This window comes from Cyanistes caeruleus, chromosome 37 (genome assembly GCF_971803275.1).
Source record: "Cyanistes caeruleus chromosome 37, bCyaCae1.hap1.1, whole genome shotgun sequence".
Taxonomy (NCBI): Eukaryota; Metazoa; Chordata; class Aves; order Passeriformes; family Paridae; genus Cyanistes; species Cyanistes caeruleus.
Genome location: NC_141738.1, coordinates 10,247 through 72,035, shown reverse-complemented (window position 1 = coordinate 72,035; position 61,789 = coordinate 10,247). Strand labels below are relative to the sequence as shown.

The 61,789-nt window shown below is 49.7% G+C and overlaps 1 protein-coding gene and 3 long non-coding RNA genes across 6 annotated transcripts; 2 read left to right on the top strand and 2 right to left on the bottom strand.

Moving 5' to 3' along the window:
- Window positions 1-1,046: 1,046 nt before the first annotated feature.
- Window positions 1,047-9,269, bottom strand: LOC147647443 (uncharacterized). 3 transcript variants are annotated; one of them, XR_015281545.1, is made up of 5 exons: window positions 9,101-9,269; window positions 8,537-8,596; window positions 6,380-6,461; window positions 2,089-6,193; window positions 1,047-2,008 (listed from the first exon to the last, which is right to left on the bottom strand). It is a non-coding gene; the product is annotated as an uncharacterized LOC147647443 (long non-coding RNA). The 3 variants fall into 3 exon arrangements; XR_015281546.1 differs by having other exon boundaries at window positions 8,301-8,596; window positions 9,101-9,266; XR_015281544.1 differs by lacking the exons at window positions 8,537-8,596; window positions 9,101-9,269 and having other exon boundaries at window positions 6,380-7,090.
- Window positions 9,270-13,517: 4,248 nt separating this feature from the next.
- LOC147647442 (serine/threonine-protein kinase pim-1-like) lies at window positions 13,518-17,937 on the top strand. Its single transcript, XM_086871906.1, has 8 exons — window positions 13,518-14,484; window positions 14,595-14,645; window positions 14,850-15,216; window positions 15,772-15,948; window positions 16,197-16,344; window positions 16,528-16,750; window positions 17,298-17,432; window positions 17,719-17,937. Exons 1-5 carry the CDS (start codon window positions 13,927-13,929, stop codon window positions 16,301-16,303), a joined length of 1,260 nt encoding a protein of 419 aa, XP_086728032.1. The 5' UTR covers window positions 13,518-13,926; the 3' UTR covers window positions 16,304-16,344; window positions 16,528-16,750; window positions 17,298-17,432; window positions 17,719-17,937.
- An 8,136-nt stretch (window positions 17,938-26,073) lies between these two features.
- LOC147647441 (uncharacterized) lies at window positions 26,074-27,873 on the top strand. Its single transcript, XR_015281556.1, has 2 exons — window positions 26,074-26,568; window positions 26,682-27,873. It is a non-coding gene; the product is annotated as an uncharacterized LOC147647441 (long non-coding RNA).
- A 20,598-nt stretch (window positions 27,874-48,471) lies between these two features.
- On the bottom strand, window positions 48,472-50,394 carry LOC147647440 (uncharacterized). The gene is made up of 2 exons (XR_015281513.1): window positions 50,007-50,394; window positions 48,472-49,192 (listed from the first exon to the last, which is right to left on the bottom strand). It is a non-coding gene; the product is annotated as an uncharacterized LOC147647440 (long non-coding RNA).
- Between the last annotated feature and the right edge of the window lie 11,395 nt (window positions 50,395-61,789).

Here is a 61,789-nt window from a genome sequence, read left to right as displayed (position 1 = left end):
GCCAACACTGTCAGTGCTGTGCACCCAGCCCTGGCAATGAGGCAGGAGGATGGTTACCATGGAAACCAACTGTAGCAGTGGAATTTTATTATGGTTGCCATGGCACTGACCTTTCGATTGTATTGTGGGATAGTTTCCATGGCAAATGATTCGTGCAAGTGTCTTACAAAGTCCCTTGCAATTGGTTTATTGATGGTTGCCATGGAAATTGCAGCAATGAGAGGGGTCTCTGTGTAGGTGGTTGTGGCAACTGCCATGGCAACTGCCCCAATGCTTGTCATGGTGTCATGGGGTGGCTTTACCTTTAAGGTGGTTTTGGGAGCTAAGGAAGTTGAAGTTGCTGGTGGCTGATGGGAGTCTTTCTTCCTGACTAATTATCAGTCATTTCTAAGAACTGACAGCAGTTTTGACCATTAAAAAGTGAAATCAAGTTGTAAACACCTCCTTAAGACGTAAAGTCAGGGCACTTTTGTTCTCTTTGTTTCCTGGCTGTGAAAGGTAACAGAGCTCCAGCTGGCCTCTTGTTCTCTGCCTGGCCATGCGGCCCGGGCAGGGGCTGGGCTGGGCCTGCCGCGGCTCCCGGCTGGGAGATGGGGCCTGTGGGGCTTGCCCCGGGCTCTGGCCGGGCCAGGCCAGTCCCTGGCTCGGCTGCAGTTTTTGCCATGACGGAATTCACCAGAGACTGCCGAGGAAAGAAAGGAAAAAAAGCTCTTGACCTGCGGCAGGCTGAGACAGGGACCACACTCTCCAGAGCAGCCATGAAGAATCTTCCATCGCAGACATCTCCAGCCGCTGCTCCGGCAGAGATCACAGAACCATCTATGAAGCCTGGGCAAGATTTTAACCTTTTCATTACCCAGATGAGACTTGCAGATTAATCCTTTTATCCAGAGAGAGAAAAAGAGAGTAATCAACATGTAAAGAGACTTTATAAACTATCAGAGACAGTAAAGAAAAGAATTAAGCTTCAGAAAAGGTAGAGAATAAGGAGATGCTTTATAAGCTGAAATATTTTTCTGTTAAAGCTATGGAGATGGACAATAAGGTCTTGAAAAAACACCTTTAATTCATGACAGAGTATATAGGGAGGAACAGAGTGTTCAAAGTGTGGATTTTGAGTAAAAAGTAGAGTAATTGTGATACAGTGAGGTGCTGGAACAGAGTGAAGCGAAAATTTGAAACCTTGGGGGGCAATGGGAAAACTGTTTTCCAGTAGAGCTCACAAAGACAGATGAAGAAGACTTTTGCCTTTGAATAACTCATCCTTAAAATGGCATCCCTAGACTCATGGCCCATACACACCTCAGAGTGATGTGAAATGGGAGGAGTGAATTCTCATAACAAGATTTCCGGGCAGCTAGCATCAGAAAAATAGAAAGCTATAATAGAAATAGTTTTTCTTGTGAGAAACTCCATAAATTAACAGAAAGAGACTTCTGTTTCTCTACAAAGATTGATGAAAAGACTCTAGCAAGAATTGGGACTGTTTTAAACACCAAAGTTCCAAAGTTTTTGTCTCTGTTGTCATGTGAACACGGGAATGGTTGGGTAGTAGGGGATAAAAAGGGTTTTCTGGAAGTTCATTCTGGTTTTCTTATTCTTGTAGTTTTTTAATAAACTTTCTTTATTCCTTTTTAAGTTTTAAGCCTGTTTTGCTCTTGCTCTAATCCATATCTCACAGCAAGAAATAAGTAATTTTTTTAGTTACTGTTTTAAAACCACGACACATGGCAACCAGCCCTGGCAGCAGCACTTAAAATGGTTGTGGTGACAGCCAACCACAGCAAAAGGTCTCACTGAAATGTCTGTGGCAACAGTTCCTGGCAATATATCCATGATGGTTGCCATGACAGCCATCCCAAGTGCTGGTTACCATGGAAATAGTCCCTGGCATAGCATTTCCATGGCTGGTTGCCATGGCATTGGGCATCAGCAGTGTGTTTGGCTGACTGTAACATCACAGCTCCAGAATTCCATGGCACAAGCCCATAGCAATGGGGTCCTAGTGCTGGTTTCCATGGCAACTGAGCATCACAACTGGTTCATGTGATGCTCAGTTGCCATGGAAACCAGCACTAGGTTGTTTGCTGTGTACCACACTTAGGAAGGGGTCCTAAGTTGATAGTTGCTGTGGTAACAAGTGTGATTGATAATTGCTGTGTTAACAAGTTCTCGGGGTGGTGGTGGATGCCCCATTCCCATGAACAAGGAAGGTAAGATGGGACAGGGCTCTGAACAACCTGATCCGGTGAAAGACGTGCCTGCTCACTGCAGGGGTAGGTCAGATGAGAGCAGAGCTCTTCCAATCCAAATCCAACTGTGTGGTGAAAAGGGGCTTCTCAGTGGACCTTGCTGGCTGATCCTGGTACCTGACCACCAGAGTCTGCCCTGTCCTATTCAGTCTTCTTCAATGTTTGCTCTCTGTGTATTCCCAGTTTCACTCTGTGTGTGTGTTTGTGTGTGTGTGTTTGTGTGCTGTAAGGACCAAGTGCCTGCTGCTGGTGAGACCTTCTGGTGGGAGTGAGAATTGGACCCAGGTGCTGGGGTCAGACTGGGGCCATGGGAGTCCTGCTCAGTGCTGTCAGCTATCAGATTAATTGGCATCCCTCCAAGGATGGAGGTGCCCTGGAGAGCAGAGGGAACACACGGCACCGCTGTCAGCAGGGACATGCTCATATGAAGATGGGTGCATTTGGGACCAACAGGCTTAGGCACCCCTGGTTTTCCTCCCTGTAGATGCACACAACTATCACCAGAGATTGCTAATGATGAGGGCCCACAGTGTCACCGTGTCCACTTGGTTCCATGAGGCCCTGCAGTGTCACAGGGGCTCCTCAGCCCCATGTTTGCAATGGCCCTCTGGTTCAACATGGCCCTGCAGTGTCACAATGGCTCCTGGGCACCAAGAGACTGCACAGATCCCCTTTGTTCCATGACATCCTGCAGTGTCACAATTGGTTCCATATGCCCCCACAGAGTCACAATGGCCCTTGTGCATGAGGCCTCTTTTACAAGGATTACTTGTTTCCATAAGGGCCTGCTGAGGGTCCCCTTGGTTCCATGAGCACTCAGTGTCACAATTGCCCTTTGTTTCCATAAGGCCCCACAGTGTTCCACTGGCCCCTTGGTTCTACAACTTCCTACAGTGTCACATTGGCCCCTTGGTTCCATAAGGATCTGGAATGTCACACAGGTTTATGGCATTTGTCCTTGCTGCCCCTCACATCCCCCTGCCCCACAAAGAGCCCCCCGTGAGGGACAGGCCCTGCTGTGCCAGGCCTGGGCTCAGGGCTTGGCCTTTCTGCTTCCTCCAACCCAGCCAGGGCTTGCTCAGCATTGCAGTTCCCTGCTCAGAGCCTTTGGCTCCTGGCAATCCTCACCTTCAGGATCTGTTCTCACCAGTCCCTGGGGAGCCTTTGGCAGTTCCTGCCCTCAGTGGGGCCCATTGATGCTCCAATGGACTTGGAGTTTTGCTTCTGACTCTTTGAGCAGCTTCTTCAACCTTCTCTCAGTGCCTGAGGGTCCTGGACTCAGCCCCAAATCCATTGTGGGACTCATTAAAATACAGGAAACCCTCAGGAGCTCCTTGTATTCCTCCAATTGTCTTCAAGGAGACTTCTGCAGCCCATTGGAGTCAGTTTGGAATTCTATTAAGGAGGAAGATTTCAAAGTGAACCTCATGACTCTTTATTCAAGAGAATTTTTCTTTTTCATTTCAGAGAAGAGCTGATAGAAGCATTCCCCAGGTGATCCTGATGCTGAGTGTCTCCTTAGGAGGTCTGGGCACATAGAACAATGAGCCCCTTGTGGGCTAATTCTGTTTGGCCAACATGCTCCTCACCCCCAACCTCACCATGTCTGACATGGCTCACCTGGGACTGACATCCCTGTGCCCTGAAGCAGAACCTTTTCCCCTGAGCTCTGCAGCTCCATGTCCCATGCCACCACGTCCCACCTGCTCTCCTCAGGGCTCTGCCTGCACTTTTTGTGCACCGGGGTCCCATGGAACCAAGAGGCTGTGGTGACACATCAGGGCCATGTGGATGCAGTGGTCCATTGTGACACTGTGGATCCAAGGAGACCATGGTGACAACACCAGAACCTCATGGAACCAAGGAGTCCCTGGTGACACAGCAGGGCTGCGTGAAGCCAGTGGTCCACTGTGACACTGCACATTCAAGGAGTTCATTGTGACACTATGGAACAATGGAACATGGAATGAGGCAGGCCATTGTGACACCGCAGAACTTCATGGAACCAAATATCCATTGTGACCCAGCAGGGCATCACTGAAACCAAGAAACTGCTGTTGTCAGTATGGAAACTCATGGAACCAGGGGCCACTGTGGCACTGCAGAACCAACACAGCTGCTGGACCTTGTCCCCTGGCCCTACACAGCTCTTTGGGAGGCACGGCAGGAGCAGCACCCTTGGAGCCTCGGGAATGCCCCTCTGGGATCCATGGCACACACTCCCAGGGTCTGGAATTCCAGTTCCCAGTGAGGAAAAGATGTTCCTGCCCTTGAAGGCAAAGGTCTTAAGAAGGAGCCAAAAGCCAAGTGGAGTAAGATCTTACAGTGACATTTCACTGCCAGCCTTCATAACTTCACCCATGGTTGTTTTAGTTCATGGACGGAGACTTAAAGCAGGGGAGGGTCTTTGGTGGGAGCTGCCCTGGGTCAAGAGGGACACAGTGAGAGAAACAGAACAGGCAAAGACAGGCAGGAGAGAAAGGAGGACACAAACACAATCAGCTGAGAAGGTGGCACTCTGAAAACAGAACTGGAACTGATTGATAAGGAAAGGGACAGAAATCATTAATTCTAAAAGTTTTCTGTCAAAGTATATCCCACACACCCTGCCCCACACAATCCCAATCCCACACCCTCAAATTTGGATCCCACTTCTTCCAATCTCCTTCCAACCCCATCTCACCCTGAAGGCTGTGGAATCCAGTAATTTTGGCATGGGACTGCATATTTTGACGTTGGAACATGCCATTTTGATGTGGGATTGATCCCTTTTGGGGTAAGATTGAGTTGTTTTCAGTGGCATTGAGTCATTTTGAGGTGATAGATCAATCTGTCTTGACTTTTGTAGTGCAAAGAGATGGAGAAAACATGCCTGAAATCCCACAGATCTTCCAGAATCTGTCCCCAGACACTAAATTCCTCCTCAAATACCTGTGAAATGGTGAGACTTCAGGCATCATTGATCAATTTCTTTCTTCTTAGACCTAGTTTGGGTGGTTTTAAGGGATAAAGGTAAGTCAAAATAAAATTTCAGCTAAACCAAAAGGATAACTAGCCAGGTGTCTTCCCAAGATAGATCACAGGGAATGTGGGGCACCAGAGCTCTGCACAATGTGGGTCCTTTGATGTGGGAAGGAGATGGCGCAGTGCACAAAGATCTTCCTGCAGTCAGGGAACGCACAGGGCTCCCCTTACTGGTGGCGCTGTTGGTGTTGGATCAAGGTAGAGTTCCTGGAGAAGCTCTTCCCACACTGAGGACACTCATGAGGCCTCTTAGCAGTGTGGATGCGCCGGTGCCTGACGAGTGTGGAGTTTCACTTGAAGCCCTTCCCTCAGTCGGGGCAGCAGAATGGCCTCTCCTCTTTGAATCCACTGGTGCTTGAGAAGATCTGAGCTGGTGTGAAACCTCTTCCCACACTTGGGACACTTGTAGGGCTTCTCCCCAAAGTGGATCATCTGGTTCTGAATCAGGTTGAAGCTCAATCTGAAGTTCTTCCTACATTCAGGACACTCATAGGGCCTCTCCCCAATGTGGGTGCATTGGGTGATGAGCGTGGAGCTACAGCTGAAGCCCTTCCCACACTCCCCACATTTGTAGGGCCATTCCCCAGTGTGGATCATCCTGTGGCAGATCAGGCTGTTGCTCTGGCTGAAGCTCTTTCCACACTCCAAGCACTTGTAGGGCTTCTCCCCATCCTGGAGCTTCTCATGGACCACCAGATCTCAGCACTGGCTGAAGCTCTGTCCACCTTCCTGGCACAGGGTGGGTCTTTCCTCCTCAGAGCACCCTGGGCTGGGTTTGGAGCCCCTCCTCCTGTGGGATCTCTGGGGATTTTCCTCCCCATGGGATTCCTGTGCTGTGGAGCTGCTCAAAACGGCCTCTTCCACCAGGTTCTGCCCCGGGGTTCTGTCCTCCCTGGTCTCCATCCTCAGCTCCTTGTCTGGGGGAGGAAGGACAAGGAGAGGATGGGATTTGCCTCCGTGCCAGAGGGAAGGGGAAGGAGATCCCCCCAGTGCGTCCCCGGCAGGACGGCGTCGGCAGCGGGGTTGTCCTGCAGCCGGGGGACAGGCTGGGCTGGGAGATGGAGCAGGAGAGAGAGGGAAAGGGGCACTGACTTCCTCCTCACCTGCCTGGCTGTCCTGGGGCATCTTCCTCTTCCTCGCAGCCTTCTCCTCCTCCATCTGGCCAAGGTTTGGGAATGAGAAATCCTGGTTTGGGGAAAAACAAGATATGAGCACACAGAGATTGAAGGCCCCGCTGAACAAGTCCATCTCTAGAGGTCACCAGGCATCTGGTGCCCATAAAAATCTCCCAAATCCCAAGATTCAGCTTTGAAAATGCCTCTCAGGAGTTCCCTGTCTCTGGTCCCTCCCCTGTGGTGTTTGGGGGTTCCCCCTGTCCCATCTACTGGGGGTCACGCTTGCACTGACGGTCCCTGATCTACTCAGTGCCTACCTTCCCTGAGCTCCTGGGAGTTGCAGGAATCTGAAAAGTTCCCTGTTTCCATCTCCCTACTTCAGGATGGTGGGGGTTTTTAGGGCCCTGGGGTCCCTTCTCCCCTTATTCTCTGCTTCGGGGTGCAGAAGGTCCAAGAAGTCCCCCCTGCCCCTCTCCAGGCTGTTGAGGGTCCCATGAATCGTGGCACTCCCCCTCTCTGGGCTCCCCACTTTGGGGTCCTGGGGGACACAGGGCTCTGCTCCTCCAGGCTGCCTCTGCCAGAAGCTGCCACCAGGACCCCCCAGTGTCTCCCCAAGGGGCATTTTCCAGTCAGCTTTGGAGTTCTTCATTCTCCAAACATCCTCCCCAGAAAACCCAACCCAGGGACACCACAGGATATCTGGGCCGAGCTCCCCCTCTCCAGGAATGAGGCAGGGATTCATTGTGGGATGAATCCCACAATGTGGGATTGGGGATGATGACCCCAAGGGTGAGGGACTCTGATTTCATGGAGTGCTCAAACTTACAGTTCCTTCTTCTTTCCCTGATCCTCCTTTGACCCTCTTCTCCTGCTCGTCCCTCCTCCTCCTCCTCCTCCCCCCTAACTCCACCTTCTCCTCCTACTTCCATCCCTTCTTGGTCTCCTTCTTCATCCCTCCTCTTCCATCCCTCCTCCTCCTCCCCCAGAAGCAGTGACACCCTCGGTGCCCCGTTCCCAAACCCCTCACAGCCCACGGCAGGAGCGGGGATGGAGCCGGGACAGGTCGGGATGGGCAGCGCAGGGCTCTCCGCTGCTCCCACCCGCTGGGGGCGGGGGGAACCCGGCCCGGGGAAAAGGGGAGGAAAACTGGGAAAATTGGGGGATCCAGAGCCAACCTGGGGCTGGCTGGGGACCCTGGCTGGGGACTGCCAGCCCTTGGGGCTGCTCTGGGGAGATGTGGGAGGGGGGAACACAGAGAGGGCTGGGGGATCCCAGGAGTGGCAGCACTGGCAGGGACTGGTTTGTACTGGGATCATACTGGGATCACACTGGCAGTGACTGGAATTGTATGTGTACTTACAGCATACAGATCATACTGGAGCAGATGGGCCCATGCTGGGGGAGACTACAATCACACTGAGGGAGACTGGGATCATACTGGGAATGACTAGGAGCCTGGGGGGGCACTTGAGAACATTTTGGTGGCAAATGGGATATACTGGGAGAGACCGGGATCATGCTGAGGCTGACTGGGAGCAGCTGTGAGTAACTGGGATCATGCTAGAAGCAACTGGGAGGAACTGGGAGGAACTGGGGGTGAATCGAAGCAACTGGGCTTTTACTGTGACAGATGGGTTGTACTGGAGGTGACTGGAATCATACTGGCAGGGAGTCCAACTACACTGAGGGGGGATGGGAGCACTTGTGAGCAAATGGGATCATGCTGGAAGGAACTGGGAGTGACTGGGAATGTGCTGGAAGGAACTGGGCTACACTGGGAGAGAATGGGAATGACTGGAACAAAAGTGAGGGTGAAAGGGAGCAACTGGAACCATGTGGGGCTCAACTGGTTCATACTGGCAGTGACTGGGATCATACTGGGGTCATCTTTGGATCATACTGGAAGTACCTGAGAGTAACTGGGAACATATCATGCACATCATCCCCCATACTGGGGGATATTGAGAGCACGCTGAAAGCCAGTGACATCATAATCGGACTGACTGGGTTGATCTAGCCAGAGGCAACTGGGACCATCCTGGGAGTGCTGGCATGTGACAAGGATCATCCTGGAGCTTACTGGGCTCATATTGGTGTTGAAAGGGAGCAACTGGGATCTCTGAACACCACAGGTTCCTTTCCCACTCTCTGAAAAAGGAGCTTTGCAGTATCCATGTGTGAGGTGACCTTCACCTGAACCAGACGCTGTTAGGAGAAAAAGCTGCCTGTGCTGGGAACTCCCACACAACAAGTCAATACCAAGAGAGAGCATTTTCCTTTCACAACTTCCCTCCTGGAGCCACAGTCCTTTTGGATCACACAGAAGTCAAGAGAACAGCACAAAATATTAGGCTGTGTCCCGTTTTTGACTGAACCAGCAAACGGAGGGAGTGCCAGGGTCTGCTGCCACACACTCTCCTCTTGGGGAACAGAACCCCCTCAGGCTCCATTCCAAATGCTGTGCACACCCTGCTGGCTTAGAAACAAACCCTTTATAAGAAGCTTTTGGCAGGAGCTCTCCCAAATGAATGGAATCCAAATGGCAATTTTCTTTCAAAATCACCTCCATTCCAAAGGAAGAACAGAAAGCCCACAGCAATCCCAAAGGCACATATGGTACACCTGGGGAAATCCTCAACTTAGGGGCTGAGTGGGTTAAAAATACCCATAAGAAGCCCCAGTGTCCAGAGTGCAAACTGCAGCAACCACTTGCTCGATCATTTTGGCTGTGCTGCACACATCTGCTGACTGTCTGTCCTCCTTCAAGGACAGAAGGACACCCGTCAGGGGCTGGGCTGGCTGCTGAGAATGCCTCAGGCAGGAGGATCCTCAGGCAATGAGCAGGCACCCAGAGCCGCTCTGACACTGAGGCCTCTGTGCCCCACAGCAACGGGAACACCACAAGGACACGGCAACATTCCTGTGACATCACAACAGCAGCTCACCCAAAAACCTCCTGGAAGGTTCTCCTGGGTCACCAAGGAGCACAAAGGATCCTCAGAGGGCACAACCTATTGCCCTCCAAAGGATCCAAGAGGAACTCAGAAAATGCAGCAAACGAGGACACCACACAAGGAAATACAACTTTTGGTCACTGATGCTTCTGATTAAAACCAGCAAGGCTTGTTCCCTCTGGGATCTTTATTCTAGTTCTAAAAACAAACAAGGTTCTCTGCTGTAAATGTACAGAAAGCAGTAACTTGGGGGAAAAGAAGGCTGCGAGTGCCAAAGCCTTGTGTGACTTCTTGGACATCCTGTGGCTGAGGGTGTCCAAGGCAATGGACTCACAAGCGGGGTCCCTGCCCTCCCGACTGACAGCTGCCATCTCTCCTTCAGCCCCACACGTATCTCAAACAACCTCCTGTCAAGGGCCTCCATCCACACATTCCATCACCAGCCAGAGATGCTCATCAACCAGGTCACCCAGCATCCCTGAGGCCACAGCAGGGAGTGCTCCTGGCATCTGGTAGAGCACTGTGGCTTTCCTGGGATCCTTCTGGTGTCTGTGGTTGAGAGGAGTGGGGTGGATGGAACCAGGATGGGTCACAGATCAGCAGCCCCACTGCAAGCAGTGCTTTCTCCTGCTGTGTGGGGACCATGTGGTGACTGATACTGGGACTCCTCTGGCTTTGGCTCCTGCAGAGCACACAGTGGGTCAGACACTGGACTGAGGGAATGGGTCCCATGGAAACCCAGCACAGGCATTTCTCTTTGGAGACAGGGTTCTACAGTGAGAAAGGAGAAGAAGAGACTTTCCTGTCTGCTGAGATTCCCTCTCCTCCTTCAGCAGCCATACCACAATCCATCAGTACCAGAGTTGATAGGATCACTTCCCTACCAGGGAGCACAAGGCACTCAAAACTGAACCGTGCCAGAGCCCAGGCCTGCCTGCCCATTTGGAGGGTGTGGGGGAATGGAATTTCAGCTGGAGTTGACCCACAATGATAATTTGCCACTTGTGGGTTTCTCACAGCCTTAGAAGGAGTTTGAGATCTCTGTCCCCAACACTTGTTCACCCTTCAAGTGCACACACGTGCCTGGGGACAATTCAGGTTTCCTGGAGTGGTGGTTGCTTCCCTTTGAAACAGGAGCTGTTGCCTTTTCTGGTGTGCTTAACTCCTTTCTAACTATTAGAAAGTGGGAGAGTAAAGGAAATGACCATGGTGGAAGGGGACCAGAACCTTGGAAAAAGATGAATCGTCTTTTGTCTGAATTACAAATTAAACCTCTTTCATTTATTCCTTTAGTACTAATCTATTACTACAAACAAAATGATGTTTCTGAGCTGATTGTTGGGATTCAGGGCTTCATTTCTTGTTCTTCTTGTTATTATTATTTATTAGTATTACTTTTCATTGGTAAGACTTTTAAATCTTAGACATTAATAACAATGGCTGGATGTCACACTGAAATGTATGTGAAACACACATTGAAAAACAATGACTGAAAGTCTCTTGCTTTTCCCACTGGGATTTAACTGTACACTCAACTCCAAGTTGCCAGTGGATTCTAAAGACAGAAAATCCTGTTAATGGTGGGTCTGGTGTGGTTTGGAGCTGGGGAAGGGTCTCATCCCCTCCCAGAGCTGCCCCAAGCCCGCTCTGCTGCCACGTCTGCACTCACAGCCCCTCACGGCTGCCCTGCCCTGGGGACATGGTGGCACCCCCTCCTGCCAGGGCTGAGGCTCCTCATGGCCCCTCACAGCCCCTCACGGCTCCATGGAACTTCTCATGGCCCTGTAGAACCTCTCATAGCCCCTCACAGCCCTTCATTTCCCCTCACAGCCCCTCACGGCCCCTCACAGCCCCAGGCGCAGGGCTCCTCCCAAAGGAGAAGGGGTCGGGCCCTGCTTGTTCTCCTTTTATTTCGGTCCCTTCACAGCGCCGAGTAAAGAAAGGCTGAATGGAGCCTTTCGCCAGCGTTTCCCTCGGGCTTCATTGCGGGCTGAAGCTCTGTGCTGGCGCTGGCCCGAGCACCAACATCCCTGCAGCCCCCAAGGCCTTTGCTGTCCCCCCGTGTCCATTCCCTGTCCCCGAGTCCCGCCCGGCTCTGGCAGCAGCAGCAGCCGCAGCGCAGCGGGCGCAGGCCCGGCCCGGCCGGGGCTCCCGGCCACGAGCAGCAGCAGCAGCGCCGGCCCTTCCCACCTGCTCCTGCCTCGGCTTCCCAGGGCTTTTGCCAGGGCAATTCTGGACTACAGCAACAATCCCCCACAAACAGCCCTCAGGCTTCCTCAGGGCCCGCCTCTGCTGCCCTGAGCCAGCCCTCAGAGGAAGAAAGGATCGGGTTCCAGCGCTGTTTTCAGCTCTGTTTTACTCACCCTGAGGTGACAGCAGGAGGCTGTTGGTGCCTTGGCCTTGCACATTGTAGATCTCGTCTGCTTTTGTCCCTCTTCTGCCTGCCACCTGAATTTTATCTGCAAAACTACAATTGCCTCTTTCAATCAGTGCTACCCACTGTGCTTTTGTGATCAGTAACTCAGGATTTTTTGTCTCAGACATCATGAGTAGCAGATTTTGAAATGCCCTCAAGTCCCTGAGCACTAAGTCGAGGGGAATGAAAGCCACACAGCTGACATTTGCAGTGCTCAAACACAGCCCTGTTGCTGCTGCAGCTGAAATAGAATCAAGTGACAGAGGCCATCACAGAAATTGCTTCTGCAGTGGCAAATAAAATGAAAAAATCCACCAGGAGAAAGGAAAAACAGAACTTGTCACTTAATTATTTTTTCCAAGCAGCAGCAGCAAGTGGAGATGCCCAGAAGTATTTCCAGCTGCTGCTGATCCCAGCTGGAGCCCAGCCTGCTGCCCAGTCCCAGTGGGAACCTGAGCCCAGCCCGGGCAGCTCCCGCAGTGTCGGGAGCTCAGCGCACGCGGGGCAGGCCCAGAGCCCCGGGCACGGCCGCCCATTGCGGGGCAGCGGCACAGACGGAATGTCCTGCGGCCCAAACCTCCTGCTCCTCACACACAGCTCCCATCCTCCTCCCCCTCCTCCTCTCCTGGCATGGCACAAATTCCAGCTCCGAGGAGGCTTCCCAAGAGAGGCCTCAGGCTCCTGTTTCAGCCTGAGTGTCCCTGCAGAGGAACAGGGCACCTTTCAGGCACTTCCACAAGCTCCAGGTTCTCATTTCCTGGGCAATCTGCCATGCAAACAGCCTTGCCAAAAAGGACAAAAGCAAAGGGAATGAACTGGGAATTAGTAGGAAAAAATATGCCTTCTTACAAAGTTCACCAAGTCATTCCCTGCATTTGTCCTTTTCACATTCTTTCTTTCATCTACTGAGAGGTCCAGCTTATCATGTTCTGCTGCTTGTCATCCACTGATTGTGCTCTTGATTTCTCCCAGTGCAAGAGATGTAGAATCATCTACACTGAACACACAAACAAACTCCCTCTGTCAGCCCATTTTCATGTTCCAGATCACTTTCAAGGTGTCCATGGGGCTATTGGAATGATGAGCTCTCCACTGCTGGCTGCAGGCTCTGGAGATTCTTTCTCCACATTCAGCCAGGCTTGTATTCCCCAACAATTCCTGGCAGCTCGTCATGTTTTCTTCGGGTAGAAGAGTAACAATGAAAACCTTAGCAATGGCACAACTCCCCTGTCCACAAGGAAAAGCAAGAACAAGTTGTCAAGTTCTTCAGATAATTTGTCCTGCTTTGCTGCAAGAGTTGTGCTGCACACACAGTGTGGGAAGCCAAGAGAAGCTGCAGCTGGGGGCACATCTTGAGACAGGAGCTGCACCTTGTTCTCCAGGACAGGTTTTTGGAAAGAACAGACAGGACTGTGGAGAAGATTCTGGGAAAATTGAAACAGCTTTTTTAAGAAATGAAAATAAAACCAAAAGAAACGACCAGTATTTTTTTCTCTATTTTTCTCTATTTATTTTTATGTTTCCCTTTTCCATCTTGCACTGTTTCTCCATCCCATTCATTGCAAATGGATCTCACCTCTAAGATCTGAGATTTGGCAAGTTTTAGACATTGTAAAATACCATGAGCGACACCCAGTTTTCCTTCCCCTGTTTTTCTTGGAAAGCAATGCTGGAGACACAAGTGCAGTGCTTGGGTCAGGTACAAATTCTGCATTCAGGGAATGTGCTCAGACAGTGTCTGACGCTCAGCAGGGACAAGGCACAGCAGCAGCCAAGGGCATTGCTGTGCCCCTGTGCAGGAATCAAGACTCTGGCTCTTGGCTCAACACGGCAAAGTTCCCGTGTTTGGCCAGGCTCAGGGGCTGCCCGGGGAGCGCGGGGCTCGGCGCGGGGCCGAGCGGGCAACGGACAAACGGCCCCGGGGACAAACGGCCCCGGTGCTTCAGTTGCAGCGGCAGCAGCGGCAGCAGCAGCAGCAGCGGCGGCGGCAGCAGCGCAAAGAGAAAAAAGAGCGAAAGAAGCGACATTTTCGCCCTTCTGTATCTTCTCCTCTCCCTCTCCCACTGTTCCACCCTCTCTCCCGCAGTCCCTCACCCATTCCCGATCTCCCTTTCTCTGTGTTCCCCTCCTCTCCCAGTTCCCCTCTCCCCTTGCCTGCCCGGGACATGCCCCCGGCCCGCACCTGGCCCCGGCCCCGGCCCCGGCCCCGGCGCCGGCCCCGGGCGTCCCGCCTCGCTCTCGCCTCCGCCCGGCTCTGGCCGAGCTGGCGCTGGCGCTTCTGGGCGGGCCTCAGTGCCTGGGGCTGGGGCGGTATCGCCGCCCTTTGGCTCCGCCTGCTCCGAGCCCTGCCCCGGCCCTGGCCCTGGTCCCGGCCCTTGCCCCGGCTCCTCCCGGGGCCCGCGGAGGACACAGGCGGTGCAGCCGTTGCCGCCGCCTCCGCTGCGGCTTCCCCGGCCCGAGCTCCGCCGCTCGGCAGCGCGGCCGCTGGCCCCGAGCCGCCGCTGTCGCGTTCCAAGGAGCGGACGCCTGCGGATGCTCGGCCCGGGGAGGTCGGGGAGCGCTCGGGGGCCGTTCCTGGCCCCGGGCCGAGCGCTGACGGCCGCGTCTCTTCCCCAGGGAAGGCGCAGGAGGCCCTGCAGCAGCGCTACAGGATCGGCTCGCTGCTGGGGCGCGGCGGCTTCGGCAGGGTTTTCTCGGCCACTCGGCTCTCGGATGGCGCCCCGGTGAGCAGAGGGGCCAGCGGCGGGCGGAGGAGGAGAAGGGGTCGGCGGAGGAGGATGGGGCTGGACACGGTAGGCGGCGAGCTGAATCCGCTGCTCCCTTTGGCTTGCAGGTGGCCATCAAAAAGGTGCCACGGAACCGCGTCCGGCACTGGGGCGACCTGGTGAGTGAGCGGGGCCAGCGGCAGAAGCCGGGGCGTGCCGGGCGGGGATGAGCCGGGGCCCGGCAGGGTGGGAGCCACCAGGACACCTGGAGGGAGAGCGGGCGTGGGGCCAGCGGAGGGCACAGAGCATCCCGGGCTGGCTGAGGGCTCCCCGAGCCCTGGCACGGGCTCAGCCCCACTGACGGCACCGTGCTCCTCCCGCAGCCCGACGGCACCAGCGCACCACTGGAGATAGTGCTGCTGGACAAGGTGTCCACAGGCTTCCCCGGTGTGGTGCAGCTGCTGGATTGGTTTGAGCTCCCCAACACCATCGTGATGGTACTGGAGCGCCCAGAGCGGTGTCAGGACCTGCGGCATTTCATTCGGGCACGGAGGTTCCTGACCGAGGAAGAGGCGCGGGAGCTTTTCCGGCAGGTGCTGGAGGCCGTGCAGCACTGCACCAGCTGCGGGGTCCTCCACAGAGACATAAAACCGGAGAACATCCTGGTTGACCTGGACACCGGGCAGGCAAAATTGATTGACTTCGGCTGTGGCACCTACCTGCAGGACACAGCCTACACTCAGTTTGCAGGTGAGCCCACCCAGGAGTAGGCTCCCGGTCCCGGCATCTCCTGGCCCAACATCTCCTGGCCCAACATCTCATGGCCCAACCAGGGTGTGGCAGCAGGGATTCTCCCAGGACTGGGGCTGGGGCTGGGGCAGCCAGCCTGACAAAATCCCCTGTGGGTGGGGGTAGCAGAGAGGGAGAGCCAGGACCTGTGCACCAGCTGGTTTGGTGTGCAGGTGAGAATGGGCTTGGACTGCTGTGCTTCCCTGCTTTGCCTTGGTTCATAATATTTTTTGGGCAATGCCAGCAGGGAGGATGTGGGTATGGTTTTTCCCCAGCACTGTGAGAGGGTTTTTCCTTTGTGTGTCATGGTCGGGCCTTGCCAGGGTTTCTGCTGCCATCTTCCAGCACCAGTGCCTTCTTTTCCAACCCTGGGTTTGTACACAAGTGCCAGGTGCTGGCGAGAGGGCAGCAGGTCACCCCGTGTGCCACTGGGGCAGCCCCACATGCCCAGGGATGCTGGGGTCAGGCTCTGGGAGCAGCAGCATCCCCCTGATGAGCTCCATCCGTATTCCATAGGAACACGATCATACAGACCCCCGGAATGGACCAACTTCAGGTGGTATTATGGCGAGGCAGCAACCGTCTGGACCCTGGGCATCCTGCTGCATGAGATGGTCTGCGGGAAGCACCCTTTCAGGAGGGGCTGGAACATCAGCTGGGCCCAGCTCCCGCTGCCACAACGGCTCTCCCAAGGTGGATCATCATCTCTGGGCACAGGGGGAACACCAGTGTTGGGAGACAGCAGCGGGCTCGTGAGCATCCCGCTCTGGCAGCTGCTGAGGAGGTGGCACATGTCCTGCTCTCCTCCAAAACAGAGAATTGATGGGAAAGTTCAGGCCCAGCTCTGGGCACATCCAGCATGGCCTGAGCACGGGTATAGTGGGGCAAAGCAGACAGGAGCCTTCTCCAACTGACCAGTGGTTTGTGGTTTCTCTCCCCAGATTGCCAAGTTCTGATCAGGCGGTGTTTATCCCTGCACTACTTGGACAGGCCCTCATTAGAAGACCTGTTCTGTGATCCCTGGATGCAGGATATTCATCAGCCATAGAAGAAGGGAGAGAGCCACGGGCACAGTGATGCAGGGACCTGGTAAGTTACAGCTCCACACATACCCTGGCAATCAGAAGCAAAGAAACCCAGACTTCTTTGTCCTGCCTGTGTCACTGCACAGGGCTCATCGAGTGGGAACACGCAGCCCTTGTGCTGGAGCTGAGCTGCTCTGCCCAGCACTGGTGGCCGCCATCTGAGCTGTTTTTGCTTGTCCTGGTTCAGTGACAGCTGGGCCCTGGGCAGAACCCTGACAGCCTGGTGTCACCCCAGGGAAGAAGGAGCCCGTGGAGAAGCTGCAACAGGTGGGGCTGCTCCTGCTGCTGGGGACATGGAGGACAACAGCAAGGATGACAACCTCTTCCTCCACCTGGCCAGCGGCAGCTGGCGATGATGGACTTTGATTCTGGCACCTTCTTGAAAGCCAGGCTCCACAGAGAATTTTCAGGTAAGTCCAGACCCAGGGGAATGCTCCCAGATTTGTGCATTGGCCGGGAACCAAAGGTTTCCCCTTTGCTGGGGTGGATGCAACTGATTCTTCAGTGGCTGCCCAGCTGGTTTTTGGCAGGGCTGGGGGTGTGGGCTGGGGTGGTTACGAAATGGGAGTGGGCTCCTGGTCCTGCCAACAGCCCCCAGCACCCACCGTGCCCCAGGCTGGGGCTGGGGCAGCCAGCCCAACACAAACAAACCCCCATGGCAGGAGCACAGGTGGGACTCCAGAACCTGAGCACGGCTGCTTTGCTGTGCAGGCAAGGAAGCGCTTGGGCTGCTCCACTCCCCTGCTTTGCTTTGGGATCACCGTGATTTTGGGGGACAGTGCAGGGGGGAAGGGAGAAAGCATGGGCTTCCCTCACCCGTGGGTGGGTTTTTCCCTAGAATGTAGGGGTTGGGCCTTCCTTAAACTCCTGACAGACATAAGATTTTTTACCTTTTTTCTTCTTTCCCCTATTTGTCTGTAACCTATTTTCATTAATTTATTGTTTGTTTTTCTAAAGGAAGAATTCTAGGTGGGGTCCAGTCTGGATCGGGAAGTGCTTGGGACCAGCCGTGGTGTGGATGGGCCGTGCCCTTGGAGAAGGCTGAGGACATCGTTTGGGACCAGCTTTTCTTCTGGCAGCAGATGGTGTGAGGTGGGTCCTCATCTCCTTGGCATGGGTGGGACAAGAGCTTTTGGGAGATGGCAGCGGGCACAGGAGCATCCCGCTCTGGGCAGCTGCTGAGGGGCTGGATCTGCCGTGGCTGGCTGCAGGCTGGGCACATGTCCTGTCCTCCTGCTCTGCTCCCAAAGGCAGCAGTGATGGGCAGCTTTGGGCTCAGCGCTGAGCACGGCCAGCATGGCCTGGGCACTGTGGGTGGCTGGGACAAGGGGACAGGAGCCTTGAGCTGACGGGCGGTTTCTGGTTTCTCTCCTTGCAGCCGGGCTCTGCGGATGCTGAGGCTGCTCTGGGCTCTGCCAGGGCTCTGCTGGGCTCAGCACCGGGCCGGGATCAGCCAAAGAAGAAACGGTGTGACCTCCAGCAGAGACTTGAGCATTTTGGCAATGCAGCTCAAGTCTGCAGAGTGTCCACCTCCAAAGGAAAACATGACACCCCCCCCAAAATTAAACTTGTTCCATAACTTCTGATAAGAAATCAATCTGGGATGACCCCAAATGTCATTCTTCAGCTTTCTCAAGCTGTAGCTCATCCCTTCTCTGAACAGTTCTCTCCCCCACCTGCCTTTTACTTCACAACTGCTCCCTCCTTTCCCCCAGTGATTTCCCAGCCCATCACAATCTCCATCACACTGCAGCCTTCCTTGATGCCCCTCACCACGAGGAAGGCCAAGCCCCAGGCTCAGGGACTCATCCTGTCAGTGGCTGAAGAGCAGCAATGTCTGTCGATGCCAGGGGCTCTTGGATGTCTCTGAATTCATGGACAGAAGGGTCTGTCTGTGCCAGGGGCTCTTGGATGTCTCTGTATCCATGGACAGAAGGTCTGTCCTTGCAAAGGTTTCCATAATATCTTTGTACCCATGAGTATGGAATGAACACAGAGGGTGAAAGCGTCAGTCACGTTGTTTGCACACTCCTTCCTTTCCATACATGACACATCCATGCACACCCCGATGTATAGATATATTAAAAGGATAGGGATGGATAGAGATTTCCCACAGAGCTCTAACTTTGGCATAACTCACCTTGTAAACCATGGCCAGGGGATTTTTTCCCCAGCTCTGTGTGAGTAGGTGTCCAAGAACTGAAGGGAACAGCATTTAGAAGCAGTTTCAGGATTTCTAGGCAGGAAAGGGAGCTGACAACCATCCACATAACTCACCATATTCGTCGGGATGGGCTGCTGGTTCTTTAGGAATATGGCACAATGGAGACACGAGACTTGGGATAATCCCAGCTCTCTGTGGATCTGTGCAAAGGGTGGAGCAGCAGAAACACCTTGTGTCTTCTTTGGGGACACAAGGTCCAAGGAGCTGGGCTGGTGGCAGAGCGTGACCTGGGCTGGTGGCAGGTGAAGTCCCATTTCATGACATCCTGGAGTGGCACAGGACAAAGCTCCAAGCACCCACAGCCCCACTGAGGAAGTCCTTGGAGTGCTGCACATCGCATAGGAAAAGCTGCATTCACTCAGTCCATTGGGATTTATCATTTCCATTTGCAACGCTTTAGGTCCAAGTTTCAAACTGCAAAATTTTGACACTCAAGACACAGTCATGAAGAACATGTATTTCCTATTCCTTTAACTGCAGTGTAAAATATCTTAACATTGGAAAACATCCATCAAATCTGTAAAGGAAGGCAGCTAATGGATCCTTTCCACTAGCACGTGTACAAACTAAGGAACTAAAATCAAAGCTGAGTTCTCTTTTTCAAAGGATCAGTTACCTCTTTCTTACTCCAGAGTTATAGAAGATTTTTCACTACACGTTTGCGAGTAATTTTTATCTTTCATGTTTTTTTCGTGTTTGTTTGTTTGTTTGTTTGTTTTTCTACAGAAAACATGTCCTGGAAAAGGCATGCCCTTTGCTCTGGCTTCCCGTGTGGAGCAGCTCCCTTCGCGCTGGCTGAGCTGCTCAGGCAGAGCCCGGCAGCTCCCCGCCCTGCAGGGCTGAGGCTTTTCCCCGTTGCTGGGCACAGACTGATGGAGCAGCAGTGCTGAACACGCACACGCAGAGGGACCAGAGCAGCTGCCTTTGTCCACCTGGAGCTCCAAGGCCAAACTCTGAGCAGGCACGGCTGGAAGAGACTCGCAGGCTCCCTGTTGGCTCTGCTGCCCCACTTGTGCCCGGCCCAGCTCTGTGTGAGGCAGAGGGAGAACAAGGGGCAGCTCCCTCCCAGCCCCAGCCCAGGGACCCCTCCAGCCCCAGGCCTTGGGCCACTGTCAGCACCTGCTGCTCCAGCCACGGCTTCTGCTGGCACTGCCAGCAACAACCAAACTGGGGCTGGTCCCGAGGGAGCAGCAGCAGTGCCTGGATCTGATCCCTCAGTCTGGGGCAGCCCCCTGGGGGAACAGAGGGCACAGCAAGAGGGACAAAACCAGGCAGGGTCAGAGACTGGGAAGAGCCAGAGCTGGGAGCAGGAGCAGCTGCTTCACTGCACTCTTGGAGAAAGCTCTTGGCTGAGTCAAAGCGCTGAAAGGTGTGAAAGGCAGAGAGGAGGCCACACCAAACAATGCTCCTGTTTTCACACCCTTCTGTAATAAATGGCAATGATTCGTGCTAACTAAATTGTAACTGTTTGGAAAGTTATTATTAGGAGCAATCAAGGGAATTAGTGTTACAAGGCAGATGTACCCCCCTACAGATGTTACATGTTAAAATTAAGGTAGATGATGTAATTTTGAGATAAGAAATGTCCTAAGACAAAATCGACCTTGAGATGGATAAACTTGGTATGACTTTAGGCATGAGGCCTGAAAATTATAAAAGATAAGACTAATTAGTGGAGCGCAATGCTCACTTACATAACACTAGGCTTAGTACGCACGTGCAACCTGTGAGGTTATCCAGAGGACAATGAGGATGAGTGTAAGCCTTCAAGCAAAAGACCACCAAAAGAAGACTGAAGACCCCCTAGCAGCAAGTGAAGCATGGACCATAGAAGAATAGTAATTTAAAAATTGGAAGTAGGGGGAAACTTGCAGGAAACATGAATGAATATGTAGAAGCGTACAGTATATAAGTTTAGTTTGAATTGCTTTTTTTGTACATGAGGTAGGGTGAGAAGCCCTCCCCATACTCCGGTCAGTTTTACTTATGCTTTAATCATACTTAATTACTGACAAACTATATATATATATATATATAAACATATATATATATATATGTATATATATATATATATATATATATATATACCTGAATATATTTACTAAATTGTACTCTTTCACTAAATTGTATTTCTTTTATACCAAAACTGTATTCAATGCACTAAATTCTATCCATTTTTTCTTTATTATTAAATTACTATTAACTCAATAGACCTAGTTGTCAAAATTCTAATTTCATTTAGAACACTAACAGAAATGAGCTACCAACAGAGCTTGTTTTGATCTACATCAAACTTTGAGAAATGTCCCTCCTCCTGACAGTGACTCCTCTGCAGCTGCTCTGGGAGATCTCCTGGGCCTAGCCCAGTAAAGGAGATTTCACTGGAGCTGAGGTGCTCGAGGGGGCCCATTTCAATGCTCTGCTGAAGCCCAAGGACATTGTGTTTCCCCAAGGAGCAGTGTTCCTTTCTGGCACTCGCTGGCCCATGAGGGACAGGATTCACTTGCTGCTCCTGGGTGAGTTACAGCCACAGCGAGAGGGAGGAGCCCACCCATGGCTGCTGCTGGGTCCAGACATTGGGTGAGATAAAACTGTTCAAATGAAATTAGAATTTGGACAACTTGGTCTCTTGAGTTAATAACAGTTTAATTAAAAATGAATACAATTTAGTAAACTGAATAATAATTGGTATAAAAGACTACAATTTAGTAAAAGAATACAATTTAATAAAAAAATGCAATTTATAGATGTAATTTGCAAGTAATTCTGTATGATTAAATCATAAGCAAAACTGACCGAGGTACGGAGGGGGCTTCCCACCCTGCCTCACATCGAAAACAAAGCACTTTAAGCTAAACTTATATACTGTATGCTTATACATATTCATTAATGTTTCCTGTAAGTCTCCTCCTATTTCTGATTTTTCTGACTTAACGCCACCTTTCTTCACAGCACATGCCTCACTTGTTGCTAGGGGGTCTTCAGTCTTCTTTTGGGGGTCTTTTGGCGAAGGCTTCTCCTCATCCTCATTGTCCTTTGGATAACCTTACAGGTTTGCGCGTGCGTACTAAGCGTTGTGTTATGTAAGTCTACTAATTAGTCTGATATTTACTGATTTTCAGGCCCTATGCCAAAAGTAATATTAATTTTGTTCATCTCAAGGACGTTTTCAGCTTGGGACATCTCTTCTAAATTACATCCTGCACCTCATTTTTAACATGTAACATCTGCAAGACTGCATTGTAGCACTGATCCTTTTGATTGCTTCTAAATAATTTTCCAAATAGTTCCAATTTAGTTAGCACGATTCAATTCCATGTATTACAAAGCTGAGCCAGAGCTTCAGCATCTCTCCCAAAATCCCAGAATCACAGAATGCCTTGGCTTGGAAGAGACCTTCATGTTCATCTCGTTCCACCCCCTGCCATGGCAGGGACATCTTCCACTATCCCAGGCTGCTCCAAGCCCCTTCCAACCTGGCCTTGGACACTTCCAGGGATCCAGGGGCAGCCCCAGCTTCTCTGGGCAAGCTCTGATCTCTGCCCAGCTGAGCAGGGACAGGAGCCGAGGGAACGGCTGGAGCTGGGCCAGGGCAGGGCTGGGCTGCAGATCAGCAAAAGCTTCTTCCCCCACAGGGGGCTGGGGCACTGGCCAGGCTCCCCAGGGAATGGGCACAGCCCCGAGGCTGCCGCAGCTCCAGGAGCCTTTGGCCAGCGCTGCCAGGGATGCACAGGCTGCGATTGTTGGGGTGTCTGTGCAGGGCCGGGGGCTGGACTCCATGATCCCAATGGGTCCCAGATCCCAGCTCAGCCCCTTGTGCAACTCTCACCCTTTGGCTCAGCCTTTGTGTGCCCTGGAGGCGCTGGCAGAGCTGATGGGGTGGGGCAGGAGCGGGGCAGCCCCAGCGTTCCCCTGGCAGTGACAGCACAGCCGGGCCAGCAGCCCCAGCGTTCCCCTGGCAGTGACACCACAGCCGGGCCAGCAGCCCCAGCGTTCCCCTGGCAGTGACACCACAGCTGGGACAGCAGCCCCAGCGTTCCCTCCCTGGAGACGCTCCAAGGGAAGCGGCCAGAGCCGCGTCCAGTCAGTGGAACTGAGCGGCCACTGAGCACCCCTGGCCTGGGCTGCTGTGGATTCCTCTGCACACAGCTCAGGGAAGGTCCCCTTGGCCACCCCGACAGTGCCACAGGCAAGTGTCACACCCAGTTACAGAGCTCTGCCCAGAGCTGACAGGGACAGTTAATTGGAAAAAACAAACAAGCACAGCGCCGGGAAGGTCCTGGTGCATCGAGCCTTTGCTGCAGCCAAGGAAAGCTCCTGCCTCAGGGTCACCTTTCCTGCTCAGGCAGAGCCCCGAGTGCCCCAGCAGCAGCAGCAGCAGCAGCAGAGAATGGCAGCATTGCCCCGGGCTGGCTCAGGAGGGGGAGATTTCCCCCTCAAGAGAGGCTCCTCTGTCAGGTTTTGCATTCAGGCACCTGCAGATCCCTCAGCTTTGGTTGCACAGCAGCTGGAAATGCAAGTGCAGGAGCTCTGTTCATGGCCAGCCCCAGCGGGTGACAGCAAGGCCAGGGCCCTGGCAGTGGGACATTTGCAGGGAGCGCCTGCTGCAAGCGCTGGGGGCTGGAAGTGTGTGCAGAAAACAGCCCGAGGGTCTCTTGGCCGAGGGAAAAGGAACAAAGCTTCAGTTCTGGCCTCCGCAGGGAGCACCAAAATGGTTCCTTTGCACGGCAAAGTTCCACTGGCGGGTGTTGTAGGGCCCCCTGAGGAGAGCTCAGGGTGTTCAAAGTGCCTCGGCCGGAGCAACTTTTTGTCCCGCTCCGGGGCCATTGCCGCGGGCTCGGGGTCCCTGGGAAGGCGAACGAGGGTGGAAGCGGTGCGTTTGTGGTTTTAGGGTTTGGATGTTTTTTTTGTGGGGGGAGATGTCCGGTTGTGATTTTGGTGTTTTTGTGGGGCTTGGGGAATGTGTTTTTGTGAGCTGTGCCCAGCGGTTTGCAGCCCCGCAGGTGCGGGGAGCGCTGGCGCAGCCCCGGCCTGGGCGGAGCGGCCCCGGGCGGGCTGTGGGAGCCGGGAGCGGCCGGGCGGGCCCAGAGCCGCCGCCTCGGGCCGGGAGCCCCCCGGGCAGAGCTCTGTGCTCGGGGCCGAGGCCCGGGCAGCGCTGGGCGGCCCGTGGGCCCCCGGCACAGGCGGGTCCGTGTGGCCGGGCCGGTGCCGTGTCCGCAGAGGGCTCCGAGGGGAGCGGTCCGGGCCAGCCGTGGCCGTGCGGGGCCTGGTGGGGCTCGGGGGGCCGGGCCGGGCAGAGGCTGAGGGAGAGCGGGACAAGCGCTGGCACAGAGGCCCTGGGCTCGCCGTGCCCCCCTGGCCACGCAGCCGGGCTCGGGGGCCGCCTGGCTCTGAGGCAGCCCCGGCTGCGGGGGTTCCCGGGGGTCTCTGGGGAGGGGGCGGCAATGGGGGCTGCTGGAGCTCTGTGCCCGGGGCTGGGCGCGGCTGCCGAGGGAGCGGAGCATGCAGGCTCCCCCCGTGCTGGGGCTTGCTCTGCCCGCCTCAGGGGCTGCATTGTCAGCCCGGAGCCGCGTGGGGATGGCCCGGGACCAGCAGGGCTGGCAGGGAAAGCGGCAATGGGGGCAGCAGAAACGGGCAGTGCCAGTGCTGGGGGTGCTCCCGAAGCCTGCAGATGTTGGGAGCATGAACAAGGGGGTCCAGGGATAGTCCAGGAGCCTGAAACAGGGAGCCCAGACAGTGCTGCCCATCCAGGACTCCTGGGGTGCCAGAGTGGTGAGGCCAGAGAAGGGGAGCTTCCTTGCTTGCCAGGAGCCCCAGCAGCCCAGAGAGGGGGTGTCGCCCTGAAAACTCAGCTTCTGAGCTTGCTAACATAGTTTTCTAAGGACTTTCCCACGACAGTAACTGTAAACATAGATATGTGTACATTCTTTCTGTTACACGTCTTGTGAAGGGCATCTCTCATGGCCAGTGCAGTGAGAAAGTGTTATCCTGACCATCCAATCCCTGGCCGTGGTCACAAGCCTATAAATCCTGGGAGGACAAATAAACTCTGCTCTTTCTTCACCACACCTCGACCTGTGTCCGCGTCATCTATTGATCCTCAGCGGTAACATCTGGTGGCCTCGCCGTGTCTTGCACGTGTGTTACAGGGTACTGTCTAGCCTGTGGCTATGGATGGTTTTGGACTTTCTCTTACGGAGGGCCTGGTTCTGGAGATACGGCGTGCAGTGCATGATCAGAGAGGGACTGATGTGTCGTATGCTGACTTTCAGCGATTGTGTGAGTATGGCAGACTTGAGGGGTTTTTCCCTGTGATTGAAGCGATTTTTTCGCAGTAGGCTTGGGAGGCTTTAGGCGATTCCCTGATCGAGGCTCTGCTGGTCGGTTATGAGCCCCGGGTGCTCCAGTTGCTGGGGATCTGGCAAAGGTGTGGTGGCATTCTGAGGTTGGGTCCCGAGGTCGGCTCCCCCGGGATCGCCGGGGCCCCCGGCGGGTTGAACGGAGCCGCCGCGGGACCGGTGGGCGTGACCCCACCTCAGCCGGCGCCCCGGCGGTGTAGGCCCGGGGCGGGGTTGGATCCCTGCCGGCAGGCTGTCAGGGGCGCCGCGGACCCGGGGGGTGTAGCCCCACCTGTTGTAGTGCATCTAAAAATCTTGGTACCTCCCAAGGGTAAAACTCACCTCTGGTTTGTGTAATGTTAGTTCCTACCTGAGAACCTTCTTTCCACCCCCTTCCCATTGGCTGTGACCTCCCTGCATCCCTTAATCACCCCTGCCCCCTGGTATAAGAGATAAGACCCAGAGCATTTCGCTCTCTCTCTTGTCCCGGATGGACGACAGACAATAAACCCGGGATAATTCCAGCAAGTTTGAGCCTCCTGTGTCTAGATACTTTGAGTCCATGTTGTATCCACTCCAGGACCCCCTCCGCCCCCTGTGCCCTGAGACGAGCAAGCTCTCACCACAGAGGGTGGGACAGAGGGGTCCCGTCGGGGAGAAGGATAGCAACACCCACCTCGGCCCACGCCCCGGCGGTGGAAGCCCGGGGCGGGCTCGCCTCCTCCGTATGCTTTCCTGGCACAGACCGATGGCGGGGTGCTTGAACGGGGGGCCTGGGGGATGCCTCAGGGTCTGTCCCGTGTCCCTGCTGCGGCTGGGCCGTGCCCTGCCCCGTGGTGGGGGACGGGCAGGGCCCGGGCTCCGCGCCGGCAGCCGCGCACGCTGTTCCAGTGCAGGAGCGGCCGGCACCGCTTCTTGGACCTTTCGCCCCTGAAGAAACGCTGTTAGGGGCGGTTCCGAGTGCTGCCCCCAGCACGCCGGGAGCAGGCTGTGCTGAGCTGCCTCTAACCCCCCCGCCTCAGGTTCCCAGGCATCACCCGAGCCTGCGGCTGGAGCCGGCCCTCCCCTGTCACCTCCTGTGGCTGTGGCAGACCAAGGTCCTGAGCTGTTTAGCACTGGCTCAGGTGGTGCTGCCGCGGGGGCGAAGCCGGTGGCCTTGACGGGCCAGGGGTCCCAGGCTGCTGGAGCCTCTTCGGCTGTCCTGTGGACTTTGTCCTCCTGTCAAATGACTGTGCAGCTGAGTGTATCAGGCATTCCATGTGCTTCCGAATGCTTTGATCTGGTGGATGAGGGAATGAGTGCTCTTCTTGTGGCGTGCTTGAATGCCACTGCTCAAGGCATCATTGATCACCTAGGAGACGTTGATTCGGATTTCCTGGGGTGCATTTCTGCCATGGGTTCCACACTCACCCCTCCTGTTCCTATCCCTGCGGGACCTGGATTTGCTCACCTTGTGCCTTTTGAGTTTTATGTTCGCAGAGCTGAGAACCAGCTGCGGGGAGATGGTGGCTTCGGGTTCCCTGGACCTCCCTGGGTCACTGGACTGCTGTTCTGACAGCCAGGGGTCATCCTGAATGGGTCTACACCCTGTCCATCCTTGGTGAGATGCTGTCAGAGACTAGCTTCTGCGGGTTCTTGACACTGGCATGGATATCACGATTGTCAGGTTTGCTGACGGGCCCCCAGAGTGACCCTTGGACCCGATGCTGACACATTCCATGCAAAGAACTTGAGACTGTCTCTTTGTTCAGCAGATTCTGTTCTCTTCTCTCATGATAGACTAGACACCCTCCGTGACTTGATGCAAGAACAGTTGGATCACAGTGATCTGGAGTTTCAACCAGTCCCTGGGACATTCCTGTTTTCTGTGTCAAGAAGTCTGGGAAATGGAGGTTGCTATAATACCTCCAGAAAGTTATTGCTATGATGGAAAGCATGGGGATGTTGCAGGCTAGCATGCCTTCACCTGCCATGCTTCCTGCTGATTGGCTAGTCCTCATCATGGATCTGAAGGATTGTTTCTGCGATTCCTTTGCATCCCGATGACAGACCAAAATTTGCCTTTCTGGTGCCAGCTATCATTGATGCTGAGCCCACACAGAGATATCAATGGAGGTTTTGCCATAAGGCTTGTGAAAATTTGCCTGCATTTGCCGATGATATGAGGCTCTAGCCCTCTCTAGAGTTTGCAAGCAGTTTCCTGCTGCTTGTCTCTATAACCTCCCTGAAATTATTTGAGGGTCAAAAACAATTTTGGGACAAACAGTCCCGCATTTGGAGGTGCAATTATTTTTTTTTGCATTCAGTGCAGACACTGCATGAATGATGTCCAAATATTAATGGACTTTCACATGGTTGTGTCCCTAGATGGGACTGACCACAACACAACTGTCTCCCTTGTTTGGTCTATTAAAAGGGGGACTCTGATTTTAAAGTCACCTCTGACACTGACCCCAGAGGCACAGTAGATGCTGGAGGAGGTTCTGTGAGCAGTTTCTGCTCCTCAAGTTTATTACATTAATCTTTCCATTGATGTCGCTGTTTTGTTTTTAGTTTGTTTTTTTTTTTTTGGAGAGTCATGAGGCTGGATCAGCCCAATTAATAGAATTACAGACTGCTGTCATAGCATTTCATAGGTTTTCCCAGGCACCTTTCAATTTGGCCATGGATTCTGCCTCTGTGACCAAATTGAGAGCCATCCACAAGCAGGTGTTGATGTTGGACATTTGTTTCATTTATTTTTGGGGGTTTCTGGTTTTTTTCTGGTTTTTTTTTTTGTTTGTTTGTTTTTTGTAATAACGAAAGCGTGAGATATCACCCTGAAATTACAGCCTTCTGATTGTATGGAGTATTCTATTTTCCTGTTATTTATCTTTTTGATTGTTTATAATGTTGCTAGTTTCTTTGTTCATTTTTCTTTTTTCATTTCTTTTTGTTAAACCAAAAAGGGTGAGATGTCGCCCTGAAAACTCAGCTTCTGAGCTTGCTAACATAGTTTTCTAAGGACTTTCCCAGGACAGTAACTGTAAACATAGATATGTGTACATTCTCTCTGTTACACATCTTGTGAAGGGCATCTCTGATGGCCAGTGCAGGGGGAAAGTGTTATCCTGACCATCCAACCCCTGGCTGTGGTCACAAGCCTATAAATCCTGGGAGGAAAAATAAACTCTGCTCTTCTTTCACCACACCTCAACCTGTTTCCGCGTGATTTATTCATCTTCAGCGGTAACAGTGTTCTGTAAAACAGGTGAGTTGTTACAGCTTCTTGCCCCATTTATCACTGGATAAAACACAAATACTGCATTGCTCCATGTCTACTTTCTTCCAAGGAAAGGCAGATTTTGTTCATTATTCAGTGGGACATATTCATCTGTTGAGAAGCAAATTCTCCTTGCCATTCACACAATGTTGATTTGCTCTAATCCGATTGTAATTAACACCTACCTCTCACTGTAATTAAGGCTGATGGATTGTGAGGCAAAGTGTTGCAGAATTTGCCCTGGAGAGAGTTTTTTTCTAATTCAATGATATTGGAAGACAGCTGTAGCCTACCATACTTCTGGCATACTAGAAACAAAACAACAACCTTTCAAACAGGATTTTATGCTTTCTTCCTCCTCTTCCTCCCAGGAATTTTGATCCCTGAAGTCTGAACTCCTCAGCTGCCTCACAAACACTGTTTTAGTTCACACAGGCATCCATGAAGTAAGCAACATATCAGGACTGTGGCTGAGAAGCTGGAAGCAATGTAGGTTTAGAGCACCAAAATTAATAATCCTTTTCCCAGGTTAAGCCAAGCAATTCCCAAATAACTCTACCTATCCTCAGGGATGTTTCAAAATGTGTAATAGTAAAAGCTGGGAGCAGGGAGAGAGAATGTCAACAAAATTAAAAATACAGCTATCTGAGATCTTTTTATTCCTATGAAAACAGAGTCAAAATTGTTTATATATGGAAAATTATCTAAGAAGTGAACAAGAGATTGTCGAAATAACTGCTTGGGAAACAAAAATACCTAACTACAAAGAAGTTCACATGTAGATTTATAAGAAAACATACTAAGACAAAAAACAGACCTACCAAATCTAAAACTAGTAACACTGTCTCATATGTCTCAAAGAAAAAAAACAAACAAACAAAAAATACCAAAAAAAATTTAAAATAGTCACATTCTCAAGAGCATTACTATATACAGGACCCTGCAGGTAGTGGGAATAAACAAAAGAACTTTTTTACAGGAAACAAAGGAACTTTTTTCTTCTTCTCAGGCTGTGGGAGCTGTCACGGAGCAGGGACGGTCAGGTGTGGCAGTGGCTGCTCAGGGATGGGTTTGGCCCATGTCCCTGGAAGGAGCCACTGCCCAAGCAGCTGCACTGACCCCGGGCTCTGCTCTCAGCCTTCTGGGCTCTGTTGGCTGGCACAGCCTGTGCCAAGGAGTGGCAAGGTGCCTGCAGGCCCCAGCTCTGGGGAAACAGAGAACATCCTGGCCGTATCCAGCGTGCTGCCAGCTCAGCAGTGGAGCACAGCACGGGCTCACACTGCCCATTGCTCCCAGAGATGCAGCCAGCACCACCAGACAAGCTCACAATATCTGGAGAAGCATGAGAAGAGTTTTCTGCTGAGGAACACAGTGTTTGATTAAGTTAATGGCCATTGTGGCTGGTGGAGCACTTTTCCTGATGATGTGCTATGCTGGAATCTGGTATTGCTGGAAGAGAGAAGGGTGAGTGTTTTGCTGATCTCAGCCTCAAACAGCTTCTTGAAAGGCTGCTCATAGTCAGGAAACATCCCCAGTGAGGCTGCTGTGCACTTGTGGCTAGTCCTTGGTTGCCCAAATCACTCTGCTGAGAGTTCTGCTGCTGCCCAGGCCTTTCTTTGGCCTCTTAGTTGCTGGGCCTTGTCCTGGGGAGCCCGCTGGGGCTGCAGCCAGTGCTGGCTGCCACTGAGGCTGCCTGGCCAAGGGCAGCCCCAGGAGCAGCGGGCAGAGGCAAAGCAAGGTGGGCAGGAGAAAGAGCAGAGATGAGATTGCCCTTGAATGGCAGAGGCGTTCTGGGGCCCGCTCCTGGCCAGGGGCCCTGCCCAGAGCCATGCCCTGCTCACTGGGGACATGAAGGTGTCAGGAAAATTAATCCACAAACACCAGAGGTTGATGTCCAAAAAGGAGACAGAGGACTCCTTTCACTTTATTTAAATAAAGGGAGAGGCCATGGGCCATTCCCCTGGGGTCTCTCAAGTTTTTTGGAGGACGCAACCTCCTTTTTATCCTAATTTCCTGACCGCATGTCCCTCCCTCTTTCCCCACTGGCTGAGGTACTTGAGAGGTAAAGATTTCCCAGAGTGCCTGATACCTAACATTCCCCTCTAATGTATAACCCTCCCGCCTAATTTTTAATTCTCAGAAATTTATGGTATTTCCCCATTGTTTCTTTCGTATTTCCATATCCAGTTTCATTTATCAGCAAACCTACAGTTTGTTTGTAAAGTGAAATATCTTTTTTCCATTCATCAATCACTGGAATCTTTCCCATTGTTTCTTTTATATCTCAGTGCTAGTTTTATCTATCAGCAGACCCACAGCTTGTTTGTAAACACAAATCTCTCATTCCTATCAATCTTTTTTTAATTTTTTTAATAATTGTCTTTACAAACATTAGTTTTCATTGACTCATTGAGGCTCATTGTTCCTGGGGTTTTTTTTTCTTTGTTTTGCAATTATTTGCAATGACATCAGTTTCTGCCCTTTTGTAGCTATTCCTGCAGTAGTAGGGATGGCTACTACCGGCATCCTTTTCATCACATGTTGAATAAGTTGTACTAAGCAGGGGAATCATGCATGCTAAAAAGATTAGAGTTGCTACAGCACAAGAAAAAGCATTTGTTAAACCCATAATTTACTAGGTAACCACCAAAACATGCCTTATTCTCATTCTTTCCATGTTTGGACTGACACATGAGTTAACTTTCTTATTGCTTTTGTAATTTGTTTCACCACCTTTTATCTATCATATAATTTGCCACACACTCTCCCTTCTTCTGCTGATAGTATTTGTATTTCTAAGCTGTCACATGAGGTTTCTACCTGCAGTTACATTTTAGATCTGTTCTGTTAGATCTGGAGCAGAACCTTTTACAAAGGGTTTGAGTTTCGTGTTGGTGTTGCTACTTCCACTGATAGTCATCTAAAACGTGTGTCCTGCTTGTGAAATTGTTTTGGGGGCAGCTTAAAAATAAGGGGTCCAAAAAGCCTTCTCTTTCCCCACTGTTTCATAGCCTTCAGAATCTTTTTGGTAATTATGGAAGAAACACCTTGCTTAGCTACAATTAGTGAACTGAACACGCGTTTGATTCTATTTGCCGTGATATCTGAAACAATTATAAGGGGGTCTAACAATCTAAACCTAAAGTCTAGTCACAAACACTTGCTCCCACATATTTACTTCTTGTTCTATTTAGACAATAAATGCTTTTTTCAGAAGAATGAAGCCACCATGGATTTCCGTCTTCATCTCAAAAATCTTGTTTATTATGGACCTAACTCACTGTTTAGCTTTGACTGGGCTGGCCACTTATGGCCAGTTTTCAGATCTTTCTGGCCTTCCACAGACTTAACAATTTATAAGGTTAAAGGTTTTTGCTACTTCATCTCTTAAGGTTAAAAAAAGTGCTTTTCTTCTTTTGGCTTCAATATCAACTGGCTGACAATATAAAGCTAAGATTATTAAGGCAAACATTTTAATGGTGAAATTTAATTTCCTAACTTAATTTTTACTTTCACGTTGTCTTCTGCAGTACCTGTAGCGAGTGAAGGCACAGAAAGATCCTAACATAAAGAAAACAATGGCAGCAAGGATTGGCTGGAGATTTGGGAGAAGTGATGCCCACACAAACTGTTTCAGCAGCCAGTTGGTGGGAGGCACACGGGGCTTCCCCTGATGTTGATGTCCTGGCTACTGCTCTAGTCCACTTTTGTGGAGCATCAGTGGCGGCCTCCTGTGCTTCTCCTCTAGCTGAGGTGTCTGATTTTCTGGGGCCTAAGAGACCTTGACTCGAGTGTGATGGGTCTGCCCGTGTTCAGCTCTCCTGACGGCTGTTTCTGTCTTCAGCAACACTTGCACAGGTCTGCGCTGCTTTGCTGCTGCTGGTGCTTCTTTCTACTCCTTCACTAGGATTCAATCTCCTGGCTGGATGTTGTGAACAGCAAAGTCTAAAGGCAGGGTCTGTGCTAGCTGAGCTTCTTGTCAAAGAGATTTCACAAGAGATAGTATCCGGGCTACAAACAGTTTCTAATATATATCACTTATCTCTGCCTGCCCACAAGGCTGAGAATTACAAGGATAAGGAATTCTAAACATCAATTCAAAGGGGGATAATTGAGTATCCTCCCTGGGTCTGGCCCTTATTTTTGCTAAAGCCAGTGGCAAGAGCTGGACTGACGGCATCTTAGTTTTTATTACTAGCTTCAGAAGGTGTTTCTTTATTTCTCCATTTATCCTTTCAATCTGGCCTGAACTCTGGGGGTGCCAGGGGGTATGGAGGTTCCATTGGACCCTTAAAGCTGTCATAACTCCTTTGAGAATGTTTTCTGTAAAATGACTTCCCCTGTCTGAGTCTATTGCTTCCACAATCTCATATCTTGGAATTATTAGTTCCAAAAATGCTTTAAAATCTGACTCTGTAGTTGCTGAAAGGGATGGAAATGCTTCTGGCCAACCTGTCAACTGATATACTATTGTTAGCGTTCAGGAACACACCTAATCATGGACTGATTATATGAAGGTGCTTTATTAAGAGCTCTGGGGGTCAGGAGTACACATATCCAAATCTGACTCAACTTGGTTTTGAGCTGAACATGTTTTTATACTCTATTGTTATATAACTTACATATTAATTATTAAACTTACATTGTTCTATTGTATGTACTGTTTTTACCCAAGCATGGATTTCTCATGATCCCCTCTCAAGCCCCTAACATTGTTTCTCATGTTCTCTAACAATAATTCTATCTAATCACATCTAACAATTGTATCATTTATCATATACTGGTTACACAGGTGCAGTTTCACATGATCTTTAGCAAGCACAAGGCCTAACATTTCCCAGGGCCTACTTTTCCCAGGGTTTGCCAAGCCTAACTTTCTTTCTATATCCCTGAATTGCTATGATTTTAAAATCTTTTACTATCACTATCAGCAGAGAAATTTAAATCTTGCCACTTGAGGCATTTCACTAAAATCTACCTGGCATCTCTGCAAGGGACATACAGCCCAAGGCCTCCCTCCCCTGGCAAGTTTCTTTGTAACTCTGTTATTGGTTCTAGCACAAATCAAACAACCCTCAATAGCTCGCTTTGCCAGAGTAAAAAAAGACCCAGAGCAGCATATATTTTTAGGAAGGTTCTTCACTGTCCCTGGGAGCCTCAATGACTTCTTTCATCAAGTTGTTTTAGCAACTGTAAGGACAGAGCTTTACATATCCACTGTTTACCATTTCTTGTAAACCATTTCCCCCACTTTTAAATTCTGCATCCTCTTGCTCCATTAAGCAAAATTCATACTGTAATAACCTAGCACTGGTCATCCACTCAGAGGCTCTCTCAGTCAACAAAGCTTTAATCTGATGTGAAACTTCAACAATCAGATACCTTCCCCTTGTCAGCTTTCGGGCCTCAGCCACCATCAGAGCTGTGGCTGCAGTTCTGCAGACAATGGGGCCAGCCTCTGGCCACTGGCTCTAACATTTTAGAAAAACAGGCAGCAGGCCTCCGTGTTCCCCCATGCTCTTGCACCAAAATTCCTTTAGCATGACCCTGTTGAACATCCACATAGAGTTTAAATTCCTTTTCTGAGACTGGAAGAGCTAAGACTAGGGCATTAACCATTTTCTCTTTTAATTTTTTAAAGCTTTGCTTTCCTTCTGGTGTCTATACCATGACATTAGGATTGTCTTGGCTTAAAACGTCATATAAAGGTCTGGCCACAACAGAAAAATCTTCAATCCATACTCTGCAGTACCTTACCAATCCTAAAAAGTGCCATAACTTTTTTTTGTCTGGGGTAATGGTACTTATAAAATCCCCTGTATTCTTTCTGAATAAATTAATTTTATAAATTAATAATAATTTTATAAATTAATAATATAAATGTATTATTTCTGAATCAATACACCATAACTCTCCAGTTAGAATGTGAGCTCAAGATTTGACCTTTTTCTTTTTCTACGAACTGGCCTTCTTTTCAGACACTCTAAGTTGTTTTTTAGCAAGAAAATTAAGTAGCTTTACAGTAGCCTCTTCAACCACCTTCTCCTGTTCCCCTGACAAAGCAAATCATCCACATCCTGCAACAACCTAACTCCTGAGGCTGGAGTAAACTCTCCCAATATTTTCTGCAAAGCTTGCCCAAACAAAACCAGGCACTCTGTATATCCCTGTGGGAGGACTGTCCATGCCAATTGTTGTTGTACCATTTTCCCTCCTTTTGCTCCAGTCATTTTCCCTTCAAACATGATCCAGTTCAGTGGCAAGCAATGCCACTGCCTAAAGCCAATCACATTTTTTTTTCTAGTAACCAATTACTACCCTGTCCCAGTTTTTCACATCAAGTCCATCTTAGGTGTAGGGAGGTGACGAACAAATTAACCAAGGAAAGATAATCAAATACTTTCCCCTAAAGTTTTCCTGTAGCCTCCAAAGAGAAAGCTGCATGAGAAATACCTAGGCCTGCACAGGGACAACATCAGCCCCACAAGGCAGCAGCAGCTGCAGAATCAGCCTCAGGATTAGAACCTGCCAGTTCCAGCTCTCCACAACAGACCACAGACTGCTGGGGGGTTCCCCACAAGGTAGGAGATGCAGAATTGGCTCCAGGACTGAAACCACAAAGTTCTGGCTTCTTACAACAAAACACACAAAAAGCAGAGGGGCATGGTCAGACACAAACTTTGAAGAATTTAAGATTTTAGACAAGCTGAGGCCTTATTGAAAAAGAAGCCTTGCTAAATCTAATTAAAATAAATAGATGGACCTTGCTAAAATTAAAGGTAGATAGAGAGGCTCTGCTTAAATTAGAGCTTAATCATTGGCTAATAACTAATTTTTTGTAAGCTTTATGCTTGTTCACCTGGGCTTCTAATGAGAAACAGTATCTGGTAAAGAACTTCAAGAGCAGAAGACAGTTGCACATCAGAAACTCATTGAAGATACGAATCTAGGAGCCCAGCCAAGGGTCCATTTGTCACTTTGCATTGAAAAGGTAGAAAGGTCAGAAGGAGGAAGAGCCATATCCCTTCCTCCCCTCTGTGACCCCTCCCCATAAAAAGACCAGTGACCCATTTCAAAGATCAAACTATGCATGCTTAATTGCTTTTTTCCTAAGTGGCATAGGAAGCAAAAAGTGGGTGGTAACTGGGTTATGAATATGTATTTGTATTCAGTACTTCTGTAAATAAAAAGCCTGTATTCACCTGTATTTGGGGCCTTGTGTATTAAGGGGTGACCCGACACATCGACCCAGCACTGCTAATAAACATACACTTTTTAACCTTAAACCAGTTAAAGAGTCTTTGTCTGTCTCAGTTGGATATTGATACTAGATCATATCCATATGTTAAAAAATCACTCTTAAAATGCATCCAAAAATTGCATATGGAAAAAGGAAAAGAACTTGTGGGTTTGAGAAGATGAGGATGGATTTTGTTAAAGGCACATTGGAAACAGCACCAACAGAAGGAACAATTGTTTTTGGAATGTTCCCACATGAAGGTCCAGAAGAAGGTTTTAGTCTTGAGCTCAGGTTTGTTTCTGCAAGTGAAATAACAACAACAACAACAATAATAATAATGAATATATAACACAATAATATATATAAGGATCCATAATTAAAAATTAATAATGTGAAATAATGCTGACAATACCAATTTCTTAGCTTTGGCTGCTCACTGTAACACTAAAAATACTACAAAAAAAGACTGGCCAAGACCCAAATGTCAGTACAATATGCTTTGCAAATTGTATAGAAGGAATAAAGGGGGAAGGGATGAAATTGGCTGTTCTTATAGGGTTTGCTGATGCTGTGATGTGGAATGCTTTGTCTGTTCCTGTGAAAAACACAGTGATTAAGACTCCTGGGTTTTTCATGTACCAGACTATCCACAAGCTGCAGGATTGGTTGAACAGGTGAAGGGGCTGTTAAAAAAGAAGTTGAAAAAATGAGGAGATGGGAACTTGTCCTGGTGGAGACCCCATCTCCCAGATGTGCTCCATGCCCTTAACAATGGGCCCACTGGGAAATGGAAACCCCTGGGTGTGCATGGCTGCACCCAATTTGCAAACACAGCCGTGGGCAGTGAGACTTGGACTGCCTGGGAAATTGTTCTGGCTGTGATGGCCCCTGCCAGGGCCACCCCAGAGGCTGCAGGGCTGGACCTTCATGCACTGGAATTCATTAGGAGAAATCAGAAGCAAATGAGAGTTAACAATACTGAAACAGGAATTCACATTCCTCCTGGACACTTTGGTTTGGTAACTGCTCACTGGAGCTTGGCCTTGCAGAGGGTTCATGTCATGGGAAGAGGAATTGATGCAGATTATCAAGGAGAAATTAAAATAATTCTGTAAAAAAAAATGAACAAGATTGGATTATTCAACCCCATGACAGGGTAGCACAAATATTGATATTACAGTTTAAAAATGATTGTGGAAAAAGGTCATCCACCTCCAGTCAGCACTGACTGTAGAGATAAAATGTTTGGATGCACCAGTCCTAATAACTGGGCCAGAATGTGGGTCCAGAGGTCCAAATGGCCCTCCTGAGCCAGCTGAAGGAACAGCTCTGGGCAAAGACATCACGGTTTGAATCCTGAGACCTGGGCAGGAACAATGGGGATATGTCCCTGCAGCCAAGTGTTCTCTGCCAGAACAAGTCCATGGGATGGGATATTGTTTTACAGATGCTGCCAGACCAAATCTCCCTGTTTGCCCCAACGGCCCCTTGGGAAAATGCTCTGATCCACGGGGCTCCATGTGAAGGCTGATGTGACACTGAGGGACTTCCACACCAATTCCAGCCAGGAGCCTGGGTGGCCCTCAGGGACTGGGACCTGGCTCCTCTCCAGCCAAAGGGAAAAGGACCCCAGCAAGCCTTGTTAGCCAGAGACAGCGCTGTAAAGCTGAACAGCAAAGGACCTTGGGGGCATTATTCTGGAATTAAAGGGTGCCAGCTCCATGGACAACAGAATTATTGTTCCTAACGTGAATGCGTGTGAGGAAAAAGAATGAGTAACCTTGTCACTAAAGCACTACTGATGTCTGCAAGTTGTATCTTGAGAGTCAGCCAGAATCTTTGTTTGCCAGAAACACCTCTGGAGTTTTATCAAGGCATTAGTCATCAAAACTATTTTAAAAATTTAAAGATCCAAGTAGCCAAACTACTCAATGTAACTAATTGCTGGGTATGTGTCAACCAATGTTGGGAGGAATGGGGTTCCCTTGGAGGGCCCACCCTGTGGGGTTGTTGCTATCCAGCTCCCTGCTGGGACCCCTCTGTCCCACCCCCCGTGGAGCCTGCTCGTCTCTGGGCACAGGCGGCGGAGGGGGTCCTGGAGTGGATACAACACGGACTCAAAGTATCTAGACACAGGAGGCTCAAACTTGCTGGAATAATCCCGGGTTTATTGTCCGTCGTCCATCCGGGGCAAGAGAGAGAGCGAAATGCTCTGGATCTTATCTCTTATACCAGGGGGCAGGGGTGATTAGGGGATGCAGGGAGGTCACAGCCAATGGGAAGGGGGGGGAGGGAAAGAAGGTTTTCAGGTAGGAACTAACATTACACAAACCAGAGGTGAGTTTTACCCTTGGGAGGTACCAAGATTTCTAGATGCACTACAACACCTCACCCTTTTCTGTTATACAAAAATGAGAAACATGGATTTGAGTAAGAGGTAGGTTATTTCAAAAAAGGAAACAGAAAATTTTTTAAAACATATTCGCAGCCAAAGTATGCAGGTCAGGGGCTAGAGAGGTTTCTTCGTGCTCTCTTCAGCGGCGTCTTCTCTTGGAAGCGACAGCCACTTGCTTCTCTTCTCTTCTTGCTGGTGCTGGATTCTTTGGAATAAAAGGTTTTACCCATTTCTGAGGAATCCATCGGGGGCCTGAAGGGGTGGATACACACGCGTAACCACGCCCCCAGGTGACAAGTTCATAGGGGCCTTTGGTTTGCCAAGTTTCAGGGTCCCTGATTAACACCGGTGGATGCTGTGACAATTTAAACTGATCACCACTGTTAAAATGCCGAGTTACAGGAGGATTCATGTTTTCAAATGAACAGTTTAGGAAATTAATGATAAACAGAGCTTTACATAGTTTCTGTTGAGGAGACATCCACACTGCTTCGCTACCTTGCCTGGCTAGGACTTGTTTGAGCGTCTGGTGTGTACGCTCGATTACAGCTTGACCTGTGGGGGAGTGGGGGATGCCGGTTTTATGTTCCACTCCCCACTGCTGGACAAATTCCAGGAACTCCTTGGATTTATACGCTGGGCCATTATCTGTTTTAATTTCTTTAGGGATTCCCAATACAGAAAAGGCTTGTACTAAGTGTTGTTTAGCATGCACAGACTTTTCTCCTGCATGAGCAGAGGCATACACCGCTCCTGAGTATGTATCAATACTCACATGTACATACTTAAGACGACCAAAACTGGGAATGTGAGTGATATCTGTTTGCCACACCTCACAGCTCTTAAGGCCTCTGGGATTAACGCCGATGCCTAATGATGGCACTGCCTGGAGCTGACAATTGGGACAGGTAGCCACGATGGCTTTGGCCTGATTCCGTGTCAGCTGGAACTGACGAATCAGTCCTGGCACATTTTGATGATATTGCTGGTGACTTATTTTTGCCTGCTGAAACACATCAGGGAGACATACCTTTTCGGCTGGGGCAGCAAGGGAATCAGCCTTCCGGTTCCCCTCAGCGATTTCACCTGGCAATGGGGTGTGCGATCTTATATGCATCACATAGAAAGGTTGTTCTCTATTCGAGACCAAGTAAATCAGTTTTGAAAGCAATCTAAAGAGATGTTCGTTCTCAATGTCTTTGAGAACTGCCTGTTCCGCTCTGGACACCACTCCTGCTACGTAGGCTGAGTCAGTAACTAAATTAATCGGTTCTGAAAATTTTTTAAAGGCTCTCACGACCGCAGCTAGTTCAGCTATCTGGGGTGACCCCTCTACAAACTCAACATCAGCTTCCCAAAGCTGAGTCTGTGGATTTCTCCAAGTCATCACCGACTTGTTGGATGTCCCAGATGCATCAGTGAACACTGTGAGAGCTTTGAGTGGCCTCCAGCTCCTTTTCTCACGAGGAATGAGATGGAATTCCTCATGAAACAATTTGTGTGATGGTGCATGAACTGAAATTTGCCCACTATAGCTGTCCAGAGCTAACTGGAGGTTAGCATTGCTTTGCAGCAGATGCTCAAACATCTCTTTGGTCAGTCTCTCAGGGGAGTTTTTCCCTTCTCCAGAGAGCCTGACTGGGAGGTGAATACACATAAAGTCACAACCTGCCAGTTCCCGCAGCCTTACCCTGGCCTTTTGAATCAGCTGAGCCATCAGCTCTTGTGGCTTGGTGATAGTCTTGGGTCTTTGATGGGAGAGGAAGACCCATTCTATTATTAAGAGTGGGTCTCTCTGCCCTTCAGCCCATTGGAATATTAACCCATGTAGGTGTGGCAATTTTCCCAGGACAATAAATTTGAAAGGCAGCTCAGGTTTGAAGCGGTGTGCCTGTCTTTCTGTCAAGGCCTTTTGTGCCTTTTCAATTACAGTTTTTGCTTCTGGAGTTAGCACTCTGGGAGACAGTAACTCTCTCTCCCCTTTTAATAAATTGAGTAGGGGGCCCAGGTCTTCATTGGTGAGACCTAGCCAGGGTCTGACCCAGTTTAGTGACCCGCATAGAGAATGAAGATCTGCTAGAGTTTTAGGATTACCAATAATTTCCAATTTTTGTGGAACAACAGTCCGTGCTGTAATTTGCAGGCCCAGATATTTCCAAGGTGGCATCCTCTGAACTTTGTCTTCCTGCAATTGGAATCCAGCAGAGGTTAAAACTTTAACCACTAGGTCAAGGGTATCTTTCAGTATGTTGTTATTGGGACAGCATATTAAAATATCGTCCATATAATGCAAAATGATAGCCTCTCTCTTTTCAGCACGCACTGAGGACAGCAATGACCCCACATACCACTGGCAGATGAAGGGGCTGGCTTTCATCCCCTGAGGTAATACTGTCCAGTGGTACCGTTTCATTGGGGCTTCCCTGTTAATGGTAGGAATGGAAAAGGCAAACCTTGGTGCATCCTCTGGATGCAGGGGAATTTGAAAAAAGCAATCTTTAATATCCAGTACTGCTAGTAGCCAATCTTGTGGTAGCATGGTTGGGGAGGGCATTCCTGGTTGGAGAGATCCCATGTCTTGTATTTTTTTGTTTATTTCTCTTAAATCTTGAAGGAGACGCCATTTATCTTTCCCTGGCTTTTTTATTACAAACACCGGGGAATTCCAAGGGCTGGTTGTTTCTACTATGTGTCCCTTAGCCAATTCTTCTTCTACTAATTTTTCTAGCGCCCCAAGTTTTTGTTTGCTGAGAGGCCACTGGTTCACCCAAATTGGATCATTATCTAGCCAAGATAATTTTTGGACAGGACGCTGTACAGTGGCCTCTATCAAAAATCCTGAGGTGTCTCAGGAATAGTGAGTTTTACCCCCCACTGCAACATGGTATCTCTCCCCCACAAGGGGCACTTGTAGTCAATTACAAAAGGTCGGACACTAGCAATCCTACCATCCGGACCTTCGATCTGGACGATATCTCTAGCAATTTTTGCCAGTTTCATCCCTCCAACACCTTGTATTTTTCCTGCCACTGGTTGTAGTTCCCAGTGTGATGGCCACACCTTTTCCGGTATGATGGTCACATCTGCCCCAGTGTCAATTAACCCTTCTACATGGAGATGTTCTGATTTATGTGTTAAATTGCATCCTATAATAGGCTTGTTTTCACCCACTACTTCTGCCCAGTAAACTCCCGGTGCTTTGTCATCTACTGGGACTTCTGTTGGAACAGGGATTACCTGGGCTATTACCTGCCCTTTGTCTATATAGAAAGGTGGTTGGGGGCACCTAGCTAAGAGAGTGAGGTGTGTTAGGCCTCCCGTGATTGTCATGGGAGCCACCTCAATCTCTATTGGTGTGTGTGCTGTGTCTCCAATAACAAAATACCTACTATCCAGTCCAGCCAGGTCTTGTGAATTATCCTGCAAATCTACTCCCACGACAGTCCAGCGGTCAGATCTGAAACAAAAAGCTTTAGAAGTTACAAGTCTGAATCGCTTTTGCGGTTGCCAGACCTTATTAGGCAAACGTTTTTCACAATTATAGTTTTGCAGTTTTTCACCCCCCTTTTCCCTTTTTACTAAAGGACAGAGATTCGTTTCCACTTCATTTATGTCTGCACGCTGAGTGGATAAGCGCTGTGATGTAAGTTTTTTGGCAAGCTGGTATCCATGTGTTTCTGTTGTTTTAAAGGACAGTTTTTTAGCAAAGTGTCCTGGTTTTCTGCAATAAAAACAAATTCGCTGTTGCTGGTCAGGCGTCATCTGTTCATTCCTTGTCTCAGATGAAACTGCAGCAACAGGTCTTGGGGTGGTCCAGGGAGGTCTCTTTTCCTGTGAAAACATCTCTGCTTTCCTTGCACAGGCTGCTGACATCTGTGCCAGGGTCGGAGGGGGATCCACAGGCAAACCTAAAATGACTCTACGGCAAGATTCATTAGCATTTCTCTGAGCAAGTTCCTTGACTAACTCTGTCTGTACCACGGGGTCTTCTACCTGACGGGAGACTTGTTCCCTTAATCGGTCTAAGAATTGCAGGAATCCTTCTGAGGGCATTTGTTTTACATTAATATAACTGCCCTTAGTGTCAGCTGTAGGTAGCTGTGTGAAAGCCTTTTCTGCAGCTGTAGTGATTTTATCTATCACAACTTTTGGCAATGCTCTAGTTTGGTCTTCAGGTTTTTCCCATACTCCTTCACCACATAAATGCTCTAAAGTAACAGGATTATTTAATAAATCTACATATTGGGGATTAGTTTTTAATAATTCCACCAGTATGTTTTTTAGAAACCGCTTTCATGTGTTTTCCCATAATTCAAATTCAGATGGTGTAAGCAAACACTTAAAAAGATCTTTAATATCTGTAGGAACTAAGTCATTTGAAGTTAATGTTGTTTTAACAATGCTTTTAAATATTTCACTATTACGGCCAAATTTTCTTTGTACCTTGCAAATTTCTTTTTTGTCTTGGTATGAAAACGGTTTGTAAGTACGGTTTTGAGGTCTTGCTCCAATAAAGGTCACCGGAGCAGCAGTAGGGAAAAAGGCTGAGTTAAAACCATTTTGTTTTCCATCCCTAGTTGTATTGACCTGGGAGGGGGGAGAGGCTTGTCCTGCTCGGACATCAGGGAAGCCCGTATTCCCCCATCCCCCAGGGGCACCATGTGGCTCCACACTGGGAGCAGGCTGTGAGGTTCCACCCCTCCATCCCCCGGGGCGTCCCCCGGGGCCATCAGGGCAATTTGCAGCAGTGCAACCACACCCGCCTTTGGAATGTGGTGAGGCAACCTCACCTCCCTGCTCGGTCTCGGCCCCGCCCCCCGGACCGTGGGAACTGGGCGGGGCCCCGCCCCTCAGCCCCCACTCGGCCCAGCCCCCAGCTCCGCTCCTCGCTTCCACCCCATCTCCGCCCCCAGCCCCGCCCCCACAGGAGCCGGGCGGGGGGGCGCTCCCCCCCACGCCGGGCCTCGGGGTTCCACCCCCCCCCATGCCGGGTCTCGGGGTCTCCCCCCCTGCCATGCCGGGTCTCGGGGTCCCACCCCCCGCCACACCGGGCCTCGGGGTTCCACCCCCGCCCATGTCGGGTCTCGGGGTCTCCCCCCACTCCATGCCAGGCCCGGGAGGCTGGCACCCCCCCATCGGGGGGCAGAGCCGGGACACCCTTCTCCCTGCCCCTCTGCAGGAGCAAGGGGTGCAACTCTCTCCCTCCCCGCTCCTCCTCCCCACGGGACAGGGGCCGGAGGAACAGGGAATAGGGTTACAGCTTCGGGGGACAGGGTCATAGGGTGGGGCCAGGCAGGGCTGGGGGGTGGAGCAGGGTGGAACATCAGGGGGAACAAAGGGGTTGTGATAAGAGTTATGGGTGGAAACCGATGGGTGGGAGGGATTATGGGTAGGAGAAAGGGAATACACAGGATTCACCATGTGGCCGGGTAACACGTGGCCAGCGCCATCTTGGCTCTCAGCCATGTGGGGATAGAAAGATACATTTTCTGTAACACTGACAGGGTATAGGGAGGGAGCCTTGATGGCTTGTGAGGCAGGACTAGGTGACTGAGAGAGACACACCGGACTAGAACTTGTATTGTTTGTCTCGGGTATCTTTTCCATTGGGGAAACAGAGGTTTTGGGTGAAAAGTTAGGAAAATTAGGTGCTTGTTTGTCTTCCGTTTTTATTTCTCTGTTAACTAATTCTTTTCGAATTAAAAGAAAAACTGGGAGGAATTTCAGGGCTGATTTGTCTCTTCCTTCTATTTTTAAGGTTAATAAATTTCCAATTTCATCCCAGGCAGTTACTGAATCTAATTTCAACAATTCGATCTGTTTACTTTGCTGAGTCAAATATGATACAAACTGTTTTATCTTATGTTTTGAAATTTTTACATTTGTGGTTTTTAAAAAATTCTGTATTTGTTGTGTATGACTCCTTTCTTGTGTGCATAGCCGGGATCCCATTTTTGGAGGTCACAGCAGCTCTGCACACAATCTGTCTATTTTCCCTACCACAGAAAACAGGTTGCACCAAAGGATTACAATTAAACTCACACTGTACAGGCAGCAGGGAGAATTCCCTCTCCCACCCCCTCTCCGTCTCTGCCCACGGCTGGGGGAACCCCACACGCTCGGGTCTGCTGCCGCTGGGAAGGAGTTACACGGAACACAGTCCCCCGGGGTCTGTTTCACTCTCCACCCCTCCCAGCCCGGTGTCGGAGTTCAATCTTACCTTTTTCTGTCGTTTTCTGGCAGTGGAAGGATACTTGTTGCCCTGGAATCGGTCCTCTGGTGCTGGAGGATTTTCGACTCCTTTTCGGAAACTTTTTTTGCTGTATTTTTTTTTAACTGCATCCAAAGTCTCGAAAGAACGGCTCACCCTGGCTCTGATAAGCCTTAAACGTGGGCTTGTTCAGCCCCAACGGTCGGGCGCCACTCTGTTGCTATCCAGCTCCCTGCTGGGACCCCTCTGTCCCACCCCCCGTGGAGCCTGCTCGTCTCTGGGCACAGGCGGCGGAGGGGGTCCTGGAGTAGATACAACACGGACTCAAAGTATCTAGACACAGGAGGCTCAAACTTGCTGGAATAATCCCGGGTTTATTGTCCGTCGTCCATCCGGGGCAAGAGAGAGAGCGAAATGCTCTGGATCTTATCTCTTATACCAGGGGGCAGGGGTGATTAGGGGATGCAGGGAGGTCACAGCCAATGGGAAGGGGGGGGAGGGAAAGAAGGTTTTCAGGTAGGAACTAACATTACACAAACCAGAGGTGAGTTTTACCCTTGGGAGGTACCAAGATTTCTAGATGCACTACAACATGGGGTGGCCAGAACTCTGTCAATGGGCTCTGACTCGTAACGGAGCCAGTGCAGGGACACTTAGAGAAAACTGTGCTGTGGAACACAGGAATGCAATTATCACTTTTACAGGATTCACTGAGATCTCCCTTCAGGACAAACCAAACCCTGTTCTAGTTGGAGGCCACAATGTGTAAGGATTTCTGTGCTTTACCATCACATACTTGCTCATTCCTTTTCCTCGCTCTCATTCACGTTAGGAACAATAATTCTGTTGTCCATGGAGCTGGCACCCTTTAATTCCAGAATAATGCCCCCAAGGTCCTTTGCTGTTCAGCTTTACAGCGCTGTCTCTGGCTAACAAGGCTTGCTGGGGTCCTTTTCCCTTTGGCTGGAGAGGAGCCAGGTCCCAGTCCCTGAGGGCCACCCAGGCTCCTGGCTGGAATTGGTGTGGAAGTCCCTCAGTGTCACATCAGCCTTCCCATGGAGCCCCGTGGATCAGAGCATTTTCCCAAGGGGCCGTTGGGGCAAACAGGGAGATTTGGTCTGGCAGCATCTGTAAAACAATATCCCATCCCATGGACTTGTTCTGGCAGAGAACACTTGGCTGCAGGGACATATCCCCATTGTTCCTGCCCAGGTCTCAGGATTCAAACCGTGATGTCTTTGCCCAGAGCTGTTCCTTCAGCTGGCTCAGGAGGGCCATTTGGACCTCTGGACCCACATTCTGGCCCAATTATTAGGACTGGTGCATCCAAACATTTTATCTCTACAGTCAGTGCTGACTGGAGGTGGATGACCTTTTTCCACAATCATTTTTAAACTGTAATATCAATATTTGTGCTACCCTGTCATGGGGTTGAATAATCCAATCTTGTTCATTTTTTTTACAGAATTATTTTAATTTCTCCTTGATAATCTGCATCAATTCCTCTTCCCATGACATGAACCCTCTGCAAGGCCAAGCTCCAGTGAGCAGTTACCAAACCAAAGTGTCCAGGAGGAATGTGAATTCCTGTTTCAGTATTGTTAACTCTCATTTGCTTCTGATTTCTCCTAATGAATTCCAGTGCATGAAGGTCCAGCCCTGCAGCCTCTGGGGTGGCCCTGGCAGGGGCCATCACAGCCAGAACAATTTCCCAGGCAGTCCAAGTCTCACTGCCCACGGCTGTGTTTGCAAATTGGGTGCAGCCATGCACACCCAGGGGTTTCCATTTCCCAGTGGGCCCATTGTTAAGGGCATGGAGCATGTTATAAATACACTAGAAACAGATATATAAGGAAAGGTTTTTTTATTAATTATAGCAAGCCAGCAATAAGCAAAAGTCGGCGCCGGGCGGCAGGGAGGAGGAGGAGAAACCTCTTCCCCATGGAGCTGCCGCGCTTCCCGCTTCCGTGTTTGTCCTTTTATTCGTTTCGGCCTCCTGGTGATGTGGCTTTCCTCCGGCGTTTCTGAGCATGCGTCTCTGGTCATTAGATGATCTTTTTCTACTCTCTTGTGGTCGTAGAAGGGAGGCTTCAAGTCTTCCTCACTCCTGTTCCATTGACCTTTTCTCACTGTTTCTCTCTCCAAGTTTATCTTGTCCTAGTGTTCCAGGAATTTCTGCTAGGCTGTTATTAATTATGCCAACTTCAGCGAGTTAGTGGCCTTCAAACCCCTTTCTCAACTTTATATCTAAAGTACAATTTCGCAAAGCATTCTATCATATCTATATATTTAGGCGAACAAAAGATTTTCTATCTATCACAAACCCCCCTTTTTCTATTTTTTTACTTTTGTTCGCTGAATCTTTGTAGTTCTTTTCTACTTAATTCAAAATAATTTTCTGTTTCTTCTCCTTTTAAAGCTTCATATTTGGCATGTATTAACATAAGGTGTGCTGCTTCTAATCTGTTTTTTACGATATTAATAATTTTATTGAGAATGTAAGGGCTTAAAGTAAGTATTAAAATTAGTAAAATTAAGGGCTCCATTATGGTGGATAATAAAGTAGTTAACCAGGGGGAATAATTAAACCAAGATTCATACTTGTTCTGGTGCATTTCTTGTTCTTTTTTTCTTTTTTCCAGTCTTTCTTGTAATTTAGCCATGGTCTCTCTTACTATTCCACTTTTATTTACATATACACAGCATTCTTCTTTAAGGGCAGCACAAAGGCCTCTTTGTCGTAAAAATAATAGATTTAATCCCTTTCTATTTTGTAAGGCCACTTCAGCCAGTGAGTCTAGGGAGTCTGTGAGATCTTTTATAGATTTATCAATCCTTCTTAAATCTTCATCTACTGAAATTCTAAGCTCTCTGAGCCCCTGGTGCTGATTTACTAAGGATGCTACACCTGTTCCTAATCCAGCCCCTCCTATGCCTAGCAATACAGCTACTGTTAGTACTGTGAGGGGTTCTCGCTTCACTAAATGATGTTCTGGGTTTTGATATTGTGTATACACATATTCTTCAGAATGATAAATAATTCTGGGAACTATTATGACCTGTATGCACAATTCATAGGTTACATTAAAGGTTGTTATAGAAACACATGGGGTTACTCCTAAAGTGTTACAAACCCATTTAGTATTAGGTGCTGGAATCAGCCACTGAGCTGGCTTGTGAGGGTCATTAATCAATATTTTTGTTTGGCATAAGTAATTCTTATTTAGGGGCACATTTCTCACACATTTCCTTTTTCTAGTGACTCGAGATAAGGTTATTTTTGGAGTATTTTCCTTTCCCGATTTCCATAAGCAAGCAGCAGGATTGGTACCATTCACTCTTTTTGGTTCTGCTATGGAGCTTATGGCTTCATAAAAAGGTGGGTTAATGTTATAACATAACTAACATTCTTTAGTTAAATTTGGATGTGTATCATTTTAATACTCTAAAGGTAGCTTGCAGAATTTTCTAAAGAGCTTCATTTCTATATTCTTGGGGTGTCTCTACTGTGGTTAATACTTGGGTGTTATTTTCTAATTTTTCTGAATGGTTATTCTGATCTCTTACTTTAAGGTCTTTTACTCCCCACACCACTGGATTTGGTCTAACAGATCTCGAATCATGGGGAACTACCTCTTTCTTTTATGAGTATTTGCACCCCCCGATCTCTTCTGGGTTCTCATACTCCAAGGCCCCAGGTTCTTTCTAATAACTACCCAGGATCTAGGGATTCTTTAATATTTATATAGTGAAATTATAGGGCCTATCCAGGGCTTTACACATCCGTGTGGACCCCGTTCAACTTTTTAGATACTTATCTGGGTTCTGTACTTTCCATCCTATGGAAATTGTTTCGCAACTTCAATATTTACAGTAAAATTCTCTGGGATAATTACAATATCCTCTGCCTGGGTTAGAAGCTGGGCACATGTATAATACCTTATGACCAGGTGGGAAATAATTAATACCCTTCCACTTAATGAGAGAGTCTAGTGTAACTTGAAAGCTAGGGGCTCCAGAGGTAATTTGTGATTGAATAATAACCTGGTCCTCTCATCGAATTAAGGACTAGTTAAAGGGTTCATGTGTCTTACTTAAACAAAGGTTAAATGTGCTAATTAAAATTATAAATGTTACTGACCCTTTTAATGAGCATTGGTTTCCTTTGCTATAATAGAGGCTTTTCCTTTGTAAAATACTAATTTGGGCTTCCCATAAATTATTTTGCTGGGTTGTCTTATTTCCATTTTTGTGGCATTTCTAGGACCATGACTTTTTGGTTCCATGTATATTGGAGTGTTTCCCTCCACAGTTTATTACTCCTCTGCCTCTCCCGTCGTCGACCCGGTTGCCTCGGGCCACGGGGTGTACCATCTTCTCGGCAGCAAGAGTATTCTTCAGGAGGGAGATTACTCCTTTTTTTTTTTTTTTTTATTCTTTCTTTGTATATATTTTTCTCAATTTTTATGTTTTACTAAAGGGGTATCACACCTCAATTCCTGGAGCCTCCGTCTGCACAACCCAGCTACTATATTTACTACAAAAGGTGCAGGTTCGTTTGGATGGTAACAATAATACAAGGAATTAACTCCTTTTGAGTAAGTGGCCCACCACTTTTCTGATCCTTTTTCAAATTCCCCTGCCTGTGTTTTGGTTCTTAAAGCTTAATCAGTGAGTCTTCTCTGGGCAATGTAGTAAAATCTACACACCCCTCTCGGTGGGTAGCCTCTATGACAGTGGGTCCACCAATGTTCTTCACATACTATACATTTAAAACAAACAAAAGGGTAACAATTCTGGCATACAGCACAACCTATTTTAACATTACTATTATATATTTCCTCACTACTAGATGGGGGTATCTTATATTCTATATAAAAGCTTTTATGGAGTTTACTATTCATAAGTCTCTACACAGATTAATAATTTTCAGATGTCATTTTTTCCAGGATATTTTAAGTCTCAGGTCCCCAGCCGGGCTAACCACTTTTTAGTTATTAGTTTGTTTTGTTTTTTTTTGTGGCTCCACAGGTCTCTTAATTCGACTTGCATGTGTTCATCCTTTCTCTGCGGTTCGGATTGCAGAATCAGTTGTTAGTAAGACTTGATACAGTCCTTCCCACTTCGGTGTTAGGGGATTCTTTTTCCAACTTCTTATCAACACTCAATCTCCGGGTTGTACCTGATGTAATATAAAATCCAATGGTGGTCTTTGAGCTAGCATTCTTTTTTCCTATAATGCTTTCTTATACTTCATTAATTTTATTAAGTACTTACTGATATATTGGTCACTCACATTTGGATGTGTTTGAACTTCTTTTATATTATAAAGCATTATCTATATATAATATAGATATATATATCATATATCTATATATATATATATATATCTATATATAAGGGATTATCAAAGCATCTTTTTTTCGGGGTTTCTTTTTCTTTCCCTTCCCCTCCCTCAAATTCTCTGTCAACCTAAATATAAAAGCCTTGGGATTCACTACCCAGATCTCTGCATAAGCACTTTCCTCTGGGTTAAAGGGAATCTTTATTTTTACCTATGAATTTAACTTTTGTTTAACCCAATCTTCAGTTGATCTAAATACAGGCCAAAATACATTTCTTGAAATTTCTTTTCCTTCCCATACTTTTACACAATAATGAATCATTTTTGCCTTATCCTTATTTTCTGTTCCGGGGAAATGCTCCCAATTCTCTAATATAAAACCCAACGGACTATCTCTAGGTACCGGTGGGAGTTTAATGGATACAGGGTGCTTGCTCTTCCCCTGTCCCATTCTTCCGGAGTGCCTTCAATCACACAGCCGCTTTCGCTTCCCCTTTTTCGTGGCCCACGCCCTCGCGGGCCAATGGGAACCGCACTACTGAAGGGTCCGCTCTCGCTTGGGGAATCTGGCTGCCAGTTCCCCTCTCACACACACACCACTCGCCACACTCCGGGACCCCGACCCCGACCGAACGGCTCTCGTAAAACTCACGCGTCCTGCGTCTTCGTCCGGACACTGTGCACAGATTTTAAGGGGTCGACCGGTCTCCCTTTTGCTTATTGCTTAGATCTTTTAGGTTCGTCGGTACAACTGAGGCAGAAAGCGGTCCTCCGGAACGCTAAATATTAAAGTGGGGGCGCCCACCGGTGGTACCGAGAATCCGTCCTGCAGATTGTATCCGAGTCACGGGCACCAAATTTGTTATAAATACACTAGAAACAGATATATAAGGAAAGGTTTTTTTATTAATTATAGCAAGCCAGCAATAAGCAAAAGTCGGCGCCGGGCGGCAGGGAGGAGGAGGAGAAACCTCTTCCCCACGGAGCTGCCGCGCTTCCCGCTTCCGTGTTTGTCCTTTTATTCGTTTCGGCCTCCTGGTGATGTGGCTTTCTTCCGGCGTTTCTGAGCATGTGTCTCTGGTCATTAGATGATCTTTTTCTACTCACTTGTGGTCGTAGAAGGGAGGCTTCAAGTCTTCCTCACTCCTGTTCCATTGACCTTTTCTCACTGTTTCTCTCTCCAAGTTTATCTTGTCCTAGTGTTCCAGGAATTTCTGCTAGGCTGTTATTAATTATGCCAACTTCAGCGAGTTAGTGGCCTTCAAACCTCTTTCTCAACTTTATATCTAAAGTACAATTTCGCAAAGCATTCTATCATATCTATATATTTAGGCGAACAAAAGAGTTTCTATCTATCACACTGAGGAACCCGCTGGCTCTGCGATCCCTGGCTCTCCCCTGGAGGCAAGGAAGCTTTCACTCAGAGAGAGACAAACTATCATTCCGAGTGGTCTTTGAGTTAGTTATGTCAAACCCCTGTGCTCCATTGGTGTTCCCCTCAGCCGTCCCACCCTGATACATGCATCTCGGACTCCCCCCACCCCTCTCCTCCCCTATAAATATCCCGGGTTTTCCCATGTTCCGCAGATTACCTCTTGCTGGCTCCCTTCACCAAAGTCGCACACACGAGCTTTGGCCCAGCCCTTTCCAAGGCTACTTCACTAGAGAAATCGCGGAGCTCGGAGCTTTCCATTCCCAAGGCATATAAGAGCCAGTGTTACCATATTTGTGACATCATAGCAGTGTGAGCTCCAACATGCTCCTCTCTGTGACACCACAGCAATGAATGACAGGCCCAAATTTCCTCTTCTCCGTCACACCACAACAGCAGCGACAGCACCTATTGCTCCATCTCTTCCACCACAGAAATGATAGGACCAAAGTTGCACTCGCTGTGTCAGCAGTGCAGCCACAGCCCAAAATTGCTCCCGTCTGTGAAACGACAGCAATTTTAGGCCCAGGATTACCCTGTTGGAGACACCATAGCAGTTAGAGCCCAACTTTCCCCCTCTCTGTGACACCAGAGCAGTGAGGGCCCAAATTTCCTCTTCTCTGGGACACCACAGCAATGTCAGAGCCACTGTTACCCTACCTGTGACATCATAGCAGTGTGAGCTCCAACGTGCTCCTCTCCATGACAGCACAGCAATGACAGGCCCAGTGTTTCCCTCTCTCAGACACCACAGCAGTGACAGCTCCAATATTCCCGTCTCCGTGACACCACAGCAGGGACAGCCAAAAAGTTGCCCTCTCTGTGAAACCAGAGAGGTGACAGCCAAAATTGCCTCCTCTCTGTGAAACTACACCAATGTCAGGCCCAGTGTTCCACTCTCTGACACCACAGCAGCTGCAACACCACTGTTTCTCTCTCTGTGACACCACAGCAGTGAGAGCCTCAAAGTTCCGCTCTCGGTGACTGCAGTGCACTCCGAGTCCCAGTATTCCCCTGTCTGTAACATCACAGCTCTAACTACCTCCATTTCACTCTCTCGCTGAAACCACAGCAGTGACAGCCCGACTCTTCCCCTCTCTGTGAAATCACAGTAATGACAGCCCCAAATTGCCTCCTGTCTATTACACCACAGCAATGTCAGGCCCAGAGTTCCACTGTCTAGGACACCATAGAAGTGTGAGCTCCAATTTAATCCTCTCTGGGACACCACAACAATGACAGCCCCAGTGTTATGCCCTCACTGATACAACAGCAGTGAGAGCCCAAATTTCCCCCTCTCTGTGACACCAGAGCAGGGAGAGGCCTAATTTCCTCCTTTCTGTGACGACACAGCAATATCAGAGTCAGTGTTACCCCACTTCTGACATCATAGTAGTGTGAGCTCCAAAGTGCTCCTCTCTGTGACACCACAGCAATGACAGGCCCAAATTTCCTCTTCTCCGTCACACCACACCAGCAGTGACAGCACCTATTTCTTCATCTCTTCCACCACAGAAGTGAGAGCCCCAAAGTTCCACTCTCTGGGACAGCAGTGCAGCCACAGCCCAAAATTGCTCCTGTCTGTGAAACGACAGCAATTTTAGGCCCAGGATTACCCTGTTGGAGACACCATAGCAGTTAGAGCCCAACTTTACCCCTCTCTGTGACACCAGAGCAGTGAGGGCCCAAATTTCCTCTTCTCTGGGACACCACAGCAATGTCTGAGCCACTGTTACCCTACCTGTGACATCATAGCAGTGTGAGCTCCAACGTGCTCCTCTCCATGACAGCACAGCAATGACAGGCCCACTGTTTCCCTCTCTCAGACACCACAGCAGTGACAGCTCCAATATTCCCGTCTTCGTGACACCAGAGCAGGGACAGCCAAAAAGTTGCCCTCTCTGTGAAACCAGAGAGGTGACAGCCAAAATTGCCTCCTCTCTGTCAAACCACACCAGTGTCAGGCCCAGTGTTCCACTCTCTGACACCACAGCAGCGACAACACCGCTGTTTCTCTCTCTGTGACACCACAGCAGTGAGAGCCCCAAAGTTCCGCTCTTGGTGACAGCAGTGCACTCCGAGTCCCAGGATTCCCCTGTCTGTAACATCACAGCTCTAACTACCTCCATTTCACTCTCTCGCTGAAACCACAGCAGTGACAGCCCGACTCTTCCCCTCTCTGTGAAATCACAGTAATGACAGCCCCAAATTGCCTCCTCTCTGTTACACCACAGCAATGTCAGGCCCAGAGTTCCACTGTCTAGGACACCATAGAAATGTGAGCTCCAATTTAATCCTCTCTGGGACACCACAACAATGACAGCCCCAGTGTTACGCCCTCACTGATACAACAGCAATGAGAGCCCAAATTTCCCCCTCTCTGTGACAACACAGCAATATCAGAGCCAGTGTTACCCTACCTGTGACATCATAGCAGTGTGAGCTCCAACGTGCTCCTCTCCATGACAGCACAGCAATGACAGGCCCAGTGTTTCCCTCTCTCAGACACCACAGCAGTGACAGCTCCAATATTCCCGTCTCCGTGACACCACAGCAGGGACAGCCAAAAAGTTGCCCTCTCTGTCAAACCAGAGAGGTGACAGCCAAAATTGCCTCCTCTCTGTGAAACTACACCAATGTCAGGCCCAGTGTTCCACTCTCTGACACCACAGCAGCTGCAACACCACTGTTTCTCTCTCTGTGACACCACAGCAGTGAGAGCCTCAAAGTTCCGCTCTCGGTGACTGCAGTGCACTCCGAGTCCCAGTATTCCCCTGTCTGTAACATCACAGCTCTAACTACCTCCATTTCCCTCTCTCGCTGAAACCACAGCAGTGACAGCCTGACTCTTCCCCTCTCTGTGAAATCACAGTAATGACAGCCCCAAATTGCTTCCTCTCTGTTACACCATAGCAAGGTCAGGCCCAGAGTTCCACTGTCTAGGACACCATAGAAGTGTGAGAACCAATTTAATCCTCTCTGGGACACCACAACAATGACAGCTCCAGTGTTATGCCTTCACTGATACAACAGCAGTGAGAGCCCAAATTTCCCCCTCTCTGTGACACCAGAGCAGGGAGAGGCCTAATTTCCTCCTCTCTGTGACAACACAGCAATATCAGGGCCAGTGTTACCCCACTTCTGACATCATAGCAGTGTGAGCTCCAAAGTGCTCCTCTCTGTGACACCACAGCAATGACAGGCCCAAATTTCCTCTTCTCCGTCACACCACACCAGCAGTGACAGCACCTATTTCTTCATCTCTTCCACCACAGAAGTGAGAGCCCCAAAGTTCCACTCTCTGGGACAGCAGTGCAGCCGCAGCCCAAAATTGCTCCTGTCTGTGAAACGACAGCAATTTTAGGCCCAGGATTACCCTGTTGGAGACACCATAGCAGTTAGAGCCCAACTTTACCCCTCTCTGTGACACCAGAGCAGTGAGGGCCCAAATTTCCTCTTCTCTGGGACACCACAGCAATGTCTGAGCCACTGTTACCCTACCTGTGACATCATAGCAGTGTGAGCTCCAACGTGCTCCTCTCCATGACAGCACAGCAATGACAGGCCCAGTGTTTCCCTCTCTCAGACACCACAGCAGTGACAGCTCCAATATTCCCGTCTCCGTGACACCACAGCAGGGACAGCCAAAAAGTTGCCCTCTCTGTGAAACGAGAGGAGTGACAGCCAAAATTGCCTCCTCTCTGGGAAACCACACCAATGTCAGGCCCAGTGTTCCACTCTCTGACACCACAGCAGAGACAACACCGCTGTTTCTCTCTCTGTGACACCACAGCAGTGAGAGCCCCAAAGTTCCGCTCTCGGTGACAGCAGTTCACTCCGAGTCCCAGTATTCCCGTCTGTAACATCACAGCTCTAACTACCTCCATTTCACTCTCTCGCTGAAACCACAGCAGTGACAGCCCAACTCTTCCCCTCTCTGTGAAATAACAGTAATGACAGCCCCAAATTGCCTCCTCTGTTACACCACAGCAATGTCAAGCCCAGAGTTCCACTGTCTAGGACACCATAGAAGTGTGAGCTCCAATTTAATCCTCTCTGGGACACCACAACAATGACAGCCCCAGTGTTACGCCCTCACTGATACAACAGCAGTGAGAGACCAAATTTCCCCCTCTCTGTGACACCAGAGCAGGGAGAGGCCTAATTTCCTCCTCTCTGTGACAACACAGCAATATCAGAACCAGTGTTACCCTATCTGTGACTTCATAGCAGTGTGAGCTCCAAAGTGCTCCTCTCCGTGACACCACAGCAATGACAGGCCCAAATTTCCTCTTCTCCCTCACACCACAACAGCAGTGACAGCACCTATTTCTTCATCTCTTCCACCACAGAAGTGAGAGCCCCAAAGTTCCACTCGCTGTGACCGCAGTGCAGTCACACACCAAATTTCTTCCTTTCTCTGACACAACGGCAGTGACAGCCCCACTCTTCCATTCCCTGTGACACCAGGGCAGTGACATGCCCAATTTCCTCCTCTCCGTGACTCCCGAGCAGGGAGAGCTCCAGTGTTCCTCTCTCTGTGACAACACAGCAGTGACAGCTCCAATGTTCCCGTCTCTAGGACACCAGAGCAGTGTGAGCCCCAAAGTTCAACTCTCTGGGACAGCAGTGCAGCCACAGCCCAAAATTCCTCCTATCTGTGAAACGACAGCAATTTTAGGCCCAGGATTACCCTATTGGAGACACCATAGCAGTTAGAGCCCAACTTTACCCCTCTCTGTGACACCAGAGCAGTGAGGGCCCAAATTTCCTCTTCTCTGGGACACCACAGCAATGTCTGAGCCACTGTTACCCTACCTGTGACATCATAGCAGTGTGAGCTCCAACGTGCTCCTCTCCATGACAGCACAGCAATGACAGGCCCAGTGTTTCCCTCTCGGAGACACCACAGCAGTGACAGCTCCAATATTCCCGTCTCCGTGACACCAGAGCAGGGACAGCCAAAAAGTTGCCCTCTCTGTCAAACCAGAGAGGTGACAGCCAAAATTGCCTCCTCTCTGTGAAACTACACCAATGTCAGGCCCAGTGTTCCACTCTCTGACACCACAGCAGCTGCAACACCACTGTTTCTCTCTCTGTGACACCACAGCAGTGAGAGCCTCAAAGTTCCGCTCTCGGTGACAGCAGTGCACTCCGAGTCCCGGTATTCCCCTGTCTGTAACATCACAGCTCTAACTACCTCCATTTCCCTCTCTCGCTGAAACCACAGCAGTGACAGCCTGACTCTTCCCCTCTCTGTGAAATCACAGTAATGACAGCCCGAAATTGCTTCCTCTCTGTTACACCATAGCAACGTCAGGCCCAGAGTTCCACTGTCTATGACACCATAGAAGTGTGAGAACCAATTTAATCCTCTCTGGGACACGACAACAATGACAACTCCAGTGTTATGCCCTCACTGATACAACAGCAGTGAGAGCCCAAATTTCCCCCTCTCTGTGACACCAGAGCAGGGAGAGGCCTAATTTCCTCCTCTCTGTGACAACACAGCAATATCAGGGCCAGTGTTACCCCACTTCTGACATCATAGCAGTGTGAGCTCCAAAGTGCTCCTCTCCATGACAGCACAGCAATGACAGGCCCAGTGTTTCCCTCTCTCAGACACCACAGCAGTGACAGCTCCAATATTCCTGTCTTCGTGACACCAGAGCAGGGACAGCCAAAAAGTTGCCCTCTCTGTCAAACCAGAGAGGTGACAGCCAAAATTGCCTCCTCTCTGTCAAACCACACCATGGTCAGGCCCAGTGTTCCACTCCGACACCACAGCAGCGGCAACACCACTGTTTCTCTCTCTGTGACACCACAGCAGTGAGAGCCCCAAAGTTCCGCTCTCGGTGACAGCAGTGCACTCCGAGTCCCAGGATTCCCCTGTCTGTAACATCACAGCTCTAACTACCTCCATTTCACTCTCTCGCTGAAACCACAGCTGTGACAGCCCGACTCTTCCCCTCTCTGTGAAATCACAGTAATATGACAGCCCCAAATTGCCTCCTGTCTATTACACCACAGCAATGTCAGGCCCAGAGTTCCACTGTCTAGGACACCATAGAAGTGTGAGCTCCAATTTAATCCTCTCTGGGACACCACAACAATGACAGCCCCAGTGTTACGCCCTCACTGATACAACAGCAGTGAGAGACCAAATTTCCCCCTCTCTGTGACAACACATCAATATCAGAACCAGTGTTACCCTATCTGTGACATCATAGCAGTGTGAGCTCCAAAGTGCTCCTCTCCGTGACACCACAGCAATGACAGGCCCAGTGTTTCCCTCTCTGAGATGCCACAGCAGTGACAGCTCTAATATTCCTGTCTCCATGACACCACAGCAGGGACAGCCAAAATTCCCTCCTCTCTGTGAAACCACACGAATGTCAGGCCCAGTGTTTCCCTCTCTCAGACACCACAGCAGTGACAGCTCCAATATTCCCGTCTTCGTGGGGCACCAGGCACCAGGGCAAGGACAGCCAAAAAGTTGCCCTCTCTGTGAAACCAAAGTAGTGACAGCCAAAATTGCCTCCTCTGTGTTGTTAAGAATAATATGTTACAGTTGCTGTTTGTAAACCCCTTATTTACCTTGTACCGCTGTCCCAGGTTCACTTACCTTGTACCCCTGTCGCAAATTGCTGTACCCCATATTTTTGTTCCTTGTTCAGCCAGGCCCTGCCCCCTCTCCCAAGTTGCTGTACCCTGTGTTTCTTGTTCTGTGTTCAGCCAGGCACTGCCCCCACTGCTCCTAGACTCCCACATGGCAACATTGCATCCCTTTCCCGAGTTGCTGTACCGTCCTGAGGAGGAAGATGACATACTGACTTTTATGCAAACGAGAGAGACCAGAGACTTATGGGATGCACCCATACTGGAAAAAACCCCAAAACAACGAGCCACGCAAAAGGGAAGGAATAGAACCAGCACCATCTAACAAGGAAGACCCAGAGGAGTCCCCTGACTTCTTTCCAGAGGCCAACATAACCTCGAGGAGACTCGACTGGGATGACACCCTAGACTACGAGTCCAAAAGAATGAGTCTTCCCGGGGACTCCTGTGAGGAAGGAAGGCCCAGCTCTGCCCTAGTGACAGAGCTGCATGGATCCTCCTCTTCTGCGGTGTGCAGTGGGAGCAGTGGCGGTGTGCGCGACCCCTCGGGCCCCCACCCCAGAGCTGTGCTGCTTAATAAAGGCCTTTTTAAAAGGAGCTGGTCTCCTGGCCCATTTATCACAGCTTGGGGGCTCGTCCGGGATAGCCACGCCCGGAAGAGGACCAGGGACGGGATGGCCGCCCACCCTATTGGGCCTCCAGGGGACACCTGGCTATACTGGACCCAGAAGAACAGCCTGGGATCGACATCGGAGAAGAGCGCCGGATTGGGTAAGCCACCGGTGGCGGGAGTAGGAGGCGAGTGAGTGGATGTGTGAGTGAGACAGGGGCTGGCAGCTCAGACCCCCGGGGCGAGTGCGGACTGCCCAGTACTGCGGTTCCGGACTCCCGTGAGGGGGCCGGCCGGGAACGGCAGGAAGCGAAAGAGGCTCACTTGGGCCCAGAGAAACGAGTGAGGCGTTTCCTGGGGATAAAAGCTCCCCCTCTGAGTGCGCAGAGGGGTAGGCCCCTCTACTGAAAAGGGCTAAATGGCCTAGGCTTCTCCGGGCGTGTGGAAGGCCTAGGTGAGTGAGAGTCACACGCAGGCAATCTAGGTAACTCCCGGGGTGGTGTGTGGGGGTGCCTAGGTTCGGTGTGAGTGAACACACCCCCCCCGCTTGGGTATTCAAGACGACCTGACCGGGGAATTGGAATTGGGGGTCCCCAGGCCCTACCGGCACCAGGCGGTCAGCGAAGGGCCCTCGCTTCCCAGGGTCTGTGACACAGGACGTGCTGAAAGGCTCTAGTTGTCGCGGCTCAGTCTCGGCTCAGGGGGTTCCTGAGAAGGGAGGTCGTCAACCTGCTGCCGGAGAGCACAGGGGCAGGTAGTCTGCGCGGGCGGGCGAGGCAGCTAGAGTAATACACTCACGCATCCCTTAGCCAAAGCCATTCCCTGGTGGGCGGAGCGGCTAGGAGGCAAGGGGGAATTCTCCCACTACTCACTTACACTCAGCCCTCGCGCAGAAGCTATTCTCACTGGGGAAGGGGGATAGTCAGGGAGTGGAGGGGCAGGGGGTTCCGGGGTGAGCCCTGCTGACCAAATCTTGTGGACAGCACTGAGACAGGGACGGGGGAAGGTCCCAGGAGCTTCTAGTGCTAGGGTCCCCTCAACATCGACCCAGGAGTGCTCATAGCCTTCGCTGGCAAGGGGGTCAGGGAGGCGAGGCGCGAGGGGAACGTGATTGGGGTGTAGGGAGGGGCAAGCGGAACCTGCAAGCCCCGCTGGGACCTAACCCCCGGGGCAAGCGGAGACTGCAAGCCCCAGAAAATTCAAAGTGTGAGTGGAAGGCCGGCCGAGTGTAAGAAAGGGTGTGGATTCCTGTGTGAGAAGATTGAGTGTATTCCCTAGTGTGAAAGGAGAGAGTGAGTTCCTAGAGTGTAAGTGGATATTTTGTTGAGGTTTGAAAAGTCAGTTGTCCGTCATTAGAAATTTTTAGCTTGAGTAATAGAACCTTTATAAAGTTTAATTTAAGTAAGGGCCAGTTTTAAGTTGGTTGCATTGCCTGTCAGTTCCAGTTTTGTTCAGGTAGAGGCACCGTAAGTTGTTTTTTTTTAAGTGAAGACCCGGAGATAGGAGGAGCAATGAGACAATGTTTAAGTAAGAGAGTAGGTCCCAAGGGGAATGAAGAGGCCACCAGAACAATTCCCCCGATAGCCCACTAGGGCAAATATTATATTGCTGGGATGCACAAGAGGCCACCAAGGGCCTAGACCGGATCAAGATGATCCATTACTGTATAGAGGTCTGGCCCAAACTAGAGATGCAAGGACAGTGGCCTTGGTATGGTACTAAAGATCCTTGGATGTGCTCCCAACTGTACCAGCATCTGAAAACCAGAAGAGGAACTGAGCCCAGAGAGAGTATCAGGCATTCTAGCCATACCTGCACCAAAAACAAAGAGGGACATAAGAAAACTCTTAAGCCTTTATAGATACTGCAAACTATGGATGGAACAATATACCCAGAGCATCAAGTTTCTTTATGAAAAGCTAGTTGATTGTGAACCCATAAGGTAGACAGCTGAAGATGAAGCGCAATTAAATCAGCTGAAGGTTAAGCTGTCCTCAGCACCAGTTTTAAGCCTGCCTGACTTAAAGAAAGAATTTGATTTGTTTGTCAGCTCTGAAGAAGGGACTGCATATGAGATTCTGACCCAGGAATGGGGAGGATGTCGTAAGCCCATAGCCTATCTATCCAAACTGCTGGACCCAGTAGCTCGTGGGTGGCCCACCTGCGTGCAATCAATAGCTGCTGCTGCCATTTTAATAGAAGAGGCCCAAAAGCTAACCCTACAGGGTAAGATCAGAGTCCACACACCACATGATTTAAAAACAATCCTGAGCCGAAAGGCTCAGCAGTGGCTGACAGATGCCAGGATATTAAAATATGAAGTCATCCTAATGGATACTAGCAATTTGGAGCTAGTAACCTCCAAGGGCCTGAACCCGGCACAATTTTTGTCAGGGGAGCCTCTGTCTGAATTAGAACATGACTGCTTAGAATTGGTAAATCTCCAAACCAAAGTGAGGGAGGATCTGGGAAATGTACCCCTGCCCTTTGGGAAGGTACTATTTACTGATGGTTCCTCCAGGGTGGTGGAGGGGAAAAGATACTCAGGGTATGCAGTGGTCATAGAGGTAGGGGAAGGAAAACTAGATGTCCTAGAAAAAGGGAGACTACCCCCCAGTTGGTCAGCTCAGTGCTGTGAGGTTCATGCTCTAAAGAGGGGTCTGGACTTGCTAGAGAGAGAAAAAGGAACCATCTATACACATTCAAAGTATGCCTTTGGGATAGTCCATACCTTTGGTAAGATCTGGGAGGAGAGAGGCTACCTGAACTCCAAAGGGAAGAACCTGGCACATGAAGGGCTGATTAAATCAGTATTAGAGTCCTTGACCAAACCCACAGAGATTGCAGTGGTCCACATGAAGGGGCATCAGAAGGGAGACTCCTTAGAAAGCAGAGGGAACCGACTTGCTGACCAAGCAGCTAAAGAAGTGGCCTTAGATCCAAAGGAATCAGTAAAAGTTTTTAAACTGGATGAGGAAGTAACTGAAGAGGACGGAAAGAAGGAACCAATATTTACCAAGAAAGAGTGGGAAGTAATAAAAAATTAGAACTGTCTCAAGGAGAACAAGGAGAATAGTTAACCTCAGATGGGCGGAAGTTTCTGAACAAGGCCTTAGCCTGGAAAATATTAAATGAGATACATGAACTGACGCATTGGGGAACCCAAAGGTTGTGTGATCATTTTCTGAGAGAAAACCTATACTTGGGAGCAACATCTAGCAAAGGCCACCTGGTTAGTCAACACCAGAGATTCCACCAACCGAGCAGGTCCTGCCCAGTCTGAGTCTTTACATGTAGTAGACGGAGACAAAGTCCCAGTAGTACATGTCAGAGGTCTGCTAGGGAAGACAGTTTGGGTCAATTCTACCTCGGGCACAGACAAACCCATTCATGGGGTTGTCTTTGCTCAAGGACCAGGTTGTACATGGTGGATAATGCAGAGAGAGATGGAACAACATGATGTGTACCTCAGGGAGACCTGATCATTGGGTAAAAGGTTACTGCCACGCAGACATGAAACAGAAGGAAATGTGTAAGTGTTGAAGGTATGAGCAGGTGAAAGATGGTGTTCTGAGTGAGTAAAATGAGAGAGTGGAGAATCCTGCAGCTCTCCAGCGTGGGGGGGTCTAGATTCAGTAGCTTGTTGTGGGGCTTGACAGGGGCATGATGGATATACTGCTTGTATTTTTTGGGTGGAACGGAGGGGAAGTTTCTATGTATGTAAATGTGTGCAGAGTTAGAATGTTAGTTTTAGCAGTAAGTCGACGATATGGGG

What these genes read in the sequence shown, in the direction of transcription:
- LOC147647442 (XM_086871906.1), top strand. Translation starts at nt 13,927, where the DNA reads ATGCCCCCGGCCCGCACCTGGCCCCGGCCCCGGCCCCGGCCCCGGCGC. An exon ending in GGCTCTCGGATGGCGCCCCG is followed by an intron (nt 14,485 to 14,594) that starts GTGAGCAGAGGG and finishes TTTGGCTTGCAG; the next exon opens with GTGGCCATCAAAAAGGTGCC. An exon ending in AGCCTACACTCAGTTTGCAG is followed by an intron (nt 15,217 to 15,771) that starts GTGAGCCCACCC and finishes CGTATTCCATAG; the next exon opens with GAACACGATCATACAGACCC.